This window comes from Garra rufa, chromosome 18 (assembly GCF_049309525.1).
Source record: "Garra rufa chromosome 18, GarRuf1.0, whole genome shotgun sequence".
Classification (NCBI taxonomy): Eukaryota; Metazoa; Chordata; class Actinopteri; order Cypriniformes; family Cyprinidae; genus Garra; species Garra rufa.
This window is the reverse complement of record NC_133378.1, coordinates 16,168,806-16,229,753: the sequence shown is the minus strand read 5'-3', so window position 1 is coordinate 16,229,753 and position 60,948 is coordinate 16,168,806. Positions and strand designations below refer to the sequence as shown.

At 37.9% G+C, this 60,948-nt stretch overlaps 2 protein-coding genes across 6 annotated transcripts in view; both read right to left on the bottom strand.

Moving 5' to 3' along the window:
• Positions 1-2,559: 2,559 nt before the first annotated feature.
• Positions 2,560-41,207, bottom strand: l3mbtl1 (L3MBTL histone methyl-lysine binding protein 1). Of its 4 annotated transcripts, none has more exons than XM_073823034.1 (21): positions 40,467-41,207; positions 39,319-39,485; positions 35,097-35,223; positions 24,894-25,059; positions 24,614-24,737; positions 24,476-24,524; positions 22,000-22,091; positions 21,718-21,822; positions 21,302-21,449; positions 16,952-17,043; positions 16,711-16,862; positions 16,519-16,595; positions 12,566-12,651; positions 12,344-12,454; positions 11,407-11,545; positions 11,203-11,305; positions 10,378-10,572; positions 10,227-10,276; positions 6,599-6,756; positions 6,265-6,327; positions 2,560-3,437 (listed from the first exon to the last, which is right to left on the bottom strand). In XM_073823034.1, exons 1-21 carry the CDS (start codon positions 40,600-40,602, stop codon positions 3,303-3,305), a joined length of 2,475 nt encoding a protein of 824 aa, XP_073679135.1. In that variant the 5' UTR covers positions 40,603-41,207; the 3' UTR covers positions 2,560-3,302. The 4 variants fall into 4 exon arrangements, with proteins under 4 accessions (XP_073679135.1, XP_073679136.1, XP_073679133.1 ...); XM_073823035.1 differs by having other exon boundaries at positions 21,314-21,449; XM_073823032.1 differs by having other exon boundaries at positions 22,000-22,103; positions 40,467-41,206.
• A 13,474-nt stretch (positions 41,208-54,681) lies between these two features.
• The window catches only part of LOC141291637 (uncharacterized), a 9,690-nt gene continuing 3,423 nt past the window's right edge, over positions 54,682-60,948 (bottom strand). Inside the window, exons 3-6 of one of the 2 annotated variants that reach the window (XM_073823793.1) lie at positions 57,094-57,246; positions 56,877-56,999; positions 55,765-55,791; positions 54,682-55,625 (exon numbers count right to left, since the gene is read on the bottom strand). In XM_073823793.1, coding sequence (XP_073679894.1) covers positions 54,817-55,625; positions 55,765-55,791; positions 56,877-56,999; positions 57,094-57,246 — 1,112 coding nt within the window. In that variant the 3' untranslated portion in view covers positions 54,682-54,816. Of the gene's footprint in view, positions 55,626-55,764; positions 55,792-56,876; positions 57,000-57,093; positions 57,974-60,948 lie in introns of those variants that run through there. The other variant, XM_073823792.1, reaches the window with a different exon arrangement.

Below are 60,948 nucleotides of genomic sequence, written 5' to 3'. Positions count from 1 at the left end.
CATTACAAGTAACGTAAGTTATGTAATCAGATTACTTTTTTAAAAGTAACGAGTAAAGTAACACATTACTTTTTCATTTACAAGGAAATATCTAAGTTACTTTTTCAAATAAGTAACACAAGTTACTTCGTTTTCCCATGTATTGACTGACAGTTCTCCTGTCCCCATGATGAGAGAATTTGTGAGTAAGTCTAGAAACGTTGTGTAAACATGATGGTTACTGTGGTTCTAGACTAAATGTGAACATGGAAAACGGATTCAGTATTCCTCAAAATGTGAAACGCAAACTCATAATATGATACAAACCTGCAATAATTACATATGTTAAATGACACATACAGTCGTGGCCAAAAGTTTTGAGAATGACACAAATATTAGTTTTCACAAAGTTTGCTGCTCAACTGCTTTTAGATCTTTGTTTCAGTTGCTTCTGTGATGTACTGAAATATAATTACAAGCACTTCATACGTTTCAAAGGCTTTTATCGACAATTACATGACATTTGTGCAAAGAGTCAGTATTTGCAGTGTTGGCCCTTCTTTTTCAGGACCTCTGCAATTCGACTGGGCATGCTCTCAATCAACTTCTGGGCCAAATCCTGACTGATAGCAACCCATTCTTTCATAATCACTTCTTGGAGTTTGTCAGAATTAGTGGGTTTTTGTTTGTCCACCCGCCTCTTGAGGATTGACCACAAGTTCTCAATGGGATTAAGATCTGGGGAGTTTCCAGGCCATGGACCCAAAATTTCAACGTTTTGGTCCCCGAGCCACTTATTTATCACTTTTGCCTTATGGCATGGTGCTCCATCGTGCTGGAAAATGCATTGTTCTTCACCAAACTGTTGTTGGATTGTTGGAAGAAGTTGCTGTTGGAGGGTTTTTTGGTGCCATTCTTTATTCATGGCTGTGTTTTTGGGCAAAATTGTGAGTGAGCCCACTCCCTTGGATGAGAAGCAACCCCACACATGAATGGTCTCAGGATGCTTTACTGTTGGCATGACACAGGACTGATGGTAGCGCTCACCTTTTCTTCTCCGGACAAGCCTTTTTCCAGATGCCCCAAACAATCGGAAAGAGGCTTCATCGGAGAATATGACTTTGCCCCAGTCCTCAGCAGTCCATTCACCATACTTTTTGCAGAAGATCAATCTGTCCCTGATGTTTTTTTTGGAGAGAAGTGGCTTCTTTGCTGCCCTTCTTGACACCAGGCCATCTTCCAAAAGTCTTGGCCTCACTGTGTGTGCAGATGCGCTCACACCTGCCTGCTGCCATTCCTGAGCAAGCTCTGCACTGGTGGCACTCTGATCCCGCAGCTCAATCCACTTTAGGAGACCATCCTGGCGCTTGCTGGACTTTCTTGACGTCCTGAAGCCTTCTTAACAAGAATTGAACCTCTTTCCTTGAAGTTCTTGATGATCCTATAAATTGTTGATTAGGTGCAATCTTAGTAGCCACAATATCCTTGCCTGTGAAGCCATTTTTATGCAACGCAATGATGGTTGCACGCGTTTCTTTGCAGGTCACCATGGTTAACAATGGAAGAACAATGATTTCAAGCATCACCCTCCTTTTAACATGTCAAGTCTGCCATTCTAACCCAATCAGCCTGACATAATGATCTCCAGCCTTGTGCTCGTCAACATTCTCACCTGAGTTAACAAGACGATTACTGAAATGATCTCTGCAGGTCCTTTAATGACAGCAATGAAAAGCAGTGGAAAGGTTTTTTCGGGATTAAGTTAATTTTCCTGGCAAAGAAGGACTATGCAATTCATCTGATCACTCTTCATAACATTCTGGAGTATATGCAAATTGCTATTATAAAAACTTAAGCAGCAACTTTTCCAATTTCCAATATTTATGTAATTCTCAAAACTTTTGGCCACGACTGTACATCCTTTAATATCTATTTATTCCCAATTTATTGCAAAAAAAAAAAATAAATACTGTAGATAAATATAAAACTTAAAACATTTTTTACATTACAAATAAACAAACAAGCCAGGCAGATGAGAAAGGGTAATGCAAAAGTAACAAAATGCATTACTTTTCATAAAAAGTAACAAAGTAATGCAATTATAAATTTCTGTTGGGAAGAAACGCAATATTGTAATGCATTACTTTCCCCAACACTGGTTCTGAGTAACGTAATGTAATTAATCATCTCATAACTGGTACAAATGACTGAGAGGTGCTTTGTCCCCAATTTTAGCAGCATGGATCACATTTTTATGTCAATTCTATATTGTGAATATTCAAAGCTAAACTTTATGAGACAGTATTTTTTTAAACAAACGTTTAAAAGATAAAACATTATGGAGAATCAATAATCGTTAAGAACTAGTTTCAGAAAACACAAATGTCTAACTGCTTGAAATGACACAACTTGTGATCATACAGTAGTTTGCTTTTTTGGGAAAGGTTTTATGTCGTTGCTATTTTAGTATTTATTACTTTTTATGCCTGTTTTATTGCACAACAAGCTCTCTCTTCACACGTTCGCATATTAAGGGGTTTGTGAAACCGCTAAACGCAAGCAGACATCAGACCACAGTACTTGAATTAAACATTTATTCATGTTGATGAACTGAACGACACAGTTACTCAACTGTACATTATTAAAATTTTCCCATCAGAGAGAGAAACATAGATGACCTAAAAACCTGATCTCAGTACTATTCACCCGTCTGGGTTTGCATTCATACCGTTGAAAAATAACAACACTCATATGACAATCCAAATCTATCTCGGCAAAATAGCTCTTTTTTTTAAACTATAATCTCATTCAACACCACAATGTCAGGAGCACTTTGTTACTGAGGGCAAATATTGTCAATGGTCCCCAAACGATCGACAGAGCTGGCTCAGAAAGCGGCCTGTCTGAAGGAGAGCAGCGTCCTCCAGTGGCTCCTCGTGTAAAGTGCATAAACATCATCAGGGATCTAATAAAGGGTACAGTAGCACCAATCAACTGAAATCTGCCCTGATATTTCTGTGCACCGATTTCACCATAACAAACTGAGGACTAATGTAGATTTCAGTTAGCACTCTAGATAGAAAAAACACTGTCTGAAAAATCCTGCGCGGTGGTTTCAGATCAAGGTTGTTCTTTATCAGAACGTGTCGTTTCGCTTTTGAAATAAAGCAACGTCAAAGCTCAGCTAGGCTGCTCTGTCTTTTATAGTTCGTCCTGGATGTCTCTCTCTCTCTCTGGTGGGTTCAGACGTTAAACACCAAACACGTGATAGATGTCGATTCTGAATGGATCGTTACAGCATGAGGAGTTTGAGGATGAACCGCTCACTTCAGGCCTTCGTCTGTGCTCTTGAACATTAAAATGGCGTTGTGAATCTTCAGCGCTGGTCCGAGCTTTATATTCATGATCTTCACGATATCATTTTGAGTCAGGAGGAGAAACGCCTCTCCATCGATCATCTGCAGAGAAAAGATGTGATCAGCCTTCACTGTGTACCCATGCAAAACTCACCACCAGTGTACTGAACTTTGTATTTATTTATTATCAATTGACCATGTGCACGGATTACTTCCTCAGCTCAGTCATTTCCGGTCAACTGTACTGTGCCGTAATAGGAGTGTACTTTGCTCATTTTCTCATAATCCATTCACAATCAAAGAAAAGTTTTGTTTGTCTAAGAGGACCAAACGTACATGTATACTGTTTCAAGATGACAAACGCCAGTTTAACAAAAAAATATCTGAGTAAATCGGCTAAATATGCGCCAGTCATTGCTATGATTGACAGTAATAACCAGACAAAACATCTGAAAAAACTGATGTCAAAAAAAGAGCTGTGCATTAAATGATTCAGACTAAATTCAGAGTAACACAACTACAGCAGTAACACGTTTGTGTTGTTTAGATATAGCTTTTACAGTTCAAGATAAAACTTAAAAGATGTAGTTATTAATTTATTTAAATATTTCAAATTCATATTGATTCATATTGAGTACATTATTTAAATACCATTAATATTGAACTTATTTAACTTGTAGTAAACTATATATAAGTATTTAATTAATTCACCCTTATAGGCTGTTTGTGTCTGAGCGTATTTATTTATTTATTTTTTTTAATGACTTTCTGTATTTGCTATACTGTACTATGAACTTCAGTGCGGTAAAAGTACTATAATTTATTATACTAGTAATTTTATAATAAATCGAAAAGCAACTCAAGGGAGTTAAAATGGCAGCTGCAGCCAATGATTGATCCTCTGCTGCCATCTTCTGGTTATATGAGTAATTTTATGTCATTTTCATCTTAAAAAGATGTTTTCCGTGAAAAGACATTTTTTTCCATGTCGTCTTTATGAATGAAAAGTGAAACTCCACAGCTGTGGAGTTGAAAAATAATAAAGGCTTTAAAATATTACAAGATTTTAAAAATGTGTTCATGACTATGAAGGCAAGTTACTGATTATCAAGAAGAGATGTATGGCTAGCTAGCTAACGTTAGCCTAAACACGCTATGATTGTGTTTAGCTGTCAGGATTTAAATGTACAACTATGCAGGTACTCTCCTTGGATTTAAATGATATGTTGTTAAATAATATGAAAGTGAATGTTCATGCTGCTATCATTATTTACAATGTTGCAATTATTATTTTTCTCAGTTTGTGATAAGAACGAGGCAGTAGAGGAGTCTCAAGAGTGTCCATCTATATATAGCACATATAAAATGAGCTTCAGCTGAAGTTTACGAGCTGCTTATCATTATGTGGAAGTTATAAAGAATGCTATGTGCATATGGTCAATAGTGTAGCAATGCACAACACAAAGCACACACTTCCAAATCAAACACCCAATCCTGCAGCTTTCTACTAAGACGCCTGTATTACACCCCCAAAAATTTAATGTGAAGTTAAATGTGATTCATTTATACAATTTGCATATAGAAACTAATAACTACTAAAACATTATTATTACTCATTGGGCCTTATTTTAACAATCTAAGCACTGAAGCACATGGCACAGGTGCACTCAGGGCATGTCCGAATTCACTTTTGGTCCTATTCCCCAATGGTCCTATTCTCTTAATGAATCATAACCATAGGCTTACCCGCGTAACTCATCAGAGGACTTTCTTTGTACAATTTTCAACATTATAGACTATAGTTTCAAACACTTGGCTCATTCTTACTAATTCAAGTAATGATGTAAGTCAAGTAGTGATTTTATATGTATCTCTGAAAAGAACAGTGTCTTCAGAAAAGTTTTGATTGCATTTCAACCTTTTCTGATAAAGTAGTGTTCATGAGCTCAGAGCTGCTTTGTTTACAGCGGTTACTGGGGAAACGGCTATATTTCTGACGTTCCAAAAGTGCCTCCTGCTGGCAGAGAATCAAACTGGATTTTCAATAAGCCTGTCTGCTGTTTCCCCGATCCACCATATAATCCTGTTTTAAATTAATATAATAATTTAACATTTGTCTCATTTTTTTTCTTACAAAATGGTTTAAAGGCTAAAAGGTGAGGTTTATCATTTTAGATATATTTTTTGTTTTTGTGAAAACCTGTATCTTAACTGTAATTAAATTAGTGATGCACCGAAATAAAAATTCTTGGCCAAAGCCGAAAAAAAAAAAAAAAAAACACAATTTAACTTAAAATTAATAAGTTAGTAAAATAATATTCTTTGGCCATGATTGTTATCATTATTAATGATTGTTATCATTATTTTTGTCTTACTTTTTTTTTTTATTTTACAGATCAACAATAAAATTACAATACTAACATTTATGAATGTTGACTTTTATTTTGGCAGAAACCTGAAAGACCTCAGTACTATTTTTTGCTGACAACAGCAGATTTTCCTGGCGCTTTGGACTTTGAACCCTGGCTAAGGAGCTGCTGCAACGCTGTCAAAATAAATGCAATTGGTGCGTGTATTAGACAACATAACTTTTTGTAGTTTATTTACTATTGGTTTAAGGCCATTTGGTGATTTCAGTCATCATACAGTAACCTGCAACAACCAGCCCTTTCTCTTCTCATGGAAGACATGTGATGCGACACTAAACAGTCTCTCGCTGTCGGTGCTTGGAATGATTTTTGCGTCTTTCTCGGACAGTTTTAAATGCTTCCACACTAGTCTCTATTTTATCGCGTCATGTCATTGTTTGGTATAATTTATTCAGCCTTTTTGCGTATTCATTCTTATTTATTGTTCGGCCGAATAATTTTGGTTGCGGAACATTTGGTGCATCCCTAATTAATATTTTAATATAAGGCTAATTACTTACTTCATCTTTGAAAATTTGGGCCTGCTCCTCACAACCAATAAGATTATTGACAAATCCAAAGACCTGCAAATAAACAGATAAAAATTAACATCATTCTGACTGCTGTTTGTTTGCTGTGTCTATAGATTGTATTATTTAGTTCATTTATAATTTTTTTTTTTTTACATTTCAAATAAAAGTGTTAGAAGCATATAAGTGGCTAAGTTGTACATTATAATATAGTTCAAGTGCAAATAATGGCTCCTATATAACTCTACATGATCTTTTACTCTAAAATGTATTTACACATATATTTTACCAAAGAAAATTGCAAACCATTGAATGAAGTGATTACCTCCTCTATAGTCCAAGTAGATACTTGACCTGCATGGATTCCTGCAACACCAGGCAGTAGCTTACAGTGCTGCTCCCAGCAGAGAGACAGAGTACGGTCAGAGTTTGCTGTAAACGCTGTCATGAACAGAGACGAGTACATTCCCTCAGATGTCAGATCTGAAACACAGACACAGTCAACATGTTTACATCCACATGACACTCTGATAAAGTTCCATATTCTGGCGATTAAGATTTATCATTATCATTTTCATTCTAAAAATAGGTTTTTGTGTGTCTTTTTTGTGCTTAATCCACATATTTCGAAATAGAATATTATCTTAAAGAGTTATGGTAGTCTGGAAAATGTTAACATGACATACACTGTTGCTCAAAAGTTGTAGTAAGATTTTTAATGGTTTCCATTTATTTGATCAAATTTACAGAAAAAAGTAATATTATGAAATATTATTGTAATTGATTTTTTTTTAAATTCAAGACAGTTTTTTTATTTGAATATACTTTAAAATATAATTTATTTCTGTGATGCAAAGCTGAATTTTCATTAGCCATTAGTCTTCAGTGTCACATGATCCTTCAGAAATCATTCTAATAGACTGATTTAGAATTAGAATGTTGGAAACAGTTGTGCTGCTTAATATTTTTTTTGGAACCTGTGATACTTTTTCAGGGCTCTTTGATGAATAAAAAGTAAAAAAGAACAGAATTTAATCAAAATAAAAATCTAAAAAGTCTTTACTATCACTTTTTATCAATTTAACACATCCTTGATTAATAAAAATAATGTTTTTTTAAAGAGAGAAAGAAAGAAAAAAATTACTAACCCCAAACTTTGAAAGAGGTGTTCATTGATACAAAATGTTTCCTTTTTTAAATAAATGTGTTTTTTTTATGTTTTTTAATTAAAGAATCCTGAAAAATGTATCATGTTCCAAAAATAATAGTAAGCGGCACATCTGTTTTCAACACTGATAATAAATCAGCATATTAGAATGATTTATGAAAAATCATGTGACACTGAAGACTGGAGTAATGATGCTGAAAATTCAGCTTTGCATCACAGGAATAAATTATATTTTAAAGTATATTGAAATAGAAAACTTCTAGGTTATGTAGATAACCCCCATTCCCTGAAAGAGGGAACAGAGACATTACAAATGGGAATTCATTTGAGAGACCTATCACCTCTGAACTAAAGAGAAAACACTAATGAACATTGGCAAGTGGCATTTGCATGCACAGCCACTCCCCCATACATACAGGTATATAAGATGGTAGCGTGCCATTCAGGTTTTGCTGAGGAGCCGAGTCCTAGAAGGCGACCCCAGCCAGAGCAGAGTCACGTACTACTCCATCTAGTCCGGGCTGCGGGGCATTAAGAAGCCAGAATTCACATGGGGGGAACAACTGGGGAAATGGCACACGGATCCGAGAGGAGTGGCGCAGCAAGCCGACACCGAGCCGGCCTCCCACAAATTACCTGATGTTACCTTAGCATGCGGAGATTATAGTTTAATATAGATTAATACCTATCTCGCGAAGGTATTGGGTGTCGCCCAGCCCGCATCTCAACAGGTGTCAGCTAGAGAGGCACCGTGCTCCAGCGCATAGGAGGAGGCAACACTCCAAGTGGAGTGAGCTCAAACTCCTAGGGGACACAGAAGGGAGTGGTGGGAATCTTGGGCAGATAACCAGGGGCCGGGGTCTCAAGATATGTGCCCGAACTCGAGGCACGTCTCATTGACAGAGAAAGCTTGCAGATCCCCCACACTCTTTAAGGAGGCGAGCGCGGTATTTTGGCTCGACTGAATCCAGTGGCTCAAAGGAAGCCCTCTAAAGGCCTTGCAGGACAACAGAGAGATCCCAAGAGGGAAAGAGGTGCGGCCTAGGGGAGCTAACCCTTCTCGCACCTCTCAGGAACCTGATGACCAGGTGATGCTTCCTAAGGGACAATTCATCCACTGCATCGCTTTATGCTGCAATAGCTGCAACGTACACTTTTAAAGTGGATAGAGACAGCCTCCAACTTCTCTTGCAGTGTAGGCCTGCCTCATGGAGGGGGCTCTAGTCTGAGTGATAGTGTCTATCACGGCCTGGGGAAGGCCAGTGAGGTCTACCGTGTCCCGTCCAGAAGCCACACGTGCAAGTTCTGGGGCAGTGCTTCCCTTCTGACCTGGTTCCCCCACTGGCGAATTCCGGCTCCGAGTCCGAGGAAGCAGAGCTTCGCTCAGGGACAGAGCTTGAGGCGAAAGACCTAGCGATAGTGGAATTTGCTCTTTCTGTGAATAGGTGGGTACCACTGGAGGTCAATGGTTGTTGAGTAAACAGAAGCCCCCAGCCCTCCCCCAGGGGTGGGGGTGCAGATGTTGACATACCCCTAAGAGCAATTTCTGCCATCTCCAGGTTACCCGTGTAAGGGACGTCTTTGCAGCTCTGTGGATATTCTTTGTAGGTCCCTGAGCAGCAGGTGGCACAGGTGTCACGCCGGTACAAGGCACCTCCAACCCAATCCCCTTGGCGGCCTGGAAGTGCATGGCCGACAGTTCGGCGTCCGCCTCTGATGGAGCAGCTGATTGCCCTCCTCTGATACTGGGACTGACATTTTCTCATCCTCTGAAGCACCAATGGAGATGATTGGCCCACTGTGTGATTGGGGAGCGCCGTGCTTTGGAAGCTCCATGAGACTGCGCAATGACCCGAAAGTCCATGGGGGTTTGCCCAGCGGAGCATTCCGGATTGTTACCGTAAGGTCACCCAAGCCTCTAGCTGGGGCAGTCGAGGAGCCTTTACGGCCCGCCGAACTGGGCCGGGTAGAGGACGAAGGTAGCCGTGGTCATACGCTTTCAATGAAAGCATGAACCATCCACAAAAGCCACCTCAGCGTGTGCTCGGCCCAGACACGTGAGGCAGAGATCGTGTCCGTCATAAGAAGTGAGGAAGCTACCACACCCAGAGGCACACGGTCGGAAAGACATCCAGAGGGAATACTCTCGACGACCGTGTTATAAAAATTTGCTCTGGTTTAACCAGGAAAGGGCCAAGACACGGCTCGCTGGAGTGCAAGCACCGGCAGAACCGGGACACAGGACGCAGACATGATTGGCAATCAGATGGCGGTAGCAGCAATAGCAGCACACTTCTACTTTTTCTTCTATTTTCCAGATCTTTTAGAATGCTGAAGAGGCAAGGCTCTAAAGCAGAAATCTGAAGGAGTGGATGCACGCCGTCATCTTATATACCTGTATGTATGGGGGAGTGGCTGTGCATGCAAATTCCACTTGCCAATGTTCATTGGCGTTTTCTCTTTAGCTCAGAGGTGATAGGTCACTCAAGCGAGTTCCCATATGTAACGTCATAGTAAACGACCGGGAAGGGGAACCACTATTTTTTAAATTGCATTAACATTTCACAATATTATTTTTTTCCCTATATTTTTAATCAAATAAACACAGCCTTGATGAGTAGAAAAGTCTTTTAAAAAGCATTAAAAATCGTACTGAAATCGTACTTTTGAGCAGCAGTGTATATCATTGAAATAATTTGTGTTGCGTTCAAACACAGTGACTGATGGAATTTTACTGATAATTTTCAACTTTAAAATATAGAAAATCTAGTAGAGTAAAACTCACTCTGACAATTTCTTTGCTGACTTTTACGATATTTAGGGGGGCGACCAATCCTGGTGACAGCAAACAAAGGTAATTTTAATTAAATATTTACATAACAGAAATAATACACAATTATACTTGATCAACACAACGAACGTGAATATTGTTATACCTGCCATGATATCGGGATTTTTTTGCTCTCTGGCCGAAGACCAGCAGGTTGCGTCTGGATCCTTCTGTATCGGAGAGATCTGCTTTTAGCCGGCCCTGGTTTCTCTCAGCCAATGGACAGCCAGATAAACAGTGATGTGCCGTGAACCGCCCGGTCACATGACCTGACCCATCACATCCCGGAGTAGGGCACTTTCTGAGTGACAGAAAACATTTTTTTTTAACTAGTGTATTAAAGCAGAGGTGATACCAGGGGAGTTGCTAGACCTAAAGACCTTGGGGCAGCCGTGGCCTAATGGTTAGAGAGTCGGACTTGTAACCCAAAGGTTGCAGGTTTGAGTCTCAGGTCCGGCAGGGATTGTAGGTGGGGGGAGTGAATAACCAGTGCTCTCTTCACCCACAATACCACGACTGAGGTGAGTCCCTTGAGCAAGGCACCGTACCCCCTACCAGCAATGGCTGCCCACTGATCCGGGTGTGTGTTCACTACTCTGTGTGTGCACTTGGATGGGTTAAATGCAGAGCACAAATTCCTAGTATGGGTCACCATACTTGGCCTCACTTCACCTCCTTTCCTTTCCTAAATATCTACTGGGACACAGGCCCCCATTACTCATTAATTCAGTTGTTTAATGTCTTTATTTTGGGATTATCAACGTAAATTATAACTCAAATTTGAGATTTTACTGGGGCACAGCATATTTTTACTGGAGCACGTGCCCCAGTAAAAAGGGTCTAGCAATGCCCCTGGGTGATACACTTTCTGTAAAGCTGCTTTGAAACCATGTGTATTACAAAAAGTGTTAAATGCACAAGAAAGACTGACCTATGGTGGAAGCTGTATTTGGAGGTGCTGCGTGGCTGAGGCAGACTTTTACAAGACATGGAGGAGAAGTTGGGCTGCCGGGCCGTCAGGTTCTCCCTGGGACCTAAACGACACATATTACTATGAACTATGAACTAGTATTTCATACATGGGCATGTAGGAGTCAGAGGAATGAGGACTGGGGTTAATCTGGAGGTTTCTCACCAGGTTTCTGGGCGGTGGGCTGGCAGGGTGGAGGTTTGAGGGGGTGTCCTGTGTTTTCACACCAGCCGGCAGGGTGGATGTCCGGATGGTCTGAATCCATCCACTCATCATACAAGTGACTCCAGCCATCAAAATGAATCTAAGGACAAGAGATATGAGTTTATTTATCCTCAAAGGAAACATCACTGTACTACATTTATCAATTTGCCACTGAAATGTTGCTTTTTTTTCATTTTTGTCTCATTATATTTTATATATGAAATTTATCAGAAAATAGCTTTCTTAATCTTACATTTCAAATCTACTTGAAAAGTAATCATTCACTTTAAATATGAAGTGACTTACATACATTATTGAATTCACTTTACATACATTACTATTTAAAAGTTTGGGGTCAGAAAGATTTATATATATATATATATATATATATATAATTAATATATATTTAATTTAATCAGCAGTAATTTTTAAAAGTGACAGTAAAGACATTCATAATTTCAAATAAAAACTTTCTATTCTTAAAAATATACATAGTTTTCACAGAAAAAAAATATTAGTTTTCACTAACATTTTAACATTGATAATAATCAGAAATGTTTCTTAAGTGGAAAATCAGCATATTCTAATGATTTCTGAAGGATCATGTGACACTGAAGACTGGAGTATCATTCACATTTTAACAGACATTTACACAGAAAACAGTAAATATATTTTACAAGATTAATTATTTACTATATTTTTGATCAAATAAATGCAACTATGGTGAGCGGAAGACTTGTCTTTCAAAAACATACAGACAAATCAGACCCAGGACTTTTTAATCGTAGTGTATATTTCTACTGGGCTTTTATGAACCATTATACATCTTCATAAAAAGGAATACATTTTTATTTCTAGTTTGTTATTTGATTTGTCTACAGAAGCAGTTTTTCCTCACCTTGATTCTATAAGTGTCGACCTCCTGCACTGTAGCAACGCGGATCAGGCCCGGACACCTCCTATCCACCGCCTCCAACTTCATCTGCACCTGGAAGCTGTGGGAAGGGCGCTGCACAAACACACAAGAAGAGACACTTTTCTTATTTAGTCCTTTTGACCCAGGAAGTGTTTTTAATACAGTTATCAGTGTGTTTCATCAGGACTGAGAGATTTCACACACCACTCTGAAGGCTTCAGAAGCGACCGCCGTTGAGCCCGTCTCCTCCAGATATCTCTCCCACGAGAACCTGTCAGGGTCAGGATAATCTGTCGGGGCGAGATCGCATTGAGCCAGCATTATAAAAAGCAGACCCAAATAGGCAGATGTGAGCATTCATACATACAGGTACACTAGCGCTCACACATTTGGGGTCAGAAAAATTTTTTAGAAGACGTACTAATGCTGCAAAAAAATTACTTTTTCTACTTTACTTTTTAAAAAATGTTTTTATGTCAGTATTTGTTCAAATGTAATTGATTGCTGTGATCAAATCTGAATTTTCAGCAAGGTCGCATGATCCTTTAGAAATCATTCTAATATTAAAAATAATTTGCTGTTCAAGAAACATTTCTGATTATTATCAATGTTGAAAAAAAAAATGTTTTTTTTTTGTGAAAACCATGATACATTTGAATTTTAAAATATTCAAATATTCCTTTTTGAATTTTAATAGAATGTTCAAAAGAACATTTATTTAAATCATTTGCCACATTATAAATGTCTTTACTGCCACTTTTGATCAATTTACCGTCACTTTGCTAAATAAAAGTTATTTTTTATTCATTTTTTTACTTTCCCCTAAACTTTTGAACAGTGGTAGTGTATCACAGTTTCCACAAAAATATTAGGCAGCAAAAATGTTTTACAAAATTGATAATCATAAGAAATGCTTCTAATTATTTCTTTAAAGGAACCGTATGTAGGATTGTGGCCAAAACTGGTACTGCAATCACTTTCAAAATACTGTAGAACGGTGTATCCCCTCCCTCTCCCCCCTGACTCGAGGTTGCCAGCTAAGCTGCAGGAGTAGGCTGCTACAAGGAGCTTCCAATGGCAAGTGACGAGTCCTACACAGTAATTTTTTTCTTCTGTTAATTATGTTTATGCTTCACGAGAGATGTTTTGCAAAGTAATTATGTATCGCAAAAATGTACTAATGGCGATTAGCCAAATATTTCGTAAAGATGTACTGTAATACCACATTTCAGTCGAACATAGATTGTTTTCATACCCTGCTAGTGGTGCGATATAACGCTTTTTATGAACGCATTTAGCACGGGCGACCGTTAGCCAAACATAGATGAATCTTACCTGTCCAGGAGAAAATTAGCAACGATCCCTGCTGAAAAAAACAACTAAAACCAGCCTAGGCTGGTTGGCTGGTATTAGCTGGTTTAAGCTGGAAGTAGCTGGTTTTAGCTGGTTTTCCAAAAAAAAAAACAGCTAAAAAGGCCAAAACCCCTCTAAAACCAGCCTGCCGACCAGCTATGACCAGCTAAAACCAGCCAACCAGTCTAGGCTGGTTTTAGCTGTTTTTTTCACCAGGGATGGCGTCTTTCTTCAAATTCTTCTTTGTTTTCAGCCGTCTGCATCTTTCAAAGACATCTCCTATACAAATCCTTGTGTTATTTCGGACTTTGTCACGACGTATTTCAGATTCATAACGAGGCTTTTAGGTTTCGTAACGTTATACGTGTTTTATCCGACACGTTCATAACTGCAGCTGAGCTGGCAACCCGGAGGACGAAACTCTACTGACTTCGTGATTGGTAGATAGCTGGAGGGTGGAGCCTCAGACCAAAACACAAAATGACAACAATAACATCAGTCGTGGGCTGCAACTCTCACTTTTAAATGACAATATCCTGGCCGGACCACTGTTGTCAGTGATATAAGTATCTGAAATTAACATGATTTCTTAATGTCTAGTGACATGTCAGGGCCATTTTATGATTAACTGAAATAAATTTCTTACATACAGTTCCTTTAAATATATATTTACCAAACTTTTAACCGGTACTGTATTAATGTATTATATTAATGCCACAAGTCTAATGAACTATATTGGGCAAGACATGCAGGTGCATAGGGTAAAAAAAACCAAAACAACAACTAATAGTTATTTTAAAATAACTTACACAGTTGATTGATTACATTGATAATTGCAAACATTTTTTGTATTACAAGTTTTCCAAAACGTTAGGTTTAAATATGCAAATGAGCCATTATTTAATGAAATATGCGATAATTTGCATACATTTCTAGTACAAAAATCTAAACACTGGATGAAGTCAGTTTCAAAATTCTTGTTTAATTTTTTTTTTGACATATTAGAGTCAAATGTTTTTACAGAGGAAATTTTGGGGATCTTATTTTGTAATAATTTATAATTTGGAAAAAAAAGTTTTTTGGGGGAATAAAATGTATAAAATCAAAAGTGCACACACAGCAGAGAGGAGTGAACAAACACACACACACACACACACACACACACACACACACACACACACACACACACACACACATGTTGGGTTTACATGTTTTATGGGGACATTCCATAGGCGTAATGGTTTTCATACTGTACAAACCGTACTTTCTATCGCCCTACACCTAAACCTAGCCCTCACAGGAGATTGTGCACACTTTTACTTCCTCAAAAAAACTCATTGTGCATGATTTATAAGCCTGTTTCCTCATGGGGACCTGAGAAATGTCCCCACAAGGTCAAAATCTACTGGTATTCCTATCCTTGTGGGGACATTTGGTCCCCACAACGTGATGAATACCAGGTGCACGTACACACACACACGTACACACACACACACACACACACACACACACACACACACACACACACACACACACACACACACACACACACACACACACACACACACACACACACACACACACACACACACACACACACACACACCAGAGCAGTGGGCAGCCATTGCTCCAGCGCCTGGAGAGCAACTGGGGGTTCAGTGCCTTGGGCACTTCAGTTATGGTATTGAAGGTGGAAAGAGCGCTGTTCATTCACAATTCCCACCTTCAATCGAACCGGCAACCTTTGGGTTACAAGCCCAACTCTCTCACCATTAGGCCACAGCTGCCCCCCCTGAACAGATCCCACTGTAAAAACCTTTAGAATATAGTCAGGAATAAAAATGTAAAGTTGTGTGTGTGTAAGTGCTACTGAAGTGGAGATTTATGGCTCAGTGTAGGAGAAACAACTCATTTTGAAAAAACGGCCTTTAAAAATATGTATTGTAATTGACACAGTGTTGACACAAATAGATAAAGTGTTATAAAAGAAACACTTAACAGTGTGTTTTGGGTGTTTTCTTTCCACTAGTCTGAAAAAAACACTTTATGAAACACCAAAAAGCCCAAAATCTTAAACTTGACAGGTGCATGAAAAAAACAGTGTTTTTGCCTGTAGCGTCTCCCCTTAAAATGCTCTCTGAATAATATTAACAATAGATTCTATATTGAATATTGCTTTTGTCATATTTCTCTGAGCAGGGTGCAGTGATTTTACCATGGTGTTTCTTATTATTATCAGTGTTAAAAACAAACAACAGTAAAAACAGAACATTTGTGCTTTTGTAAAATAAAGCGAACAAACAAGATGCGCGTTCTATTTCGGCTCTCGGTTTCCTTTCTGTGAACTTGTTTGCACAGCACCGTGCCTTGCATCTGTTTTAAATCTATATATCAATATATTTGGCTTATTTATACCTTTCATATATAGACTATGATTGTATTTTATTATTATGACAACAAATTTTATTTTTAATGTAACACATTTTCCATCATCCTGGTGACCTATTTTTAACCCAGGGTTTGCAAACCTGTGCCCTAGACTGCAGTCCATGCAGAAAGTCCATGGCATCACTATTTAATGGCGTCATTGAATGTCCCAGGAAAACTGAGGTTGTATTGTCAGTGGCGATCACAGCGCCTTTTAACTGCTATTCATATTACATATTAAGCATTGAGTAAAGGTATTTGTTTGCTTTTCAAAATGCATCCCCACTTGAATATTTACAACTGAGTAAAGAAGCTAAAGTGGAGTATCTGTATGTTGTGTTTGAGGACATACAGACTTGGTATGACATGTGAGTTACCCTGAGGGGGCGTCAGAGGGAGGCCCCTCTCCTGACACCAGCCAATGGGATGAATGTACGGGCTATGAGCGTCACACCTACGATGAAGAGGAAATGGAACACATTACCAGTTCAATTTTAAATAATAAAACGTTTCATTTCATACAGGACTTGATATATACAGTATCATTTAAACAAATGTGGAAAACTCACCAGTAGTCGTAAGTGTCGTCCCAGTTATCAAAGTGAACCAGGAAACGGTTGGCCACTTTGTCTGTTACTGTTGCAACACAGATGAGAGAGGGGTTCATGCGGTCCACAGCCTCCAGCTTCATCCCCACCTCAAACCCACAGTCTGTCTCCAGCTGCAGTCAGAAAACAAGCTTCATGTTCACACAGAGTCCTTCAGTAAGAAACTGCAGTACAGGTTTAGTGTTTGCCCATCATGACTCACTTTGACTGAGCTAGAGAACAGCTCTTTCGGTGCGGCTTGTGATCTGGTGATTTTTAGATAGTTGGACCAAGAAAACTCTTCTTCTTTACATCCTGCAAGGGAAGAGCATTGAACAGTTAAAATATAAACTATAACACATGAATTGACCATATTCTGCATAATGATAAGCAGCTCCTAAACTTCAGCTGAGGCTCATTTTATATGTGCTATATATAGGTGGACACTCTTGAGACTCCTCTACTGCCTCGTTCTTATCAGAAACTGAGAAAAATAATAATTGCAACATTGTAAATAATGATAGTGGCATGAACATTCAGTTTCATATTGGAACACTCCACTTTTTTTGGAAATAGGCTCATTCTCCAACTCCCCCCGAGTTAATAAGTTGAGTTTTATTATATTGTGTACTAAGACCGGCGGTAAATGTAAAACTGCGATTTTCTAGACCGCATCTTTACATTTTCCGCCGGTATTAGTACACGATATAACTACAGAAGAGTCAAGTTTTAAATAGGACAAATATCGAAACTCGTTGGTCATTTTTGAACGCGATGCTATTGGTCTGATGGGATTCAATGATCTATGCTAAGCTATGCTAAAAGTGATATCGCCAGAACAGGAGAACGGCTGAATGGATTTCAAAACGGTAAAAATCAACTTATTAACTCGGAGGGAGTTGGAGAATGAGCCTATTTCCAAAAAAAGTGGAGTGTTCCTTTAACAACAAGCCTGGTAATCCCAGGAGAGGACCTGCATAGCTGTACATTTAAACGCTGACAGCTAAATAAAGCATAGAAAAAAAAAAAGTCTTTTCATGGAAAACCTCTTTTTAAGAGGAAAATGACATGAAATTAACCTTATAACCAGAAGATGGCAGCAGAGGATCACTCACTGGCTGCAGCTATCATTTCAAATTACTTATTATTATCAAATTACTAGTATAATAAATTGTAGCACGTTTACCGCACTGAAGTATGTAGTATAGCAAGCGCAGAAAGTCATTAAAATAAATAAATAAATGAATAAGCTCAGACACAAACAGCCTATAAGGGAGAATTATTTAAATACTTATATATATAGTTCACTACAAATTAAAAAAGTTCAATATTAATGGTTTAAGAATTAAATAATGCACTCAATATGAATTTGAAATATTTTATTTAATTTAATAACTACATCTTTTAAGCTTTATGTTGAACTCTAGAAGCTATTAAATAGTCTATATTTAACCAACACAAACTTGTTCCTGCTGTAGTTGTGTTACTCTGAATTTAGTCTGAATCATTTAATGCACAGCTCTTTTTTTGACATCGGCTTGTCAGATGTTTAGTCCTGTTATTACTGTCAATCATAGCAATGACTCGCGCATATTTAGTCGATTTACTCGCATATTTTTTTGTCAAACTGGCGTTTGTCATTCTTGAAACGGTATACATGTGCGTTTGGTCCTCTTAGACAAACAAAACTTTTCTTTGATTGTGAATGGATTATGAGAAAATGAGCAAAGTAGACTCCTATTACTGCACAGTACAGTTGACCGGAAATGACTGAGCTGGCTTGTCTAAAACAAGGAAGTAACCCATGCATATGGTCAATTTACAATATAATTGCATGAATAGCACATTTATAGCAGTTGTGACATATAATAGATCCTATTTTTTAAGTGCAAGTTTTTAAACTATATTAAAGCAATAAGCCATTAGAGGCCATGTGTTACAATGATGTTCCCATGGTTTTCTTGACACAAGTTCCCTTTACCGTAGTAAAAGGCAGCGATATTCATTACAGAATGAAATATATTATTAATATTAATTGCAGAAAACATTTTAAGCCAAGTGATACAGTTCATTAACCAACTTTACGTGAAAATTGTAGAAACCTGCAAACTTGTGACATTCATATAACGGTCGAGAGTTTATAAGTAAGAAATGTTTCAAACCACTACCACTATTCAAAAGTTTAGGAGAATGAAAGAAAGAAATTCAATAGATGACTTTAATTCAGCAAGGGCACATTAAATTAATCAAAAGCAATAGTAAAGACATATACAATGTGACAGAAGATTTCAATTTCAAAGACATGCTGTTCTTTTGAACTTTTTGTATGTTGAATTTTTCACAAATGTTTTCAATATTGATAATAATCTGAAAAAATAGAATGATTTCTGAGGGATCATGTGACACTAAAGACTGGAGTAATGATGCTTTGATATAATTCAACCTACATAACTTATATAACCTGTATATAACCTTCAAGAGTATGTATGCATATTAAAATATATAGTCAAACCAAAAATTATTCACCAGATATAATTGTTGATATTTTTACTAGTGGTTGCAGGACACTATAGTTCATTTATGTAAGTGAGGATAGCAAAATAAAGTAAAAAAGACATATTACACCCAAACATTCTTCATACAGTGGACTACCAGTAAAATTTATCAAATTTGGGACCAAAAATTATTCAGACACTTTGACCTGACCATGTTTTGTTGCACACCTTTCTACGAGTTATCTGACGTTATCAAGATGAATTTGTTCTGACACAGTTTGACTATTGAGTTCTTGTCATATTTTATTACAATTTTATAACAGGGTTTCTGCAGATATGAACAAGTGAAATTTAAGACTTTTTAAGACCTTTTTAATACCACCTTATATGAAATTTAAGACCTAAACCTGTAATGGAAATAGATATTATATTACATGCATACATGTAATATTTAATGTGTTTAATGTAAAAAGTAAACAATTTCATGGCTGTCATAAATTAAATTTATTACTACGATATACAGTGAACTTTTCATATCAGCAGATACTATTCCACACAAAATATCCCCATAAAAGTACCACTAGAAATATTTGATGTAAAAAAATAAAAATTCTGAAGCAATATTTTCATCAGTGCTCTATTAGCTTTTACATCTTAAATCTGCATATTTGATTTACCTTTATAAAGGCCTTTTTTTTTTTTACTTTTGAAATGTATGCATTACCTTTGAAATTTATTTTATGAATTTATCAATAAATTCTAAATGGCTGTTAGCAGTGAGATTACATAATTTACACTGCAAAATTAAAAGTGAGATTAACGTTTTAAATACATTTATTGATTTATAAATATATACATTAGAAATGTTGGGTGTGGAGGCATACTTTTAAACACACTAAACTACCAGCAGGTGGCGGTAAGTCACTTAATGAGCGAGTTATTTAAACAGATTCGATCAAAACGCTGAATTATAGTAAAACGTTGCTAGGAGAATGCTTCTGCTAATGTTGCATATTGTCTAATATGTAAGTAACTACTTGACTAACTACTTTTTTATTTAGCTAAAATTAATGTAACATTTGTAATTGTGAGAATTTTCAGCAAAAAGCTCACTTGGTATATTACTGAACATGTTATAAATAAACTATACATTTGACATTTTTAACACAGTGTGTTTCTTTAGAGTGCTGTTACATTCATTTGTTTTAAAGTATGTCACAAATATACCAGAAATACACTATCCATTATCAATTTCTGTTTACGTTGAATGTATTAAAATATAAATCTTTCTTGCCTTTCGATGCTTCGCTAGTTGTTTTTGTCACTTCAGTTTGAATCAGGTGGTTTGTTCGGTCGGGCAAGTAAAAAAAAAAACATTTTAAAAGTATTTCGAAGGCTGGCGGTCAGCTAGCTTGACCTATATTCCTTATTATTATTGATAACATTATATACAGAAAAAGGTCGTTTGACCTGTATTCTGCTACTGCGATTCTGAAGACGCAGTAACTTCCACAGAGGGAGAAAAAAATCTAGCTGTTAGCAACTGGCCTTAGCCAAGCCCTATATTCAGTTTTTTCAAGCTAAGTATCGCTAAACTTGCACTTCCCCATAGCTAAAAAGTTAAATCCATTTTACTTCTGCGGTACAATCCGAGAGAGACTCGCGCCAATAACAGAAAGCTGATTGGCTATTGCATGCTGGTCTCATTTGTAGTTTAAATACATCAAATTATATTTGGAATAGTGAAATAAAGAACTACAACACCGCGGAAACAACAAAAAGATAATTTAAATGAATATTAGAGGTAGCGTTACATGGACATCGGAAAAATAAGACCTGTGTAAAATTATTTAAGACCTAGAACAGCGAATGTAAGACTTTTTAAGGCCTAAAATTTTGATTTTTAAATTTTAGACTTTTTAAGACTTTTTAAGACCCCGCGGAAACCCTGTATAAACTACAAACTATGATAATGTGAGAAATGTTAATGTGTCTGAATAAATTTTGGTTTAATGGTATGTTTATCACCTGTTTTACTTATTTATTCTCATCCAAACAGATTAAGGTTTGAAATGTACCTTGAAATGTACCTTTTGGTGTGTACAGCTTGTGTCCTGTGCTCTCACACCATCCGGGTTGGTGAATATCAGGGCAATTGGCGTTGACCCAGAAGTCATGGCAGTCAGAATAACCATCAAAATGAAGACGTAATCTGAAGCCGCAGACCTAAATACAAGCATTTCAAGAGAATGAGCACTCAGAGTCAGATTCCTCTAGATCAGGGGAGCTCAACCCTGTTCCTGGAGATCTACTTTCCTGCAGAGTTCAGTTCCAAACAAGTGCTCCATCAGATCTTAATTAGCTGGTTCACTTGTGTTTGATCAGTGTTGGAGCTGAACTCTGCAGGAAGGTAGATCTCCAGGAACAGGGTTGGGCATCCCTGATCTATAGTTGTAACAGTCAGAATGTGAAATGTAGAGATGTTTCAATGTACCTCAGCGACCGTCAGGACGAAATACATAGAGGGGTGCTGGGGGTCGATGCCTTCTAACTTCATGCCCTGTCTGAAGTTGTTCTTAATTATGGGAACCCTCTGGGTCTAGACCAGTTACATATATAAATATTATTATTGAAAAGAATAAGAAAATCCATTGAACTATACACTATTTGTAATATCTACTGAAGCATAACATGTCACTGAATAAAGGAGTTTAAAATTAAAAACACTACCAAAGCAGAATTATTCACTTCCTACAGTGAAATAAAGAAGTCAAACCTCCTGGAAGAGTCTGGCTGGAGCGGCCATAGCTTTCTGCTGCTCTAGATACTGCGGCCAGGACCACAGCTCCAGCTTACTCTCTGTTGAACCTATGGAGAGAACTGTTACACAGTTATACATGCAAAGGACACTGCTTGTATGTGTTACAACAGACAGTGTGATCTCATTATTACTATAGTACAGAAGTTCTAGCACACATTTATACAAATATCACACAGAGTATCTCACAAAAGTGAGTACACCCCTCACATTTCAGCAACAATTTTAGCATTATCTTCTCAAAGGACAATACTATAGAAATGAAACTTGGATATATTTTAAAGTAGTCAATGTGCAGCTTGTATAGCAGTATAGATTTACTGTCCCCTGAAAATAACTCAACATACAGCCATTATTGTCAAAACAGCTGGCAACAAAAGTGAGTACACCCTAAGTGATAACAGCAGTATGTTGTTTAACCATGCGACGCCACATGTCCTATTCATCATGTTTATGTTTTTTTCAGCTTGACAAGACCATACAAACTTGTGTATCTTGTATTAGAGCAGTTAAAATTAGGTGCTTTAAGTACAATTCTCTCATACTGACCACTGGATGTTCAACATGGCATCTCATGGCAAAAAAAACTTTTGATTTGAGAATTAGAATTGTTGCTCTCCACAAAGATGGCCAAGGCTATTAGAGGTTCAGTAACACCCTGAAACAGAGTTACACTACAGTGGTCAGAGTTACTCTACAGTGGTCAGAGTTACACTACAATGGTCAGAGTTACACTACAGTGGTCAGAGTTACTCTACAGTGGTCTGAGTTACACTACAGTGGTCAGAGTTACTCTACAGTGGTCAGAGTTACACTACAGTGGTCAGAGTTACACTACAGTGGTCAGAGTTACTCTACAGTGGTCAGAGTTACACTACAATGGTCAGAGTTACACTACAGTGCTCAGAGTTACACTACAGTGGTCAGAGTTACTCTACAGTGGTCAGAGTTACTCTACAGTGGTCAGAGTCACTCTACAGTGGTCAGAGTCATACAGAGCTTTTCCAAGATGGGCTCCATTCGGAAAAGGCCTCGCAAGGGTCAATCGATGAAGTTTAACACTCGTTCTGTGCGTCAGGTGCAGAGCCTGGCTTCAAAACACAGATGCATGAGTGCTGCCAGCATTGCTTTAAAGGTTGCAGAAGTAGAAGGTCAGCTTGTCAGTGCTCAGACCATACGCCGCACACTGCAACAAGTCGGTTTGCATAGACATCGTCCCAGAAGGAAGCCTCATCTGAAGCTGGCTCACAAGAAAGCCCACAAACAGTTGGCTGAAGACAACCAAAAGCATGAAATACTGGAACCATGTCCTGTGGTCTGATGAGACTATAAGATAAACTTACATACATCCCAGTATAAAAGCTTTACTAGTACTGAACGTCACTGTGGGAACCAGACACTTCTCATTGTACTCCTCTAGCAACAACATAACATTTTGGATGCTGTTAAATCCGAAATGAGACCAGAGTATGGATTCTCAGAAGTCTATATTTTGTAAATATGGGCCTTGGAAAAAGTTAATTGAGTTTATTGTGCTTTGGCTACAGTAGGTAGTTCTGGTGTGGATAAACAACAAAGCATGTCACTTCTGAAGGCTGCATCTTACTCTGTCAGATAAAGTGTCACTCTTTTCATAGATTTTGTCGGCACTGAGACACTTTGTCAGTTGTTTCTCCCGCTCTTTTTCTAGCAAAAACTCACTCATCATGAAATTAAGCTTAAAGTGAAGACCTAATTATTTTAGGGGCCTTTTCACAAGTCCATTGTTTTTGAATTTCTGTATTACTTTTGCTATATTTTCACTTGTCATCCTGACAGTTCTCTCTCAAGTTGTTTCATTGTCAGCATTAAGTCTGAGTATGATTCAGTGGGCTATATAACATGTTTAAGTGTCAAGAAATTACATACTATACTTACCTGTTGATCAAAACTTGAAGTTACCCCAGAATTTTTTATTTAGTTTTCATTAGTAACTGTCAGATAGAAAATTATATTTTCCTGAATAATTTAATATTGTTCTTTGGTAACCGATCAAGCTGATTTGCTGGAATATTATATCTCTAAAGAACCCTAACATGTCTTCTAATTAAATTTGTTAAGTTTCAGAGGGAGTGTTCGCATTTATGCTGTGCACATAACATAATAATTACACCACATTTAAACATTTGTACATCTTAAGTTAAATATGTAAAGCATTTATACTTCAGAAGATGTCCATGCATTGCTATTGTTCATATCATTGTCTATCACTTTACATTAGAATACCTGCAAATGCTAATGAAATCACACTAGAAAAGAAAACAAAACCATAATTTTCAAAAAGTGACTAACAAGAGTAATTGACAATTGTGTGTGTGTTTGAAATCTAGCTTTAGTTCATTAGTGACGGTTTCATGAAGTAATTACTGTGTATCCTGGGATTGTGATGAAGTACCTGCTTTGCTCTGTCTGCCATCCAATTTTAAAGGCTCCACTTTCTCCTCCTAATGACAGAAGAGCATTTCATTGCATTAGAACTCAAAGCACCATATTGATAATGTAAAAATAATGACATTCATTTATAGAACTGCACCATTGGTTCAGCATCAGACTCTTCCTCCGATGGGCTGTTGTATTCCCTCCTCTTCCTCTTTTTCATGGGCTTCAGCATTTCATGCTCATGATAGATGACCTGTGCTTCTGCAATCCCTGCAGGACTAAAGCATCCATACAGAACATGCTACAGAGTCACATTACTCATATAATATACTCATGGAATAAGTACTTGACTTTTCAGATACCAGAAATCAGCCTCATACATATTTATACACCGCATGTGTTAAATAGATGTGTAAGTCTAGCAGTTAATTTACTTTTCAGACACTGTCTCTCCGCGTAACTCCGTCAGGTACGTCTGTTTGATCGATGTCTCACTGCACTTGCTATGAGCTGGATTGTCCAGAGCCTCCATACGTACTCGCTGAAGTCTGTCCGCCTCCACAAAGACAGCCGGCCTGATATTCCCACCTGCTGAGATGTCTGTAAGCAAACATTCACATTTGTGATTAAAGACAACTGCTGATAGCTTTAAAGATGCATCAGGTGAATGTATTCATGTGGTCATGAAAAGCTGCCTGCAATGTCTTAGCTCATGCAACTGTTTGTTGAATGAATTGTTAGGCCTTTTCACTGTGTATGAAGTCCAAATAGATATAACGCATCCTTGAACATTACAATGAAACAAACGCTTTATTTGGAGTAATTAAGCCCTTTTCTAGACAAGTTTTCAAAAGTGTTTTTCATGACATTTAAAGGGATAGTTCAACCAAAAATGAAAATTTGATGTTTATCTGCTTACCCCCAGGGCATCCAAGATGTAGGTCACTTTGTTTCTTCAGCAGAACACAAACAAAGATTTTTAACCAAAACCGGTGCAGTCTGCCAGCCATATAATGGCAGTGGATGGGCACCAAACTTTTTTTAAAGTAAAAAAAAAAACACACAGACCAATCCAAATTACACCCTGCGGTTCGTGACGATACATGTGTAGCGCTCTGGCGTAGAATACACAAATGCCGGAAGCGATCTGTCGCATGTATACAACACTCATTGTTTACACAGTGCACAGAGATTGTGGGTATAACGGCTATTCAAAATGGTAATTACTTGTGCTTATCCTGATTGTTCAAACTGATTTAAAGCTAAAAGATTACGGTTGCTTGCGCAAACTCATCCGGGACTGTTGTTTTTTCACAGATTTCCCCTTCCGGTGTTTGCGTATACTACGCCAGAGCACGTACACATGTAACAAGCCGGATAATAAGCTTGTGCTCAGAACAGATGGAGTGGCTGTGTATCAAAGGTAAAAAATGATATAAATACTGTTTAGTTTCTCTTAGGACATCAATGTATCCTCACGAGCAGCAGGGTGTAATTTGGATTTGTCTGTGCATGTTTGTGCATGTTTTAAAGGTCTGGTGCCCATCCACCTCCATTATATGGCTGGCAGACTGCACCGGTTTTAGTTAAAAATCTTCGTTTGTGTTCTGCTGAAGAAACAAAGTCACCTACATCTTGGATGCCCTGGGGGTAAACAGATAAACATCAAATTTTCATTTTTGGGTGAACTATCCCTTTAAGGTATTAACATAGAATTTATGCACTAAATATAAAAAAATAAATAAACTGTATTGATATTTAGCATAATAAAGAGACTGGCTAACAGTAGAGTAACAATTTTATGTACTCATTAAAGGATAACTGTTGCCGAAATGCAACCTGGGCTGTTTTTTTTTTTTTACTGTAAACGAGACAAACTTATATCTAAAAGCATAATTACGACAAACGAGCCGTTTTTGAGATTGACCGTGATTTCGTTTTGTGGTCAATGGCCAGTGAATGGGAGAACTAGGGGCATAACTTTGAGCGCATCAAAATCTATATTTTTACAACACTAAGAAGGCTCGACACACCATGACACTTTGCTCAAAGTATCGCCTGGGTCTCTACACATGAACTCGAGCATTGAGAACATTGTTTATGTACACAGAGTTTACTAAAAAGAAAGGTTTTGAACATCTCACTTTCACTGTTTGAGTTTCCGCTCGCGGCCATCTTGCCAGTCAAGAGGTGTTGATCTCCGAATGCGAATGAATGGACTCCATAGGACGAAATATTAGGCTTATATGAGGCTCTTTTTACAACTAGAAGGTTAATATTGTTTTTCACTTGCGACAAAACAACAAATTAGCCGTGCATTTATATGGAAATATCCTTTAGGAGCTATCCATCCTCGCATTCGGAGATCGACACTTCTTGTCTGGTAAGACGGCCGCGAGCGGAAACCCAAACAGTGAAAGTGAGTTGTTCAAAACCTTTCTTTTTAGTAAACTCTGTGTACACAAACAATGTTCTCAATGCTCGAGTTCAAGTGTAGAGACCCAGGCGATACTTCGAGCAAAGTTTCATGGTGTGTCGAGCCTTCTTAGTGTTGTAAAAATATAGATTTTGATGCGCTCAAAGTTATACCCCTAGTACCCCCATTCACCGGCCATTGACCACAAAACGAAATCACAGTCAATCTCAAAAAGGCCTCGTTTGTCGTAATTATGCTTTTAGATATATGTTTGTCTCGTTTACAGTAAAAAAAAACAGCCCAGGTTGCATTTTGGCAATAGTTATCCTTTAAAGCCAATTTTTTACTACTGTACAGTACCTGTATACAGGGTGTGTTTTGCCGGGGGAGATGGGGGGGGGGGGGTGAATTCGCCATATGCGCTTTAAAATACCGTTCTGAATCAAATGACGAACCATACGCGCTTATCTTGAGTCATTTGATTCAGAACGAGACTTCAATGTGTGTATCGCAAATTATTTGATTCAAAATGGGATTTTAAAGTGCACATTTTAAATGGCGAACGCATTAACGTCCCGTTCTGAATCAAATAATTTGCGATACGCGCATTGAAGTCCCGTTCTGGGTTCTCAAAACTCTGGCAATTTGATAATACCTAGAATATCAAAATCAACTGTGGGCGGCAGATCATGTTCTTATTTAGCGCCTAAACTATGGAACAATCTACCTAACACTGTTCGGGAGGCAGACACACTCTGTCAGTTTAAATCTACAGTGCCTTGCAAAATTATTCATACCCCTTTCATTTTTTTCACATTTTGTTATGTTGCTACCTTATGGTAAACTGCTTTAAATTACCTTTTTTTCTCACATCAATCTACACTCCCTACTCCATAATGCCAGAGCAAAAAATAGGTTTTTAACATCTTTGCAAATTTATTAAAAATAAAAAACTGAAAAGATCCCGTTGCATAAGTATTCATACCCTTTTCTGGGACACTCGAAATTTAGCTCAGGAGCATTCATTTTGCTTCTAGATGTTACTACACTTCGAGTGGAGTTAAACTGTGGCAAATTCATTTGAATGAGCATGATTTAGAAAGGCACACACCTCAGAAAAGGTCTAACAGCTGAAAATGCATATCAGAGCAAAAACCAAGTCCTGAGGTCAAGATAACTGCCTGTAGAGCTCAGTGACAGACTTGCGTTAAGGCAATGATCTAGGGAGGAGTTCAGAAAACAATCTGCTGCATTGAAGGTTCACAGAAGCATTATCCATAATGCAAGATTGGAACAACTAGGACCCTAGAAAATGTCTGCCAGCCCCCATCCAAGCTGACAGAGCTTGAATGGCAAATGCAGATGTGCAAAGCTTGTCACATCATACCCAAAAAGATTTGAGGCTGTAAAGGTGCTTCAACTATGTACTGAGTTAAGGGTATGAATACTTATGCAATGCACTTATTTCAGTGTTTTATTTTTAATAAATTTGTAAAATTTGCAAATCTGGTATTTGCTTTGTCTTTATTATGGTGTATGGAGTGTAAATTGATGTGATGATGATGAATTTTATTTATAGTGCACTATACATTTGACATCAAATCTCAAAGTGCTACAAAGATCAAACAGATAAAAATAGATAAAAAACAAATTCACAGACACTTAAAAATACGCTTTTCTGAAAAGGAAGGTTTTCAGTTCTCTTTTAAAAACATCCGTGGTCCTGGGGGCTCTGAGTTGTTCTGGGAGGGCATTCCACAGACGAGGAGCGGATGCTTTAAAAGCCCTGTCACCCATGATCTTGAACCGTGTCCTAGGTGCAACCAGGAGGTGCCGTTAGCCTGCTCTGGTCCGGGTGGAGGTGTGTGGGGAAAGGAGATCAGTGAGGTATGTGGGGGCCGCACCATACAGACAGTGATGGGTGTGCAAGAGGATCTTGTATTCTATGCAGAGGTGAACAGGGAGCCAGTGAAGGGATTGGAGGATGGGGGTAATGTGCTCATGTTTCCGCACCCCCATTAGGACCCTGGCAGCACCATTCTGCAAAAACTGGAGCTTTTGGAGGCTCCTGCCAGGGATTCCCAACAGAAGTGCGTTAAAGTAGTCCAGCCTGGAGGAGACAAAGGCGTGGACAAGCTTCTCTGCAGCTGAAAGGGAAAGAGAGGGACGAAGTTTGGAAATGTTACGAAGATGAAAAAAAGAGGTTTTGCAAATTGAGGTGACATGATTGTCAAAAGAAAAGTAGGAGTCAAACTTGACCCCAAGGTTAGTAACGGAAGGAGAGAGGGAAATAGTATTGCCAAAGAATGAAACAGATGTAATAGGAGAAGAGCGTAATTGGTGGGGTGTTCCGATTTGGATGGCTTCTGTTTTAGAGCCATTCAGCTGCAGAAATTTTTGATTCATCCATGCCCGATCTCCTCCAGGCAGGAGGTAAGGCGGGAAATGGTGGCAGAGGGGGAGCCGGAGGGAGTGATATGGAGATAGAGTTGTGTGTCGTCAGCATAGCAATGGTAATGAATTCCATGCCTGCTGCAGACACGGCCAAGGGGAAGCGTGTAGATTGTGAAGAGGGTTGGACCGAGTACGGAGCCCTGGGGGACCCCACAGGTAACAATGTGAGGTGAGGATTTTGCCTCCCCCAAGGCTACACACTCGGTCCTATCTGTGAGGTAAGAGCGAAACCATTTTAGGGAGGTGTCGGAAAGACCAATGTAGTGCTGAAGTCTGTGAAGTAGTGTTAATTTCGTCACCTATTTTTAATTTAGTCTTAGGCTCAATCCCAATTCTACCCCTTAGCCCTACCCCTCCGTTTGGCGCGTTCACGTGAAGGGGTAGGGGTGTCTCATTTCTCTTTTGGTTGGAGGGGTAGGGGTAAGGGGAAGGGCCAGATAGCCCTCCAAACGAAGATTTTTCAGGACCTCACTTCAAACGAAGGGCTAAGAGAAATTTCCAACATGGCTGCTCACTCGAGCAAGCAGACTCGTAAATATAAGTAATTTTTGCCTTTAATAAGGATTTTCATGACAATGTTTCATTATATGTATATTACCTTCAATCTTGTGTTTGTGTTTATGGTGTTGTTTTGTAAATAAACGTTTGCAAAAAAATCGCTAAAGTTTGCTAGCAGATAGCACTGATTGCACGATATTACAAAATATATTTTTATGTCATATACACTTGACTGCATGTTAGAAACATGAAAGACCAGTGGCACGGCAATTTGCAACGGTGGTGTAGTGGATGGTGTACGCAGGTAACGTATACGGTGTATACACACTTCCACTTTTTAAATCCCCTCTGATGCGCATTATTCAGTGTCCTGCATTCGCCAAAATCATGGCAGTCCACCACATCCAGTCATGTGAATAAATGTAAATATTCGCTCAAAACACCCAATAAAGGCAGTGATGATGCAGTCAGGACCGTGGAGCCGGCTTGCTTTGAAATGTATTTGATGATTGCGCCTAATGCACCTGCACCCCCGCTCACCGCACCAGTAATTTAAATCAGTACATAATAATAAAAACGATACCTTACAAATAAAAAGAAGCTGATTTTTACGATCAGAAATTTCTTAAACCAGTGAACCCCTGTAAACATTTTAGTCCAAGGATCCAGAAAACGAATGCGTTCAAATAGAGAGTTCAAAACGAAATTCACAAATGAAGCATATATACTTCTCCAGGCACCACTACACTGATTAGCAATTTGCCGCGCATGTGATAATGCGTTGTTTGTTTTGCTTACGGCCACATGTGAATGAACGGTGCGTACACCGTACATTTGTATTTTTTGCAACATGACAACATTTTGACATCTTGGAATGAGTGATAAACATCTGCGCATGTCCTCTGACGTAACATTAGGAACTAGCGACAACGTATGATGACGTATCACAGTGTTGTAGTGGTGTCCCATTTCTTAGGGGAAATATTTTAGCCCTTCCCCTTTACACTTTGTTTCAAGGGACAAGGGGAAGGGGCGAGGGGAAGGCGAAGGGGTAGAAAATAGAATTGGGATTGGGCCATAGTCTTGTGCCAAATGTCCTTGTTAGTTTTAGTCATATTTAGTCATTCACATATCTTTTTTTGTTAGTCAAGTTTTAGTCGACTAAAAGTCTCATCATTTTAGTCTAGTTTTAGTCAAAAGAAAACTCAAGGTATCTTAGTCAAGTTTTAGTCGACTAAAAGTCTTTTAATTTTAGTCTAGTTTTAGTCAAAAAGAACTCAATATATTTTAGTCTAGGTTTAGTCAAAAAATTGTAGTCTTTTTTTAAAATAACACATTATTACTGAGATTATTACTGATACACATTTCAGCAAAAAAAGTGTTTCACATATCTCAAACATTGGTTAAATGTCATAATTACCTGACAAAATACACTTGTTGAATGATTTTTGTTGAATGCAAATGTTAAACGTGTCTGGTTTTCAATTGCTGATTTAGGAGACACATTCACAAATGATTAACCCTTTCAGTGGTGAGTTTTAAATATTCTAGCGGACCCCTGAGAGTGAGTTTTTTTTAAGCGACCGTTATTTTAGATTAGAACGTTCGTCCTTATTGTTTCCATGGCGACGCATCAAGCTTGTCACGTGTCACAACACAGACACAATAACACTGTATGACAGATAGATCGCTTTTATTTCGTTTTTCCTTTTTTATCCAAAATACTCACACACTTGCTTACCATGCCATGAACTATCTAATATTCCGATTCACAAATATGTGTGAATTAGTATGTTTCGTACTTTAAAACCCTATATAAATGATCTGGGTCGTAATCTGTAACGTGAGATGGGCGCCGCCATGTTTGTTCGCGCTGCTGTTCAGAGTCCTGTCAGCCGTATTTACAGCACATATACATTCATCCGTTTCTCCCGAAATACATGCAAGTAAGTGGCTGGTGAACTAGAAGAGGAATAGAGTGGACTTTTTAGTTACTAAGCCTATGTGTATGTGATATGAATAAAACACATCGGCAAATTATATTTGAATAGATTGTTATTTGCTGCTTCCATAGACCTATGTGTGTATTTTACAAACTCTAAATGTCTCCTTTTACTAGTACTTATGTGTATTTAAATGTCTGAAACCTAAAATAAGCGTTATGTGGTTAAAAACACTGCATAGTTGATAGTTGTGATTATATGACAAGAGCAGAGCTCGTCCGTCTCTGGCTCAGCGCCAGCCAGCGCGCCAAAGCGCAGTTTGAATATTTTAAAGCCGTAACAGCTGATGAAAAAGCAGAGACGATTGTAGACGAAAATGAAGAGAGATTTTATCTTCGTTTTTATTTTATGCAAAACATTTTCGTCTCGTCTTTTTTCGTCAACAATAATGCATGTTAATTTAGTCTTAGTCAGCGTTTTTGGACAGTGGTGCAGTCTTGTCATCGTCTCGTCTTAGTCATGAAAAAAAAGGTCGTTGACGAACATATTTCGTCTCGTCTCGTCTGACGAAATTAACACTACTGTGAAGGAGGATGCGATGGTCAACAGTATCAAACGCAGTAGAGAGGTCGAGGAGGATGAGCAGAGAAGTGGAGCCGGAGTCAGAGGCCATAAGGAGGTCACTGGTCACTCTGAGGAAGGCTGTTTCTGTGCCATATTGAGAGCGTAAACCAGATTGATATTTATCGTAAAGACTTTTGGAACTGAGATGGGTGTGAAGCTGGGAGGAAACCACTTTTTCTAGCACTTTGGAGATGAATGGGAGGTTAGAAATGGGTCTGTAATTTGACAGAGGTTCAGGATCTAGGGTAGGTTTTTTAAGAAGAGGTTTGATAATAGCCGTTTTTAGAGCTGTTGGAACATTTCCTGTTTGCAGTGAAAGGTTTATGAGTTTGGTTATAAGAGGGCTAATGGAAATATGGTGGGTTTTAAGCAGAGCGGAGGGGAGGGGATCGAGAGAGCAAGTGGATGGTTTAGATTTACGGATGATATTCTCGACCTCCTGCTGCGTTGTAGAAGAAAAATGTGTCAGTTTTTGCGTGATCAGTACTGTGGGGATGTCGGGAGTGTGACCTAGCCTTTGAGAGAGCTCTAGCATAGGCCCTACGATGCTCTCGGTAGGCCAATTTATGTACCATCAGGCCAGATTTTTTATAGGCGCGCTCCAGGACACGACCAGACTGCTTCATCTTTCTAAGTTCTCCTGTGAACCAGAGTGCGGACCTAGAGAAATTGACAGTCCGGGTTTTAACTGGGGCATGACTGTCCAGAATGGAGCTAAGGCTGGTGTTGTAAAAATTCACAAGTTCATCCATTGACAAATCTGGGGAAGGGGAAAGAAGATGTAAATCCTGACTGAAAGAGGTGAAGTCGATGTTCTTGATATTTCGGAAGGTCATCTGACGTTTTGGTTTATGAAAAGAAGATGACAGTGGGATTTTGAATAATGTTGCCAGGTGGTCAGAGACGCCAACATCATACACCTCAAGGCCAGTGACTGTAAGAGAATCAGTAATCACTAAATCCAGTATATGGCCTTTAGTATATGTTGGGACATCAACAAGCTGGTGGAGATTAATACAGTCTAATGTGTATTTGAAGTCAGATGCCAGTCGGCAGGTCTGGGAGTCCATGTGTACATTAAAGTCACCAATAACTAAAATGTTGGAATATATTGTACAGAGGGAAATAAGAAAACTGTGTATGTCAGAGATGAATGTTGGATGTGGTTTAGGAGGGCGATAAATTAGAGCTATTGTTACAGAAAACGGATGTTTACAATTAAAAACAAGACTTTCAAATGTATCCGTATTGGGAATGGCCACGGGGTCACCGTGTTTGGACACAACAAACCGGCAACCCGACCCTCTATGGATGTACCGGGTTCGGCGTGGAAGATCCAGTTGTGGATGGATTCCAGTGCTGCTAGGAATCCTGTGTTGCTCCATTGGGATGCCGGTCGTCAACATAGTGAGTGGTTGAGCACCGCTGCTCGCGGTTAGCCAAGATCCAAGAGGGCCGTGAGGTATGATAGTCACACACACAACCAGGATGATCCACAGCATAATCCACGCGTCAGGAGGAATATTATTTCTAGTCCATTAATTACTGTAGTGGACACATCCAGTATGTAAAAAGCACTCAATTTGGGGAAATGTGGGGAAAAACTAATTCAAAGCAGTTTAGCATAATGCTGCAACAAAACAAAATATGAAAAAAAAAATGAAGGGTATGAATACTTTTGCAAGGCACTGTAGATTAAAGACACATCTCTTTAACCTGGCCTACACTTAACACATTTCTATAATCCAAATCTATTAAAGAACTGTTAGGCTGCATTAATTAGGTCAACCGGAACCGAGAATACTTCCCGTAACACCTGATGTACTCTTTGTAAGAAGAATGCCATCTATGCTAATATTAGCCTGTTTCGTTCTTATTTCGAGGTCACCGTAGCCGCCATATCCTGTCCGTACCCAGCCCAGATAGTGGATCAACACCTAGAGACGACCTCTACAGCCCTGAATGATTATCAATAAAGAACTCCTCACCTAGATGGCCGTTGGCGCAAGACCATGGGAACCAGATGAGTCCTCTGCAAATCTGACTTTGCTGCAACATGGAACTTTTGCACTATTGACGCTATTGTCCTAATTAATACTGTAAAGTTGCTTTGACATGACCCATATTTTTAAAAGCGCTGTATAAATAAATGTAATTGACTGATTAATACATGCATTTAAGTCCTGTTTTGAATCAAATGAATCGCATTACGCATGTTGAATTTTAAACTGATATGGCTTTAAAAAGCATGAATTCAGCAAGATAGACATGATTTCAAAACCAAACAGATGTTTTTTTGTTTTTTTTTCAGAGTAAATGAGATGCGAGCTGTGAAGGCACAGTCCTATTCTGGAAAAGGGAGCGGGTAGCATCAGCTCATTTGCATTTAAAGAGGCATGCACAAAAACAGCCTGTTTCTGCTTCCACTCAAAATAGGCATTTTTACAATGATATAAAAATGATGTGATATTTGGGATATTTTGAGCTGAAACTTCACAGACAATTCTGGGGACACCTAAAACTTATATTACATATTGTAAAACGGGTTCATAATAGGTCACCTTTCATTTTAAACCCTGACTGATTATACTTTCATTTACAAAATGCTACAAACTGACAGCCATGCTATAAACGTCAAAACATCATATAGCCTTGCCAGTAAGAATGATGTAGTAAATCAGAGACCTCTAATGAATAATTACCTGGTTTTTCAGCTGGTTTGAGCTCCATATCAGCTGATTTTGTCTGAACTCCTCCAGTGGCCAGGTTAGCAGAGCCTATCTTCCCTTCACTGATCACTTCCAGTGAACCAGTATCACTAACACATAACTGCAAAAAGCAGAACAGTGTTACTTTTATCCAGTATTAAAAGTAAAATATAGCGCCTTAGGAAATATTTATCATACTAAAGTGAAATGCTTTTTTCTTCCACTCCTCCAACAGAGGAGTGTCTTTCTATCCATCACTTTGTCTGGTGAAAGAGCGACCTCTATCTGCAGCTTTTGACATTTTAAATCACCAGACCTTCCCTTTCTGCACTGGTCATCATGGGAACTGTACTACACTGGGCTCATACCAGGACAGACAGATCCTTCAGGGTATCTTGGAGAAGAGCAGTGTCTAAATCACATTGGTTTAAGACTGGGGTGCCTCAGGGTTTGGTGTTTGGCCCGCTCCTCTTCTCATCATACACAAAATTACTGGGACCTATTATTGCTCTTAGATTTGCTTTAGCACTGCTATGGCAACAATACAGCTCTGCCTGCCTGCCTTGTAGACACGTTAGCATGAAAGAACAACACCTTTAGCTCAATCTTTTTTTAATGCCATCCATTTCAGCCAAGAAACTGGGGGCAGCATTTAGCTACCATTTTAACTTCTCAAACCACATCACAAAAATCACACAGACATGCAAATGTACACCAAACATTCTGCATTTAAAGTCACTTCAGCGTCTGATTTAACTTTTGAGCTATTCTTTTGAGCATTTGATTCATTATTTGAGTTTTATTATGACAGCAATGTACTGGATTATGAAAATCAGCTATCAAACACAATATTTCTTTTTGTTAGAGTTTATGCTTCACCCTATGAGGAAATCAAATTGCATTTAACCGATTTGACTGGATTTTTATACATTTGATTTTTGTATCATATGACAGGTTGTTTTTAGGTGCAATTTTGGGCATTTGATTTATCATTTAAATTATGTTAGGAAAAAACTTCCAGACTTTAAAACTTTAAATAACTAAACTGATATGTACTCAATCTGTTTTTCACTTTCTTTATTTCAGATAAATATCATTAACTTGTCACATGTGTAGAAAATGATGTAACCTGACTAGGGTTGCAAAGGAAACTTTCAATAGGAACTTCATCTGGGGAATTTTGGAAAATTCCAATTTGGAAACTTAAAAATGTAGAGAAACTGTATTATAAACAAACATAAACGTAAACATTTTGTTTGATCAAAAGCTGACTTGCATGCAAACCAATACAAATGTAAAAAAAAATTGGAATCTGCTCTATTTCAGGATTAATTGATAAATAGAAACTTACAAAAACTTACAGAACATCATTTATTCAAAACTCTAATCTTTTCCAACAATATCAGTCTGTGTAGGGTAGACATTTAACTGCAATTGCATTAAATCTGGTTGTTTAAACCAAGATTATTTTTCTCAACTACATTTAGATTCCCAGTTCCTGCAATTTTGTAAATTCCCAGTTTATTCCAATTAATTTCTGTTAATTCCCATATATTCCCATTAATGATCATATATTTCCATTAATTCCCATGGAAATTATCCAGTCTTAAAAAATTCCTGGAATTTTTCAACCCTAAACCTGACCAGGCTCTGTTTTTCACTTTCTTTATTTCAAATAAATATCATTAACTTTGCCACATGTGTAGAAAATGATGTAACCTGACTAGGGTTGCAAAGGAAACTTTCCATGGAAACTTCATCTGGGGAATTTTGGAAATATTCCAGTTTGGAAACTTAACAGGAATTTATGGAAATTAATTGGAAATTTGGGGAAATTTAGAGAATCTGTATACTAAACAAATATAAATGTAAACATTTTGTTTTATGATAAGCTGACATGCATGCAAACCAATACAAATGTAAAAAATTTAATTTTTGGATTTTTTTTTGGAATCTGCTCTTTTTCAGGATTCGTTGATAAATAGAAACTTACAGAAACTTATAGAACATCATTTATTCAAAATTGAAATCTTTTCCAACAGTATCAGTCTGTGTAGGGTAGACATTTAACTGCAATTGCATTAAATCTGGTTGTTTAAACCAAGAATATTTTTCTCAACTAAATTTAGGTTCCCAGTTCCTGCAATTTTGTAAATTCCCAGTATATTCCCATTCATTTCTGTTAATTCCCATGTATTCCCATTAATTCTCATATATTTCCATTAATTCCCATGGAAATTATCCAGTCTTGAAAATTGCCGGAATTTTGCAACCCTAAACCTGACCAGGCTCCAAACGAGTGTTTTCGCAGTGAAGCCATAGAAGAACCATTTTTGGTTCCCCAAAGAACCTTTTGAAGAACATTTTAAAAAATCTAAAGAACTTTTTTGCATTTGAAAGGTTCCATGGATGTTCAAGGTTCTTCATAGAACCAGTAAAGAGTGTAAAGCTCTTCATTTTGACACCCAGCACCCAAACACAGGGTTTCTGCAGATATGAACAAGTGAAATTTAAGACTTTTTAAGACCTTTTTAATACCACCTTATATGAAATTTAAGACCGAAACCTGTAATGGAAATAGATATTATATTACATGCATACATGTAATATTTAATGTGTTTAATGTAAAAAGTAAACAATTTCATGGCTGTCATAAATTAAATTTATTACTACGATATACAGTGAACTTTTCATATCAGCAGATACTATTGCACACAAAATATCCCCATAAAAGTACCACTAGAAATATCTGACGTAAGAAAAAAATTCTGAAGTAATATTTTCATCAGTGCTCTATTAGCTTTTACATCTTAAATCTGCATATTTGATTTACCTTTATAAAGGCCTTTTTTTAACTTTTGAAATGTATGCATTACCTTTGAAATTTATTTTATGAATTTATCAAAAAATTCTAAATGGCTGTTAGCAGTGAGATTACATAATTTACACTGCAAAATTAAAAGTGAGATTAATGTTTTAAATACATTTATTGATTTATAAATATGTACATTAGAAATGTTGGGTGTGGAGGCATACTTTTAAACACACTAAACTACCAGCAGGTGGCGGTAAGTCATTTCATGAGCGAGTTATTTCGACTGATTCGATCAAAACGCTGAATCATAGCAAAACGTTGCTAGGAGAATGCTTCTGCTAATGTTGCATATTGTCTAATATGTAAGTAACTACTTGACTAACTAATTTTTATTGAGCTAAAATTAATGTAACATTTGTAATTGTGAGAATTTTCAGCAAAAAGCTCACTTGGTATATTACTGAAATATATCATGTTATAAATAAACTATACATTTGAAATTTTTACCTCAGTGTGTTTCTTTAGAGTGCTGTTACATTCATTTGTTTTAAAGTATGTCACAAATAGACCAGAAATACACTATCCATTATCAATTTCTGTTTACGTTGAATGTATTAAAATAGGAATCTTTCTTGCCTTTCGATGCTTCGCTAGTTGTTTTTGTCACTTCAGTTTTAATCAGGCGGTTTGTTCGGTCGGGCAAGTAAAAAAAAAAAACATTTTAAAAGTATTTCAAAGGCTGGCGGTCAGCTAGCTCGACCTATATATCTTATTATTATTGATAACATTATATACAGAAAAAGATCGTTTGACCTGTATTCTGCTACTGCGATTCTGAAGACGCAGTAACTTCCACAGAGGGAGAAAACAATCTAGCTGTTAGCAACTGGCCTTAGCCAAGCCCTATATTCAGTTTTTTTCAAGCTAAGTATCGCTAAACTTGCACTTCCCCAAAGCTAAAAAGTTAAATCCATTTTACTTCTGCGGTACAATCCGAGAGAGACTCGCGACAATAACAGAAAGCTGATTGGCTATTGCATGCTGGTCTCATTTGTAGTTTAAATACAGCAAATTATATTTGGAATTGTGAAATAAAGAACTACAACACCACGGAAACAACAAAAAGAGAATTTAAATGAGCTTTAGAGGTAGCGTTACATGGACATCGGAAAAATAAGACCTGTGTAAAATTATTTAAGACCTAGAACAGCGAATTTAAGACTTTTTAAGGCCTAAAATTTAGATTTTTAAATTTTAGACTTTTTAAGACCCCGCGGAAACCCTGCAAACACTTTAACATCACATCTGCATGTAGGCACAAAGGTGGGCCTTGCACTTCAGGGCTGCTTTTTGAACATCAAACTCAAAGTTGTTGCCATCAAGATCAACACATATGCTCACCTTCAGATTGCTTCCAGGGAGGATGGCCATTCCCTCCTTCCAGCCCAGAACATGGACGATGGTCCCTCCAACCTGAGCAGGAAGTGATGCGGCCTCCAGTTCACTGCTTTTAATCGCCTTGATTGCATTTGGAGGCAGCTCCACTTTTGGCAACGGATGAGCAGAAGCTTTGGGAAAATAAAAGCTGTTTGTCTCAAAGAAAAGCTGATTGAAGAGTAAATACTGTTTCATCCACAACATTTAACACCTCAAAATGGAGAAATGATGTAAACAATTGTCTAGGAGGAGTATGATCATTTAATTCTGTCCATTAAAATGCAAGAAAATATAAACAGATGATCATGTCTCAAGCTATATCCCTACACCTTGGATAGCAAGCCACATTTGTTTACCTTTTTCAGTTTTAAGGCGAAACACTGCGGGTAAATAAGGGTAAAAAAAAAAGCTAATAGTTATGACCTTACTTCCCCAGTTGATTGATTACATTGATAATTGCAAACATTTTTTGTATTACAAGTTTTCTAAAATGTTAGGTTTCAATATGCAAATGAGGCATTATTTAATGAAATATGTGCTAATTTGCATACATTTCTAGTACAAAAATCTAAACACTGGATGAAGTCCGTTTCAAAATTCTTTTCATCATTTTTTTTTTTTCTTTGACATATTAGAGTTTTTACAGATGGAAGTTTGGGTCTCTCATTTTGGGTATGTATATTTATTTATTTTTGTTTTGTTTTTTGTGGAATAAAATGTATAAAATCAAGCAAATTATATATGAACAAATCTCTCTGTAAAAACCTTCAGGATATAGTCAGAAATAAAAATGTAAAGTTTGGTGTGTAAGTGCTACTGAAATGGAGATTTAGGGCTCAGTGTAGAAGAAAAAACATGTATTTCAATTGAAATCTATTGACACAAATAGATAAGGTGCTATAAAAGAAAGACTTATCAGTGTCTTTTGGGTGTTTTCTTTCCACTAGTCTGAAAAAACACTTTATGAAAAACCAAAAAGCCCGAAATCTCAAACTTGACAGGTGCATGAAAAAACTGTGTTTTTGCCTGCAGTGTCTCCCCTAAAAATGTAACAAATGTAAAGTCAAATAGAAAACATTTACTTTCTACACTTTCTATTCAGTTGTAAGCACCTGGGAAAATGATTGTGGTCGTATCCTGGGGTTTCAGCCGCTGTGCAGAACTGTCATTGGGAGCGTGAGAGACGCTGCTTTCGGATGGGACGTCTGCATCATGTGGCAGGACATCCAGGTCTGCTTTGGCACTCATAGCAAGACTCTGATCAATACCACTAACAACAGAGACATTGACAACATAATGATAGTACAGAAGTTATTACACATAACATACAGAACATACATTTTTCTTCAGAAGTAGGATGTTGATGTTTCAAATAAAGGGACTGGATATTTGAAAATTTGTAAATTTGTAAATTTCACAGCTAAAATACTGCATTTTATAAGATATTTTAGGAGGAAGACAAGGAGGAAAGAGACACAGGATAATAAAGAAGATGAAGCACAGTGATGTTGTCGAGACACTGCAGGTGAATAGGGTAAAAAAAATCAACTTATAGTTATTATCTAACTTACACAGTTGATTGCAGAGGTGGGTAGAGTACCCAAAATCTGTACTCAAGTAAAAGTACAAGTACTTATGGAAATATTTACTCAAGTAAGAGTAAAAGTAATAATCTTAATACAGGGTTTCTGCAGATATGAACAAGTGAAATTTAAGACTTTTTAAGACCTTTTTAATACCACCTTATATGAAATTTAAGACCTAAACCTGTAATGGAAATAGATATTATATTACATGCATACATGTAATATTTAATGTGTTTAATGTAAAAAGTAAACAATTTCATGGCTGTCATAAATTAAATTTATTACTACGATATACAGTGAACTTTTCATATCAGCAGATACTATTCCACACAAAATATCCCCATAAAAGTACCACTAGAAATATCTGATGTAAAAAAATAAAAATTCTGAAGCAATATTATCATCAGTGCTCTATTAGCTTTTACATCTTAAATCTGCATATTTGATTTACCTTTATAAAGGCCTTTTTTTTTTTACTTTTGAAATGTATGCATTACCTTTGAAATTTATTTTATGAATTTATCAATAAATTCTAAATGGCTGTTAGCAGTGAGATTACATAATTTACACTGCAAAATTAAAAGTGAGATTAACGTTTTAAATACATTTATTGATTTATAAATATATACATTAGAAATCATTTGACCATAAACAGCTCAAAAAATGTATTGGAAATGAAAAATTAACTAAAAAATTACGGTTTCCATAGTAACAGCTGTACACAAAGCAGCATTAACGCAGTTTTATCAGGCATGAAATGAAAATTCCAACGACACGTTTCTGAGGACAGTAACGGAGGAACGCCATCAAATGTAGCGAAGTAAAAGTACATTTTTTTCACTATAAATGTACTTGAGTAAGAGTAAAAGTACCTATATTTAAATATACTCTAAAAGTACTAGTTACCCCAAAAATTTACTCAAGTAAATGTAACGAAGTAAATGTAATTCGTTACTACCCACCTCTGGTTGATTGATTACATTGATTTAAAAAGTATTTATCACTGAATTATACATTCAAGAGATTCCACTAGAGAAACAAGTCTTAAAGGAGTAGTTCACTCTTTCCTGTACAGCTAATGTACTCACCCCCTTTGTCATCCAAGATGTTCATGTCTTTCTTTCTTCAGTCGTAAGGAAATTATGTTTTTTGAGGAAAACATTTCAGGATTTCTCTCCATATAGTGGACTTCTATGGTGCCCCTGAGTTTGAACTTCCAAAATGCAGCTTCAAAGGGCTCTCAACGATCTCAGCTGAGGAAAGAAGGGTCTTATCTAGCTAAACGATGGGTTATTTTCTAAAAAAATTACAATTTATATACGTTTTAACCTCAAATGCTCGTCTTTTCTACCTCAGCAAGACAAGCGTTGACATTAAAAGTATATAAATTGTAAATGTTTTTAGAAAATAACCAATCATTTCACTAGATAAGACCCTTCTTCCTCGGCTGTGATCGTTGAGAGCCCTTTGAAGCTGCATTTTGGAAGTTCAAACTCAGGGGCACCATAGAAGTCCACTATATGGAGAGAAATCCTGAACTGTTTCTCTCAAAAAACACCATTTCTTTACGACTGAAGAAAGAAGGACATGAACATCTTGGATGACAAGGGGGTGAGTACATTATCTGTACATTTGTGTTCTCAATTTAATTAATTTAGACACTACTCCTTCATTGTTTTTTACATTTTGTTCAAATATAGATTTAAGCAATGAACATTTTGTCAGAATCACTAGAAAATTACGTAATTTTGTTTAGATTTCTAGTCTTTTTTTCTGTCAGAATCGTGATCTCCAATTTATAACAATAGTTTTTCAGTTTATCCAGAATCATGCAGCTTTAGTGTACATGTTTATTACTGCATACAATTCATTCAAACAAAAGTTTAATTTCATAAAGTACAAGTTTATATCAAAATGCACCTACATTTTTGCATTTTGTGTTTTATAGTTGAATAAAATACTACTTTTTCCTATATATTTCATCATTGAGGATTTCTTTAAAAAAGATAAGTGTCTCATCCATCACTACAAATGAGGCATTATTTAATGAAATATGCGCTTATTTGCATACGTTTCCAGTATAAAAATCTAAACACTGGATGAAGTCAGTTTCAAAATTCTTGTTTAATTTTTTTTTTTGACATATTACAGTCAAATATTTTTACAGAGGGATATCATTTAGTCACTCTATAATTCAGAAAATACTTAGAACAGACAGAAAACAATATATCTTTTACCATGTTTGGGGGGAATAAAATGTATAAAATCAAGCAAATTATATACAAACAAATCCCTCTGTAAAAACCTTCAGAATATAGTCAGGAATAAAATTGTAAAGTTTGCTGTGTGTAAGTGCTACTGCATTTATGGCTCAGAGTAGGAGAAAGAAGAAAACGGCCTTTAAAAACATTTGTAATTGTAATTGAAATCTATTGACAATTAGATAAAGTGCTAGAAAAGAAACACTTAAAGGTGTCTTTTGGGTGATTTCTTTCTACTAGTCTGAAAAAACACTTTATGAAACACTAAAAAGCCCCAAATCTCACTTGACAGGTGCATGAACAAACAGTGTTTTTGCCTGCAGTGTCTCAATCTGATAGTGATGATGAAGCATAAAACCTTACTAACTGATGAAGATGCATCATCCATAATCCATAAACTTATGGTGATGATGCTCATCCCATAAACCAATGGTGGTGATGATGGTGATGATTATGCATAATGCTGATGATGCTGACATTGGAGGAGATGCGAGTGAATCTTCAGTTCCATTTCAAAAAGCATCAGTTCCTCTCCGCTCCCCAAAATAATCTTTACTCTACCAGTGCAAAATGGCGGAAGTCCATGTTCTTGTGCAGTAAACTGTAAAGTAGGCGAACCATTCATTATTTCATTCCGCTCCTGACTGAGAGGCTGCTTTTTGAGGAACATCCGATTCCGATGCATTTGGAAGGAAAAGACAGATGCGCTGTTATGATGATCGACATTAAAACATATGTTGTAATTCCAAGGCAACCCAAGCTTAATTGCTAATTATAAGGGTGATTTAATAATTGTATGAATGTAAAAAGACGATGAAACGCGCGTCCTCGTGAGTATCCACAGATGCATGCAAAGTAAAATCTATTTATATCGATCGCGTATTAATGGCATGACATGAATTGTGTGTAATGTGAAGGCGATCAGATAATGAATTTATTCTCACCAGTGCTGGTCTTGCTCGGGAGGAAAATGATCTGCGCATGCGCGCATCATGAGTGCACAATCCTTTGATGTTTGAAAGTGTGTTGCATCTACAGCATTTCACATGCGGCACATCTCTGCTATAAGGGTTGCTTTATATAACATTATTTTAAACATCTTTTAAAAAATATAATTTTGTAAAAGGCTATTATAAATAAATAAAAAACAAATGATATGTTTGCCTCGTATTGCTGTTAATGTCATTGGGCAGTTAAGTAAATTCCTGAATAAAAACTAATGAATAAATGAACTCAGTTGTCCGGGGAATGGCATATGGCAGTTGTAAATTCATGTAGTTTTAATATGGGGGTTGTTACTAATTTCAAATTTAAAAATATCATTACCTGAATAAGAATCAAAACTGATTTGACATTAGTTTTCTTTCAGCTGAAGTTCATTCCTGATACCTTCAGCCTTTGTATGTTGAAGTGAACCAGACAAAACGTATGCATGAAAGTTGGGCATCCTCTAAGCCAGTATTTCTTTCATTTCTTTATTAGAATATAATACAGACTTTGCTGTTCAAACATAGATAAAAATGCATTAAAAAATCATAATAATGAGCATAATCTATGTAGTGTAAACTTTGTTAAAGCCATAAGGACATTTATAAAGTAATGAAACGTCAGTGCATCTGCTGTCAACACAAAATCATGTCACATAACCATTTACAGTGCAACACAAAGCCTTAAGTGAAACTTCCCTGCAAAGAGAAAGGTTTGCAGTCTATTAACATTGTTATTGGGCTTAATACAGTCAAAAGTTTACATACACATTGGAGAATCTCCAAAATGTTCATTATTTTACCAAAATAAGAGGGATCATACAAAATGCATGTTATTTTTTTATATAGTACTGACCTGAAAACGATATTTAATATGAAAGATGTTTACATAGAGTTCATAACAGAGAATAATAGTTCTGAATGATCCACAGCTGTGTTTTTTTTTTGTTTAGTGATAGTTGTTCATGAGTCAGACAGTTCAACTGTCTGCTGTTCTTCAGAAAAATCCTTCAGGTCCCACAAATTAATTGGTTTTCCAGCATTTTTGTGTATTTGAACCCTTTCCAACAATGACTGTATGATTTTGAGATCCATCTTCTTTTCACACTGAGGACAACTGAGGGACTCAAATTCAACTATTACAGAAGGTTCAAACACTCACTCATGCTCCAGAAGAAAAAACAAAGCATTAAGAGGCCGGGGGTGAAAACTTTTGAACAGAATGTACATTTTTCTTATTTTGCCTATATATCATATTTTTATTATTTAGCACTGCCCTTCAGAAGCCACAGAAGATAGTTACATGTTTCCCAGAAGACAAAAATTACATTTACCCTGATCTTCAAATTCTAAAAGTTTTCACCCTCGGCTCTTAATGCATTGTGTTTCCTTCTGGAGCATCAGTGAGTGTTTGAACCTTCTGTAATAGTTACATATGAGTCCCTCAGTTGTCCTCAGTGTGAAAAGATGGATCTCAAAATCATACAGTCATTGTTGGAAAGGGTTCAAATACACAAAAATGTTGGAAGACCAATAAATTTGTGGGAGCTGAAGGATTTTTCTGAAGAACAGCGGGCAGTTTAGGTGTTCAGGACAAACACGAGACTCATGAACAACTATCACTGAACAAAAAACACAGCTGTGGATCATTCAGGTAACAACACAGTATTAAGAATCACGTGTATGCAACTGTTATAAATTCAACTATTTTCTCTCGTGGACTATATTTAAACGTCTTTTATGTGAAATATCTTTTTCAGGTCAGTAATAAATAAAAAATAACATGCATTTTGTATGATCCCTCTTATTTTGGTAAAATAATTAACATTTTGCAAATTCTGCAAGGTGTATGTAAACTTTCGACATCAACTGTATGTAGTACATTCAGCTTTGAAAGCGTGAGAATGCACATTTTGCTTTTCAATAGTGTGTAACTAGATTTAAACCTCATTAGGGTTCAATCCATGAATAAATCTCATTCCAACTTTGAATACATTTTCCCCACGAATATAACTTAACATTGTAAATATATTTTAACATTGTTAATTAGTGTGGCAAAGTCATAATCACAGTGTTGGGGAAAGTTACTTTTAAAAGTAATCATTACAATATTGTGTTACTCCATAAAAAAGTAACAAAATGCATTGGTTACTTTTTATGGAAAGTAATACATTACCTTACTTTTGCATTACTTTTTATCACCTGGGTAAGGCTTGCTTATTTGATTTTAATAACAAAACAGTAACTGGGATTACTTATTTGAAAAAGTAAATCAGATACAGTGGTGTGAAAAAGTGTTGGACCCCTTAATGGTTTTTGATTTTTTTGCATGCTTGTCACACTTTAATGTTTCAGATCATCAAACAAATTTGAATATCGATCAAAGATAACACAAGTAAACACAACATGCAGTTTATAAATCAATGGGTTTTTTATGAAGGGAAAAAATATCAAAACCCACATGGCCCTGTGTGAAAAAGTGTTACCAAAATTACCCCAAGAGCGCAGCGACAACTCATCCATGAGGTCACAAAAGACCCCACAACAACATCTAAAGAACGGCAGGCCTCTCTTGCCTCAGTTAAGGTCAGTGTACTGTCCTCAACATAGCTTTTTAGCGTTTTGACAGTCAGCTAAACTCCCTTCCCTACAAAAAACTACAAATAAACAAATGAAGATATTAAGTAATAATGTCCAGAAACTCACAAACTACAAAATCATAAGATTTACATAGTATCATTTTCTGTACTGCTTGGAAATACACATAGCCTTTTTCTTACGTAAATATACAGTAAAGTAATATGATGTCAAAGCAAATATCTCAGTGGAAATGATTGATTCACTTAACCATAACCGTTCACATTTATATACAGGTATAATGAGCACTTAAGTAAATCAAATGAATACTTACAAGTGATGCTGTCTCAAGGTTAAAGATTACAGAATATATGGCGACTGAAGAGAGCCATCGTTATCGCTGCCCACATGGAGCACTCACTACTTCCTGATTCACTTGAAGAGCAGAATTTGCATTTTTAATGTAACATTGAACTTGCCACTAGATGGCGCTCTAAACCGTTAATAAAATGAATAGGTGAATTACTGTCATTAAAGAATTATAATCAATAAACAAATCTTCTGAAATAAAACACTAAACATGAAATCTGTTTAAATCAAACTTGTTCCAGCACACTCCCCGTCTGGTGTGGATAACACACCACTACCACAGGTAATTTAAATAGATCTAATTAAGTTCTCAGGAGTGAGGAGAAGGATTGTCTTAGTTATAGGCCGTATGAAAACCTTAGGGCCTTCCTTTTTGAAGACCTTGACTTCCACCTTGCGGACTTTGTTGTCCTTGCTTGGGAAAACTTGAGTGACACGTCCCATTGGCCATTCATTCCTTTTCTGTTGCTCATCCTTCAGGAGCACAATGCTTCCTGGTTCAAGGTCAGGCTTACTAGAGAGCCACTTTCTTTTTGGTTGCAGAAGACTTAGGTATTGCCTTTTCCATTCATCCCAGAAGGTTTGTGCCAAGTGTTGTACCCTTCGCCACTGTCGGTTATAAAGATCTTTGACCCAATCACCAGCTGGGACAGGAGCAATTGTGACCTTTTGCATTAAGAGTGTACTGGGTGTTAGTATGAAAGGTTCATCTGGGTCAGTTGACACTGGGACAAGAGGTCTGGCATTAATTATAGCAGCAACTTCTGCCATAAGAGTGGAGAGCATCTCATGTGTTAGTGCTGAAGGCCCAAGCTGTTGAAACATTCCATCCAGTATCCTTTTAGCAAGGCCAATCATCCTCTCCCAAGACCCACCCATGTGGGATGCATGGGGTGGGTTAAACTGCCAGACACAGCCTTGGTCCAAGAGGAACTTGTTAACAGAGGTATTGTTAATGTTCGAGAAAATGTTGAGCTCCCTACAAGCACCGACAAAATTTGTTCCTCTGTCTGAGCGGATGAGCTTAACAGGCCCTCGAATAGCAAGAAAGCGACGCAAGGCATTAATAAAGCTAGATGTATCTAATGATTCAATAAGCTCAATGTGTACAGCTCTCACACTTAAACAGGTGAATATTACTGCCCACCTTTTATTCTGTGCATGACCACCTCTGGTTCGTCGTGACACCACGGTCCATGGGCCGAAAACATCTAATCCTACATTTGTAAATGGAGGATCAGTGGATACACAATCTGTCGGAAGGTCAGCCATTTTTTGAATCTGTGGTGTTCCTCTGAGTTTTCGGCATGTAACACATGCATGAATGACACTGCAAACTCGCCTCTTGCCACCAATTATCCAATAGCCTGCAGCACGCACAGCACCCTCAGTGAAATGTCGTCCCTGGTGTTTCACTTTCTCGTGATGTTGACTGATTAAAAGTGTTGCAATGTGATGTTTACCAGGGATGATGTTGAGCTTGATGTAAGAAAGCCCCTCCTGTGCTTCTGATAATCGCCCTCCCACTCTTAGAAGGCCGTCTACATCTATGAAAGGGTCTAAGCCTTTGAGGGGGCTTTTCCTAGAGAGCTGATTCCCTGTTTCCAAGCTCTTATAGTCTTGGGCATATGCCTCCTGTTGTACTGCTCTGATGATAATTTTTTCAGCACATAAAGAGTTCTTCAACTGTTGGAGCATTGGAACAGTAATGCCAGCCCTTGCAACTCAGTGTTTGTGTTGTAGAACCTTTATGGAACTTTCGAGCTATATGAAGAAGACGTGCCACAGCACGAGTACTGCCCTTCCAAGTGGAGAACTTAGAGAAGCGTTGTGTTCCAAGACCCTTACTCATCACTGTAGTGTTCAGTGTGGAGACTTCAGGACGTACGTCTGCGTCTGAAGAAGGATTCACAAGCTCATATGCATTCTCTTCATATAGAGTCTGAGAGTTGATCAACAGAAACTTCGGTCCACAAAACCAATTGGTGTCTTGGAGATGAGCAGCAGTGACAGACCTTGTTGCAATGTCTGCTGGGTTCTCAGCTGTGCGCACATACTTCCACTGATTTGGTTGAGAAGACTTGCGAATCCGAAGGACTCTATTGCTGACATATACATAGAAACGTCGTGTTTCATTATGTATATAGCCTAGCACTACTTTACTATCAGTAAAGTAAGTAGTGTCATCCAGGGGCATGTCAAATTCTGAAGTAATAAACTCTGCCAGTTCTACGGCTAGAACTGCGGCACACAATTCAAAACGGGGAACTGTTTGCTCGGGGCTAAGTTTTGCCTTGCCCATGATGAAGCCGACATGACTGGTTCCACATGAATCTGTCAGTCTAAGGTAGGCTACTGCAGCTATTGCTTTTGTTGATGCATCAGAGAAGAGAAACAGCTCCTTTTTTGTTGCTGTAGAAGGTGATATGTTTGTGTAGCATCTCGGAATGTAGAGATTCCTTAAATCCTTAAGAGAAAGTCGCCACCTGTCCCATTTTTCTTCCATCTCCTTGGGAAGGGGGGTGTCCCAGTCTCCTTTGAGGTTATTAAGTTCTCTCACTATCAATTTGCCCTGGATTGTAACTGGGGCAACAAAGCCAAGAGGATCAAAGATGCTATTGACTGTTGATAGAACACCTCGACGAGTGAAGGGTTTTGCTTCAGTAGCAATTTCGAAAGTAAAAGTATCAGACTTCAGACTCCAATTCAGTCTGAGACTGCGCTGCATAGGAAGCATGTCAGAACCAAGATCCAAATCTTTAAGATCACTGGCATGATCTTGACATGGAAAGGCTTTTAGAACTTCTTTGCTGTTTGAAGCTATCTTGTGAAGCCGTAAATTGGAACCAGCAAGAGCCCTCTGTGTGTTTTTGAGCAGGTCTACTGCTGCCTTGGCTGTAGGAAGAGACTTCAACCCATCGTCGACATAAAAATCACGGTTCACAAAGTTCTTGACATCAGGGTCACCATCTTTGACAGACTGTCGGAGACAATATATGGCAACAGCAGGGGAGGGACTGTTGCAAAACACATGGACCCGCATGCGATACTCAATAATGTCTTTAGATGGGTCATTATTACGGAACCACAGGAATCTTAGGAAATTACGATCTTCCTCTCTCACTAAGAAACAGTAGAACATTTGTTCAATGTCAGCTGTTATGGCCACTGTTTCCTTGCGAAATCGCATGAGCACCCCTAGAAGGTTGTTGTTCTGGTTCGGCCCGGATAAAAGAACATCATTCAATGAGACTTCCTCGTGACGAGCACTAGAGTCAAAAACCACCCTTATGTTCCCTGGTTTTTTAGGGTGATATACCCCGAAGAGGGGCAAATACCAGCACTCTTCTCCTTCCAACAGAGGGGGAGCTTCTTCAGCATGATTGTTACTAAAGACTTTGCCCATAAAGCTAAGAAAGTGCTGTTTCATTTCAGGGTTTCTCTCTAAATTACGTCTTAAGATCGACAACCTTTTCATGGCTTGACATCTGTTGTTGGGGAGTCTGCACCTCGGAGCTTTGAAAGGCAAAGGAGCTACCCAGCTGTTGTTTTCATCTGTCTCCAGCTCTTGTTCCATAATGTGAAGGAATGACAAGTCATCAATAGATGGAGCAATTTTGTTGTCATCAGAAGTAACTTTAAACACTTCCTGGCCCAACTGATCATATTTGGGATTGTAGACAATTTGTTCCTTAAAACACCTTTCATTGTTTTTTCTCTGACCGTCTTCATTGCCGTTTCTCTCTTTTACATGAAAAACATTTGGACAGGGATCAAAGATGGAGGGGCGTTGTTCCTTTGTATTAGTGAAGAATGTACTCACAGCTGTGGACTTGTGAATGCCATTTAGACAAACATTGCCAATTATCACCCATCCAAGGTCAAGTTTCTGTGCATAAGGAGCGTCATGAGGGCCATTTATCTGGCTACGCACCTTATGGACTCTGATAATGTCACGGCCAAGAAGAATCATGATGGGAACATCTGCTTCTAATTCTGGTATGAATGGAGCTATAGGTTTCAGATGAGAGTGATGGAGAGCAGCTCTGGGTGTGGGAATCTCTACCCTATTGTCAGGAATGTTGTTACATTCTAACAAACTTGGTAGGGAGAGGATTACTTTTCCATCTACTTACTCAATTTGGTACATCAAAGAACTCAGAGCGGGCTAATGACCTGTTACTCAGCTCATCGAGTATCACGTAGACTTTCATTGCTTTCTCAGGTTGGTTTTTGGGATAGACTTTTGCCAAACTGATCTTTGAACATGACTTGTTACTAAGGTCACCTCTGCAAACCTCAGTGCAGTGAGCTTCCACTTCTGTTGGTGATACGGAAGCCTCCTCCCCGCCATGCTGTGGTAAGGTGACTGCTTCTTGAGCTCTTGGAGCTGGCCCTGGGTGCAGTGCAGAAATATGCTTCTCACTTCCACACTCCGAACATTTCGTCACAAATCGTCAGTTCTTAGCTGTGTGTGTCGTGGCTAAGCAACACTTGAAACAGATTTTCCTTTCCTTCAAAAACGCAAAGCGTTCATCCAAAGGCTTCTCACGGAAGGAACGACATTTCCTAAGTAAGTGAGGTCGTTTGTGAATGGGACAAAGTCTCTCTACAACTTCAGTTTGTCTTTCATCTTTATCAGTGTCTAAATGTACAGGGGAAGACACATTTATCTTATTAACTAAGACTTCTCTTGCTTTGCTTGGCTTCCAACTAGCCTTGTCTGTTTTATAGAGTGAATCTGTTTGAATAGAAAAATTAAACCCTGGGTCATTCCTTATTCTAGCTTGCTGACTTATGAAGTCAACCAAGACCTCAAAAGGGGGGAACGAAACATCATACCTCTCCTTGTAAGCAGCTCCATGTGACAGCCACTTTTCTTGCAGATTAAATGGCAGCTTCTGGACTATTGGATTGATGCCCCTTGCTGTGTGCAGATATGATAAGCCCGGAAGGTATCCATCAGCTTTGGCTGACTCTATTTCCATAAGAAGATCGCTCAATTCATGAAGTTTTGAGTAATCTCTGTTTGATATTCTTGGAAAACTTTCAACACGTCTGAAAAGTGCTCGTTCGATAACCTCTGGAGCACCGTAACACTCTTCCAGTCTAGACCATATCATGTCAAGGCCCTTCAATGGCTGATTAATGTGTACTGACCTCATGCGTTTAGCATGTTCAGCTGATTCTTTTCCCAACCATTTGACTAACAAGTCCATTTCTTCACTTGCTATTAAATCCAGACCACCTACAGCATTCTGAAAGGACCGTTGCCAGGCTCTAAAGCTTTCCGGTTGGTCATTGAACTGTATTAATCCAGTGTTAACCAGTTCACGGCGGGCAAAATATCTGACAAAATCTGAAATATCTGTTTTGTCTTGTTGAAAAGCTTGCGGTGCTTGACTTGTCATCGGGAAATGTGTCTGTCGTCTGTGCTGGCTATCATTGGGTGTGTTAGCAGAAGAATTATACCTGGCTGGTGTAAATTGTGATAGTTGAGCAGAATCTCCCTTTGCTCGCGTGTGATAAACTTCAGCATCGTCTGAACAACTCTCTCGCTTGAGGGATGTAGCTGGAACAGAATTTATGACTGGTAACTCTGTGTGAGGCTGTAAGGTCTCTCCTGAAGAGAGTGGCTCTGCTTTTGATGCTGATTCTGTGTCTGCAAGTAGATTCATCTTTTCAACATATTCACTTGTCCGCTGTATAACATCAGCAGGAGTTGCTTCCAGTTGAAGCTCATGTTTACTGTGGACGCTGGTGTCAACAGCTGCTTCTAAAGCCTCTGCTTCAGCTACGGCTGCCGCTGTCTCTCTCTCTAACACCATTTTGTCCATTTTTGCCTCCAATTTGGCTTTCTCCACCTTTATTCTTTCCTCTTCATCTGCAAATCTTAAACGTGCCTTGGCAGCTTCAGCTTTTGCTCTGGCTAAAGCAGCTGCTGCGCTCTTAGAAGAGCTGCCCGATCGTGAACACGACAAATAGGATCTCGTTTTGAGTGAGGGTGTGGACTCCATAATGCACACTATACTGTTTCACTTTACTTGAATCTTCATAACTGGTGCTGTAAACTATTCTTGTAGCCACTTTTTCACTGTACTGTCCTCAACATAGCTTTTTAGCGTTTTGACAGTCAGTTAAACTCCCTTCCCTCACACAACTCTAAAGACAAGAAGTTTGTTTGCTCACAGGTTTAATGGTCTTGGGGATGGAGTGAAACTACAAATAAACAAATGAAGATATTAAGTAATAATGTCCAGAAACTCACAAACTACAAAATCATAAGATTTACATAGTATCATTTTCTGTACTGCTTGGAAATACACATAGCCTTTTTCTTACGTAAATATACAGTAAAGTAATATGATGTCAAAGCAAATATCTCAGTGCAAATGACTGATTCACTTAACCATAACCGTTCATATTTATATACAGGTATAATGAACACTTAAGTAAATCAAATGAATACTTACAAGTGATGCTGTCTCAAGGTTAAAGATTAGAGAATATATGGCGACTGAAGAGAGCCATCGTTATCGCTGCCCACATGGAGCACGCACTACTTCCTGATTCACGTGAAGAGCAGAATTTGCATTTTTAACGTAACATTGAACTTGCCACTAGATGGCGCTCTAAACCGTTAATAAAATGAATAGGTGAATTACTGTCATTAAAGAATTATAATCAATAAACAAATCTCTTCTGAAATAAAACACTAAACATGAAATCTGTTTAAATCAAACTTGTTCCAGGACAGTCAGTGTTCATGACTCCACCATAAGAAAGAGACTGGGCAAAAATGGCCAAGATGAAAACCGCTGCTGAGCAAAAAGAACATAAAGGCTCATCTCAGTTTTGCCAGAACACATCTTGATGATCCCCAAGACTTTTGGGAAAATACTCTGTGGACTGACGAGACAAAAGTTGAAAAAAGTTTTGCTGCTTCTGGACCCGGAAGACTTGCTGTAATAAATGGAACCATGAATTCTGCTGTTTTCCAAAAAATCCTGAAGGACAATGTCCGGCTATCTGTTGGTGACCTCAAGCTGAAGCGAACTTGGGTTCTGCAGCAGGACAATGATCCAAAACACACCAGCAAATTCACCTCTGAATTCGCTAAAGAAAAACAAAATGAAGACTTTGGAGTGGCCTAGTCAAAGTCCTGACCTGAATCCTATTGAGATGCTGTGGCAGGACCTTAAAAAACCCTCCAATGTGGCTGAATTACAACAATTCTGCCAAGATGAGTGGGCCAAACGCTTGATTGCAGTTGTTGTTAAGGGTGGCCCAACCAGTTATTAAGTTTAGGGGGCAAACACTTTTTCACACAGGGTCATGTGGGTTTGGATTTTGTTTTCCCTTTATAATAAAAAAAAAAAACTTCATTCAAAAACTGCATGTTGTGTTTACTCGTGTTTGAATTTGTTTGATGATCTGAAACAAAGTGGGACAAACATGCAAAAAAAAAAAAAAAAATCAGGAAGTAATGCGTTACTTGAAAAAAGTAATCTGATTATGTAACCAGCGTTACTTGTAATGCACAACCCCAACACTGCAAACAGCACAGCATATGAGTTTTTGCAAAATAACTGTTAACAAATTACAAGTCAAAATGAATGGTGTGTCTGGTGTTTTTATTGAGTGAAGACAGAAATGAGAGTAAAGTTCTGACGGATGTTGAGTTTAGCAGAGGTCTCCCTCAGTAGTCATTTTAACCACTTCCTCAAGCACGCCGACTCTTTCGGCATTGACATCTAGGGCATTTTGCAACAACTCTAGATGCTCCTGAAACAACCACCACATGCATAAACACTTATGGATGCAGCGCTGTCTTCTGCGTTCACACAGACACTTCCAGTTGCCAGACTTGGTGTCAAACGAGACACGTGTCCTTCCAAACTGACACCATTTGTCCTCAAGGTCAGCGTACACAGAAAAGTAAACACACCTCTCTGAAAGGTCATGCTCGCCCCAAAAAATAGGGTACACACAATTGACTCCCTCTATACATGCCCTGGAGTTCATCTCCTGGCACTCTTGTTTCTCTGACGTGGACAGGAGGTGTTTGTGGGTCATTTCCTCTAGCGAGTTAGCGCATAGCGGCGGAGGGGGAACGTAGTGCCGCGCGTGATTAGTTCTGACGAGGTGACGGCATTCCTTACCAGGATTCCCGCTCTGGGCCTGCGCTTTCATGAAATCCCAGCATTCCTCCAGTTCACACAGAAGAACCTGTAAGGAGAAGGATTTGCGGATGTGAATGGGCACTCTAGGTCCGTGCAGATCCTTGGGCGTAACATAGATTGCATTTTTGGCATCTACGCATAAAATGGGCTGCTGGTCTTGGCTGTGCTGTAATCTCTCATGTCGTCTCAAATTTGATGTGGTGGTAAAGTGGATCCCACACTTTTGGCACGATGACTTGTTGCCTGGTGTCTTGTCTTCGTTGTCCGTTTCTACACTTTCTAAGAGGACTGTTGTAGGTTGTAGCTCGACTGGAAAAAGAAATAAAACTTTCAGATGAATCCCAATTTAGTTTTCCGAAACTAAAAATCTTAAATAAGCACTGGAGTCATTAAATATTCTCTTGGATATATCTCTGCAATTGAAAAATGATTAAGCAGCATTGCTCACCTGTGGATTTGTCTGTCATTTCAACACCTGCAGACATATGAAACACATCAATATTGAAGGATATTAATTAACAAGAATTACCTTGGATGTGCTCAAATAAGCATATTTTGTTTATATTCTATCTACAATGTAGATAATGCTAATAAGTATGTATATACGGTGTATATCTTTTAATGGTAATGTTTATGTAAAAATGACAAAGCTAAGAAAAATAACTATTAGAGGTGTAAAATACTATATGAAGTAATTTTACTTGATTACTGTACTTTTCTATTATTTTGGGGGATTTGTAATTAAATACATTTCTGAAGAAAAAAAACTTTTTACTTCTTACAGTTTTATTTCATCTTGAAAAGTACATTATAATTTTATTTTATCTTATGCATATTAAAGGAGTAGTTCACTTCCAGAACAAAAATGTACAGATAATTTTCTCACCCCCTTGTCATCCAAGATGTTCATGTCTTTCTTTCTTCAGTCGTAAAGAAATTATGTTTCTTGAGGAAAACATTTCAGGATTTTTCTCCATATAGTGGACTTCTATGAGTTTGAACTTCCAAAATGCAGTTTAAATGCAACTTTAAAGGGCTCTAAACAATCCCAGCTTAAAGTTAAGGGTCTTATCTAGTGAAACGATCGGTTATTTATATACTTTTTAACCATCTAGCAGAGCTAGACCAGATGAGCGTTTGAGGTAAATAGTATAGACATTGTAATAACTGTTAGTTTTGCTAGATAAGACCCTTCTCCCTCGGCTGGGATCATTTAGAGCCATTTGAAGCTGCATTTAAACTGCATTTTGGAAGTTCAAACTCATAAAAGTCCACTATATGGAGAAAAATCCTGAAATGTTTTCCTCAAGAAACATAATTTCTTTACGACTGAAGAAAGAAAGGCATGAACATCTTGGATGACAAGGGGGTGAGTCCAATATCTGTACATTTTTGTAATCTAATCTGAGGAAGAATATTGAGGTAGCAAAGTTGCACTTTTGCATTGTTCACTGAGTAAGTACTTTTTACACCTTATTACTATACAGCCCAATTCAGATTTGATATTACATTTTGCATTCAAGACCATTCCATAAAAAATGTCTTGTGACGGACACAAACCGTGGTTGGTAATATGGATTTTGTAATCCTTTGTCCTTTGCAATATTTTTAAGCACATGGGGCAATGCCAGTGGCTCCTGCCGTGGCCTCCATCAGAACAATAACAGGGGATAGAAAACTTCCCTGTCAAAAACAGACAACATCACAGTTGAGAACGAGGGTAAAATACTATTAGTGTGCAAAATATGTGTTGTTGAAATGGTAACTGGTCAATTACCGATGCCAGAATCTTTATAATATATAGCGAATCTGAGATGTCTCTTTTTGAGGTGATGTTTAGATGCAGTTACTGGATTTCTACAGTAGAGACAGTCAAGGTCCTTCATCACACTGAAAAGCTCCTCTTCATCAACAAACACAAATACTCGCTCTGTGGAAGTCATACAAATATATAAAATACATCTTATTGAACCATGTGGATCACTTCCCTGCTGAACAAAACAGCATATGCTGGTTAGGTATGTTTTGGTACTGGGATGATGGTTTTAGCTGGTTTATGCTGGTCCTTTGCTGGTTTATGCTGGTCCTTTGCTGGTTTATGATGGTCCTTTGCTGGTTTATGATGGTCATTTGCTGGTTTATGCTGGTGCTTTACTGGTTTATGATGGTCTTTTGCTGGTTTATGCTGGTGCTTTGCTGGTTAATGATGGTCTTTTGCTAGTTTATGCTGGTGCTTTGCTGGTTTATGATGGTCTTTTGCTGGTTTATGCTGGGTGCTTTGCTGGTTTATGATGGTCTTTTGCTGGTTAATGCTGGTCCTTTGCTGGTTTCTGCTGGTCCTTTGCTGGTTTATGCTGGTGCTTTGCTGGTTTATGATGACCTTTTGCTGGTCCTTTGCTGGTTTCTGCTGGCCCTTTGCTGGTTTGTGATGGTCTTTTGCTGATTTATGATGGTCTTTTGCTGGTTTATGATGGTTCTTTGCTGATTTCTGCTGGTGCTTTGCTGGTTTATGATGGTCTTTTGCTGGTCCTTTGCTGGTTTCTGCTGGCCCTTTGCTAGTTTGTGATGGTCTTTTGCTGGTTTCTGCTGGTCCTTTGCTGGTTTATGATGGTCTTTTGCTGGTTAATGCTGGTCCTTTGCTGGTTTATGCTGGTCCTTGACCAGCAACATGACCAGCATAAACCTATGGAAGTTTATTCCTAACAAAATTAAATTGAAAATTCAAATGCCTAAAAAGAACAAATAATAAATCAAAATCTCAAAACAACTTCTCAAATAATAAATCAAATACTCAAATTAATAAATAATAAATCAAACTCTTAAAATGGCTTCTCAAATGAGAAATCAAATGTTCAAATGCGATTTAATTTTCTCATTTGGGGAAGCATAAATTGTATCAAAAATCAAATTAAAAATCTTTTGTATTTTATATTTAATTTTCATTATTAACCCAGTATAAACCTGTCATAATTAAATCTATAATTCAGTGCTCAAATCATAAATCAAATGCTCATACCGACATGACAAATAATAAATCAAATTCTCAAACCAACATCGCAAATGGCAAATCAAATGCTCGTACGGACATCGCAAATGATAAATAAAATACTCAAACGGAAACCGCAAAAGGCAAATCAAATCTTCAAATGATAAATCAAATGCTAAAATATTAAATAAAACACTCAAACGCAAACCACAAAAGACAAATCAAATGCTTAAATGATAAATCAAACGTCCAAACTGAAACAGCAAATGATAAATCAAATGCTGAAATGGACATCGCAAATGATAAATCAAATGCAAATGAGGAGTGTCAATCAAGCATAGTGAAGGCGGAGCTTTGAGACGCCACGAGCAAGATCGCGAGTAAAATATTTGCTTGACAGGTACGAGCTGCCATCAAAACCTGCCACAAAGATCAGTGTGAACGATCACACAGTACCACTTGGGTCTTTTTCTATTAATTTGGCCTCTTGTACAATATATAATTACTTATTTCTTACCCCAAATGCAGCGAGTCCTGCTACAGTGTGAACCACAACGGTACGCACGATAAGTCAATATATTTATCATTAACCAAACGCTTTAAACTGCCTCAAGATCTCACAATTCATGCATGTGATCAAACAGTGCAATTTCTACACTTATTTACCTGTACCGTACCTTTTTTATTTTTTCCCTTTATGTAATATAGTTAATAAAGAGCAGGTTCTGTGGCAATAAGCGTCGCGCCGGTGTTCTATTTAGGGGTACATTTCATATCAGCCAAAAAGTCATAAAATCAGTATCAGTACTTTTTAAAAAAATAAACTAGGTGGTTGAATAATATATCCCCTTAATGTGCTAAATTAATTATTTGGCAAGCTTAAGCTCTAATGAAAATTAACATTAACATTAACGAAGAATAACATTTGATTCATTATTTATTAAAGGTGCAATGTGTAATATTTAAGAGGATCTCTAGACAGAAATGCAATATAGTATACATAACTATGTTTTCAGGGATGAATTAAGACCTTACTTAATGAACCATTATGTTTTTATTACCTTAAAATTATCAGTTTATATCTACATACACCGCGGGTCCCCTCACATGGAAGTCGCCTATTGTTTCTACAGTAGCCCTAAACGGACAAACTGCTCTACAGATCGTGTTTCATCACTGTTGTTCTAGCGGAAAAACACTGACACAATGATGAACAAGTAACTGTAATATTCACAATAACATCGTTTTATTTAATTATTAAGTAAATATAATTACTTAATTTACGTTTTAAAAGAAACCTCATTACTCTTTGCTGTCTAAAACGACGACATCTTAATCCCGTGTGGGCCACCGTAGCTTCTGTAAAGGGAGGGGTGAGCGGTGGACGGGAGCCGTTGGTTCCAATCACCATAGATATATAAACGTAGATGCCTCATTAGCGACTGTTTCTATGGGCCTTTATACGTAAGCCGTTCGCCATTTTGCTGCGGTCCACTCGACGTCATTCACCCATAGATCTAAGTAAATCACCATAGTAATCACTGAATATTCGAAATGCCACAGTCCTGCACAGCCGTTGGTCTGCGAACCTACTGTATGGTGAATGACGTCAAGTGGTCCGTTCCAAAATGGCGGACGCATCTATGTGCTTGGAGCGGTCCAATCATAGATATATATACGTAGATGCCTCATTAGCGACTGTTTCTATGGGCCTTTATACGTAAGCCGTTCGCCATTTCGCTGCGGTCCACTTGACGTCATTCACCCATAGATCTAAGTAAATCACCATAGTAATCACTGAATATTCGCAATGCCACAGTCCTGCACAGCCGTTGGTCTGCGAACCTACTGTATGGTGAATGACGTCAAGTGGTCCGTTCCAAAATGGCGGACGCATCTATGTGCTTGGAGCGGTCCAATCATAGATATATATACGTAGATGCCTCATTAGTGACTGTTTCTATGGGCCTTTATACGTAAGCCGTCCGCCATTTTGCAGCGGTCCACTTGACGTCATTCACCCACGGATCTATGTAAATCACCATAGTAATCGCTGAATATTTGAAATGCCACAGTCCTGAACAGCCGTTGGTCTGCGAACCTACAGTATGGTGAATGACGTCAAGTGGACCGTTCCAAAGTGGCGACGCATCTACGTGCTTGGAGCGGTCCAATAGACCTTTCTCACAGAAACCGGAAATACGCAATCGCAGGGTATGCAGACTTCCTGTGTAATGTCAACACAGCAGAAAGCCGGGTAATTTAAAATTAAAATGGAGAGAGTCTACACAACTTCCCTCACTGTTGCCAAAGATAACTTTTGCCGACGTGATAAGAGTCATGGAGGAAAACTCCGTCACAAAGAGGAACAAATTGGATAAAGGATATACATTTTTCCACGAAGTTTATCCGGGACGTTCTAAAACGCTTAACGTGAAAAACGCTTAACGTGGCTTAACGTACGTAAAAAACGACCAGGAAACTCCAAATTTCTGTCAAACCTTACTTGGAACAAACACTAACTACTATCAAAAGAACAAACCCTTATTCCACAGACAGTGAATTATATCACGTTAAGCGTTTTCTCCCCCATAGAAGCTCATTATAAGGAAACTGCTTAACGTGGTTTAACTTACCTCAACAGCG

Coding starts and splice junctions, on each gene's coding strand:
- l3mbtl1 (XM_073823032.1), bottom strand. CDS start 40,602: ATGAGTGCCAAAGCAGACCTGGATGTCCTGCCACATGATGCAGACGTC. Junction 16,863..16,951: donor TGTTCTCTAGCTCAGTCAAA/GTGAGTCATGAT, acceptor TTCTGACTGCAG/CTGGAGACAGACTGTGGGTT. Junction 10,277..10,377: donor AAATCCCGATATCATGGCAG/GTATAACAATAT, acceptor TGCTGTCACCAG/GATTGGTCGCCCCCCTAAAT.